Source organism: Hemitrygon akajei, unplaced genomic scaffold (genome assembly GCF_048418815.1).
Source record: "Hemitrygon akajei unplaced genomic scaffold, sHemAka1.3 Scf000085, whole genome shotgun sequence".
Classification (NCBI taxonomy): Eukaryota; Metazoa; Chordata; class Chondrichthyes; order Myliobatiformes; family Dasyatidae; genus Hemitrygon; species Hemitrygon akajei.
In genome coordinates, this window is record NW_027331971.1 from 634487 (window position 1) to 703701 (window position 69215).

The 69215-nt window shown below is 45.1% G+C and overlaps 1 protein-coding gene across 1 annotated transcript; it reads right to left on the reverse strand.

The window, feature by feature from the left end:
- Positions 1 to 20288: 20288 nt before the first annotated feature.
- LOC140722703 (uncharacterized) lies at positions 20289 to 60220 on the reverse strand. The gene is made up of 3 exons (XM_073037401.1): positions 59933 to 60220; positions 56740 to 58019; positions 20289 to 22974 (listed from the first exon to the last, which is right to left on the reverse strand). Exons 2-3 carry the CDS (start codon positions 57693 to 57695, stop codon positions 21045 to 21047), a joined length of 2886 nt encoding a protein of 961 aa, XP_072893502.1. The 5' UTR covers positions 57696 to 58019; positions 59933 to 60220; the 3' UTR covers positions 20289 to 21044.
- Between the last annotated feature and the right edge of the window lie 8995 nt (positions 60221 to 69215).

The window sequence follows — 69215 nt, forward strand, 5'->3', positions numbered from 1 at the left end:
CTAATGATAGAGATCTAGAAGATTATAAGTCTAGCAGGCAGGAGCTTAAGGAGGAAATTAGGAGAGCCAGAAGGGGCCATGAGAAGGCCTTGGCGGACAGGATGAAGCAAAACCCCAAGGCATTCTACAGATATGTGAAGACCAAACGGATAACTATCTTAATCAGTCAAAGTTTATCTAACTAGTCATATGTCCAGTCGCTTAGAACAGCTTTCAATAACTTTCCCAATACTAATACCAGGATTCCCGGCCTCTAATTTCTGGGTTTATTCCAAAAAAAAAACTGCCTTTCCCACTGCACATTTGCCAGATCATTTCTGATACCATCCAATGTTTAATATCAACCGAAGGAGCAGAGATATCCTTGTTCATATTTTCCTTGAATCCAATGACTTACAAAAGAGTGTGCATGCACAAAACTTCTGGCACATGTCCGGACTCATCCCGTGACAGGAGATCACGTATCACACATTCTCTAATTGGGAATTAAATTTGCAGATGAAGGAAACATCCCTAAACTCATCAGACACACACTATCACATCGAGTCATTTTACAGTATGGATGTCCCTGTCCATATGAGTAATGTTAAAATCACCTACCATCACAAATTCTGTTTGTTGCAACAGTCTACAATTTGCTCCTGTAAATCCCACGACTGTTAGGTGGTTATACTTCCCTGTGTTGATCCATGACCCGAGCAAATCTGCCATTCCTTCAATACTACTTGCGTTGAAATACACGCAGCTCAGAACATCAGTCACAGCATGACTAACCTGCAATTCCTGACTGTGTCTAAGGTCTTAGCAACATCAGTTGGGAAACTTGGATAACTAGATGGATGGGAGTAGATGGAGGACAGCTTACTGGGATTTGACAGATTAACAGTTCTACATGAAGACCGGGAGCCGTGCACAGTAAAACACATGGTTTAGGATATGGTGACTGGGAATCATGCAAGGTACAACACCCGATATGGGGTATGGTGATTGGTAATGGTGAGGATGAGATATGGAGACTGGGAATCGTGTCTGGAAATACTCCCCATGTGGGTTACGGAATTCGAGAACCGTGCGTGGTAAAACACGCTCTGGGTTGGAGACGGGGAAGAGAGTGTGGCAAAACTCCCCGTGTGGAATAGTGGACGGGGAACCGAAATCTCACTGTGGATTTGTGCAGTGACGTGTGATCAGCCGTAATTAACATCCTTGCCACTGTGGTTGAATAGTTAGTTAGTCTCATAATTCTGGCCAGACTCAGCGCCTCACGCATCCATGGCTCCTTCACTCTGCTCACTTCTCTATTGTTCTCACTCTCCCCTCCCAATTCGCCCCACTCTCCTCGCCACCCATCATCCTCATCCCTCCATTCTCACTGCCCCTTCGTAGTCACACCACTCTCTGCAACACATACCTTCACTCCGGCATCAAACCCGCTCCTTCACCTCTCTCTCATTGACGCCATTCTCACTTACCCGTCTTTCCTCGCCACCCAGCTCAGTCACCCTTCCTCCTCGTTGTATAGCCCACCCCTCCCTCTTGCCACCCATCTCTCTTGTTCCTCTCTCCCTGCCTCCCCTATCACTCTTGCTCGCTGCTCCTCTCGGTCACCCATCCCACCATACCCAGACGTACTCAACACTCCACCTTCAACTCTCTGAATCCTCATCCGGTCTCCCTGTCACTCTCCCTAACTCAGACGCTGTCACTCCCAATCTACTCCTATCTGTCACACTCTCACTTATGCTCACATCCCCGCAATCCCTGTCTTGTATCCCCCCTCCCATTTCTTTCAATTTTCAAACCTCTCTACACCTCTCACTCAACCACTCTCCGAAAGTCCTACTCCATTTCTCTCCATCTCTGTTCATCTCGCTCCCTCTCTTTATCTCTCTCCCCCTGTTCTCTCTAACCCTTCCTCTCTGCATGTCCCTACCCACTACCTCCCCTTACACTCACCTTCATCTTCAGCTTTCTGCTGATCTTGTTCACCCTTCACTCTTCGCCTGACACTCACCCTCCCCATTAGCTCAATGGCAATTAAAAGTTTCGTGGGAAGTGTAACTGGGAACTCTGCAGGTTCCAGTTCCTAGGTATTCAAGGGAGTTTGGGAATGCCATGGACTGATTTATTTAAAAGATCTTTCAAAATTATTTTTAACCCAACTGCAGATGATACGTGTCTGAGGTAAATACAAGATGGTAATAACTCTCAGCAAACAGGGCAGCAACTGTAAATGGTAATGTTGCAGAGACACACGGCAATTTTCTTTAACTCACGTTAAAGAATCGGTCACTCTACCCTGCAGCTGAAATGGTTAAATACAATACTAAAGAAATTCTGTTCACACCCAAATGAGAGTGAAATGTCAAAGCGATTACCGTAGATTCAGGACTACAGAGTGCACCTGATTAAAAGCCGCTGGCTCTAATTTTAGAAATAAAATCAATATTTTAATTGTAAAGGCCGCACCGGATTTTAGGCCGCATCGGATTTTAGGCCGCACCGGATTTTCGGCCACAGGTGTCCCACGTTGTAATATGAGATATTTACACAGAAAGATATTACACGTGAGGATTTTTTAACTTTTAATTAAATCCATATGATAACAAAAACAAATACATATTGCAAATGCTTTTTTTCGAACCGTGCCCGTAACGCGGCTACTTTTAAATATACGTTGCGTATACTTCTTTACTGAACAACATTCCAATATCTCCTAACGACTGGTAAAAAATATATATACTGCAGCCTACCAGGAAAAGTTACTGATCGCCTTTAACTTAAAAGCAGCGTTTTCGCTCCGCCGTCCCGTTTATCGCAAACGGCATTTTTCCCACAAGACACCGCGAAACCGGGTGTGACGTCATAGCATCCCGCGATGTAGTACAGAAAACAAATATAGTTAAAACTCTTCTAACTTTAACTAGAAAATGAATTACTAAGCGAAAATATTATAAACTAAATAACTGCCATAAGCAGCACAATGCTTCGAGTGTTTTCCATGTTGATGAGGGTGAGTACAAATGACTGATTTACAATAATTTAATTGTGAAAGTGCGCTTGATTTATCGTACAATTTCTTTGGACCTCTGTGAACTACTCATCAATTTTATTGGTCTACTGTTATGAGGCAAAATGTTTACGAGGCGGCATGAAAAAAATCATGTATTAGCCGCTCCGTATTAAAGGCCGCAAAGTTCAAAGCTGTTCAAAATGTGGGAAAAAAGTAGCGGCTTAAAATCCGGAATCTACGGTAGATTTGTTGTCAGCCTCTCCCTGTTCTGAGGAACGTGCTCGGACCAGCAGCTGTTGACACGTATACCCTGAGCTCAAAGTCAAACAGAACAACAACCCGCATCTTCCAAATCAATGATCTAGCCTTTTTCCCCCTTCCTTTCCAATTCCTCTGTGGGGTCTCGGCTCGAAACAGAGATTTAATATTCAGTTCCATTGATGTTGCTGGAACTGCTGAGTTCCACAAAGATCCACAAAGATCTGTGAGAGGGAGCGTGTGGGACAGTGAGCAAGGCAATGTTAAACGACTTCAAAACACATATATACTGTTGGAATATTTTTGGGGAATTAGGCATGAATAATTCAACTTCTGATATTTATTTTGGACTATCATTTAATCAGCCCGTTGTCTTTACTATGGATCAGAGATCAAGGAGTCATAAAGTCATAGAAATGTACAGCACAGAAGCAGGCCCTTCGGCCGGGGAATTTGAACTGGCTAATTTCATCGGCCTGCGCTGGGTCCACAGTCCACCATGCCCCAACCATCCAAAAGATCGCTTAAACAGTGACCACGAGGAAATCTGCAGATGCTGGAAATTCAAACAACACACTGGTGGAACACAGCAGGCCAGGCAGCATCTATAAGGAGAAGCACTGTCGACATTTTGGGCCGAGACCCTTCGTCAGGACTAACTGAGAGAAAAGATAGTAAGAGATTTGAAAGTAGGAGGGGGAGGGAAAAATGCGAAATGATAGGAGAAGACCGGAGGGGGTGGGGTGCTGAGAGCTGGAAAGGTGATTGGCAAAAGGGATACAGAGCTGGAGAAGGGAAAGGTTCATGGGACCGGAGGCCCAGTGAGAAAGAAAGGGGGAGGGGAGCACCAGAGGGAGATGGAGAACAGGCAGTGATGGGCAGAAAGAGAGAGAGAAAAAAAAAACTAAATATATCAGGGATGGGGTAAGAAGGGGAGGAGGGGCATTAACGGAAGTTAGAGAAGTCAATGTTCATGCCATCAGGTTGGAGGCTACCCAGCCGGTATATAATGTGTTGTTCTTCCAACCTGGGTGTGGCTTCATCTTGATAGTAGAGGAGGCCATCGATAGACATATCAGAATGGGAATGGGACGTGGAATTAAAATGTGTGGCCACTGGGTAATCCTGCTTTCTCTGGCGGACCGAGCGAGGTGTTCAGCGAAACGGTCTCCCAGTCTGCGTCGGGTCTCACCAATCTATAAAAGGCCACACCGGGAGCACCGGACGCAGTATACCACACCAGCCGACTCACAGGTGAAGTGTCGCCTCACCTGGAAGGACTGTTTGGGCCCTGAATGGTGGTGAGGGAGGAAGTCTAAGGGCAGATGTAGCAGTTGTTCCACTTGCAAGAATAAGTGCCAGGAGGGAGATCGGTGGGAAGGGATGGTGGGGGGAGGGGAACATCTTTCTTTCTCCCTAGGCCTCCCGTTCCATGATCCTTTCCCGTCTCCAGCTCTGTATCCCTTTTGCCAGTCACCTTTCCGGCTCTCAGCTTCACCCCACCCCCTCCGGTCTTCTCTTATCATTTCGCATTTTCCCCTCCCCCTCCTATTTTCAAATCTCTTACTATCTTTCCTTTCGGTTAGTCCTGACGAAGGATCTTGGTCCAAAAAGTCGACAGCGCTTCTCCTTATAGATGCTGCCTGATCTGCTGTGTTCCACCAGCATTTTGTGTGTGATGCTTAAACAGTGACACCGTGTTCGCTTGCACTACTTTTGCTGGCCACTCATTCCACGGCCCTCTGAGCGAAGAAGTCTCCGCTCAAGTTCCTCTTAAACTTTTTATCTTTCACCCTTCACCCATGACCTTTGGTTGCATTCCCACTCACCCTCAGTGAAAAAAGCTTGCTTGCTCTTACCCTACTTATATGCCTCATAATTGTGTATACCTCGATCAAATCTCCTCTCAATCTTCCAACCTTTGAAATCTGTCCTTAAAACTCAGGTCATCCAGACCCGCCAACATCCTTGAAAAAAATAAGTACTCCTACAACCTTATTAACATATTTACTGCAGGTAGGTGATTAATCCTTCACACTGTACTCCAAAGTCTCATACAAATTCAGCATAACATTCCATCTCCTGTACTCAATACATAGATTTATGAAGGTGAATGCTTGAAAATGTTTTCTTTACGACCCTATCTATCTGTCACGTTACTTTCAATGAATTATGGAACTGTAACCCCAGATCACTTCGTTCTCTCACACTCCTCACTTCACTGCTTAAGTCCTACCCTGGCTGTTCCTACCGAAGTATAACACCTCACAATTGTCTGCGTTAAATTACATTTCACGGTTTTCAGCCCATTTTTGTAGCTGGTACCATTCCCCCTGCAAGTCTTGATAACCTTCCTCACTGTCAAATACACCTCTATCTTAGCATTCTCCGCAACTTTGCTGGTCCAGTTAACTACATTATCATGTAGATTGTTGCTTTCGATGACAAAGAGCAATCGAGCCATCACTGATCTCTGCATTTTTTCACTAACCACAGGCCTCCAGTCAGAGAGGTAACAATCTACTGCTACTTTCTGGTTTCTCTCACGAAGACAACATCTTATTCAGTTTATTGAATGCCGCGTGACTGGACATCTTTGACTATCCTCCATGCGAGACCATGGCAATTCCCTTCTAAAGTCCATGGAGACTATATCCACTGCCTTGTCTGCATCAACTTTCGTGGTAATATTCTCAAAAATATCTGTAAGTTTGCTGAGACAAGACCGACCACGTACGACGCCATGCTGACTATTCATAATCAGTCAATGTCCATCAAATAATTCATATATCCTATCCCTTAGTACAGCTCCCAATATCTTTCCCACTACTGATAACAGACTCACCTGCCTATAACATTCTCACAGAGCTTTAGACACTTTCTTAAACAAAGCATCCTCTCTAATCAACATAGGATCCAGGACCTCACTACTTATACCGACTCTGAGTCCATCTCCTGAGTAAATTCAGATGCAGAAAACCCATCTCTTCTATCTCGTCATCGCCCCCATCCCCTTTGGCTGCACGTATGGTTTATTGTTCTCTTCTTTCTGAGGACCAGTGTTATCCTTCCCAGTCCTTTTGTTCTAATCTGTATAATCCATTAGTACTGGTCTTCACCCAACGCATTCATTTAGCACACTTGATTCCTTTCGAAGAGTTACCTTGCATTCCGTATACTCAATCATTACCGACCTGCCTGTACCTACCGTGGAACTCCTTTTATCTCGTAACCAGAGCCTCAACATATCTAAAAAAAAGTTTCCTAAACCTGTTATCCTTGTCTTTTATTCTGACAATCACATACAAACGTTATACTCTCAAAATTTCACCTTTGAAAGACTCCCGCTGACTAGAACGCATTTGCCAGAAAAAGGCTGTCCCATTCCGCACTGGCCAGGTCATTTCTACTACCATCAAAATTGTCTTTTCCAAATTTTAATCTCAATCCATGCAGATACCCTTTTCCATATTTCCTTCGAATCCCAAGATGCAAGGAGTACTACTACACACCCCTCCCTCCTTACACGCCCCTCTCTCCTCGCCGCCCACCTCACTCATTCCTCTCTCCTGTGCTTCCCGGTCGCTCACCCTTCTTGCTGACACACCTCCCACTCGCCTACTCGTGCACACCCCTTCCTGTCTCTCACCCAACCCTCCTCGCACCCTTTCCATCATCGCCTCTCCCATTCTGCTGAACCCTCTCCCTTTCTCCTGTTTCCCACCTTTCTCTCTCCTATCCTATTGCCCCTCCTTACCCGTGACTTGCCCTCTCTCCAACTCTTTCTCATCTCTCCCAGACGCGCTCGCTACCCCTCTCACTTAACCCCTCCCGATGCTTCACACCCTTTATCTCACTCTCCCTCTCTCCGCCTTTTATCTGTCCTTTCCTTTCTCTCCCTCTCTCTCCAGCTGTTTCACTCCCCCTCTTTCTCTGTCTTTCCCCTCTCTCTCTCGTGCTCTCCATGTCTCCCATCTCTTTAACTCTCTCCCACTCCGCCGGCTCTCGACGTAACTTCATCTTCCTCGTATCCAAATTCCACACAATCATCCTGCCTCCTCACCCTTCAAACCCCACTCTCTTTTTTCCATCAGCCTCTCCCCCCTCCTCCCTCACCATCACGGTTACAGCAAACATTTAAAAATACTGGCAACTTAACTGGGAACTTAGCCAAGTTAATGTTGCAGTTAGGAATGCCACGGACTGAATATTTGAAGGATTCCTGAAAGTACCTGCAGAATAATTGCAGATTATGCGAGTCCGAGGGGAACATAAAATGCTGAAAAATCGCAGTAAACCCTCGCCGTACTGTATCGGGTAATGTTGCGGGTTGGAGACCCCAGGTAAATTTCGTAAAGATACATTGATGGTTCTATCGGTCTTTTCTGCAGCAGAAATGGTTAACTACGTTATGAAGGTGAATGATTTCAAACCTGAATTACAGTGAATTGTCGAGCCGGTTGGATTTGATTTAAGCAGAAAGGCCGTCCCCTGTTCCGAGGAAAGTGCGGGTGCAGCAGTTGCTTCCACACAGACCCTGAGCTCCGAGTTTCACAAAACAACCACCCGCATCCATGGTCTGCCCTCTTTACCCTTCAGTTCCAGTTCCACTGACGGGCTTTGGGCGAAAGCTCGACTTATTTCTCCGTTCCATAGATGCTACCGGTCCTGCTGAGTTCCTCCAGCATTTTGTGTGTTACCATGGTTACGAAAGATCAGCGGGTCGGGCAGAGAGCAGGGACAGTTTGAAAAGTCTTCGGAACATATCCTCCTTGTTAGAAAATTCATGGGAAATTAAGCTGTGAAAAAATAAACTTCCGAAATTTACTTCTGATCTTTGTTTAATCAGCCCGTTGTCTCTGTTATGAATCAGGTGACACAGAAAAGTACAACACAAAAACAGGCCCTTAGGCTGAGCAATTTAAACTGACTAATCCCTTCGAGCTGTATTGGGGCCAAACCCGCCACACCCCTCCCATCCAAACTATCTCTTAGTGGTTGAAATAGAACTCGCTTGTAATGTGTGTAGCCGGCAGCTCGTTCCGCACTCTCACAACCCCCTGAGTCAAAATGTTCCCCTCGTGTTCCCCTTATACTTTTCAGCTGCAATCCTTAATACATGACCTCGGTGGAAAACGACTGCTGGCGTTTACCCCTTATAGTTTTGTCTACCTCTGTCATATCTCCTCTCGATCCTCTTCGTTCAAAGGAATCAATTTAGAACCTATTTAATCTTTCCTTAAAGCTCATTTTTTCTATATTTTTGTATTTAAAATATATTTTAAAAACTGCAGATGACGTGAGTCTGGAGTAAAGATAAAATGCTGGAAACTCGCTGTAAACAGGGCAGCAACTATGACTGGTAAAGTTGTGTGTTCGGGACCCGAAGGTAGTTAAATTACGTTAAATATCCTATCACTCCTCCCTGCAGCAGAAATGGTTAAATACAATATTAAAGTGACTTTGTTCACACCTGAATGAGAGTGATTCGTCAAACCGGTAGGATTTGATTTCAGCAGAGGGCCGCTCCCTGTTCTGAGGAATGTGGGCGGACAGGCCGTTGGTCACACACATACCTGAGACCGAAATCTCTCAGAACAACAACCCGAACCCTCAGAATGAATTAGTAATCCGGCCTCTCCCCAGATTGGTGAGAGTTTGGTGTAGTTTGGGCGGGGCAGTTTCAATCACCTCAAAACATATCCAAGAATATCCGCGGATATACTTGGCGAATTTAAGAGGGAATATTACAACTTCTGATATATACTTCAGATCTTTGTACAATCAACCCGTGGACTGTTATGAATCAGCCACCAGGAGTGACAGAGTCACAGAGTCAAAGTGTCAGAGAAAAGTACAGCACAGAAACAGGCCCTTCGGCTGAGCTATTTAAACTGCCTTCTCCCATCCACCTGCACCGGGGCGGTATCTGCCATACCCATACCTTCTAAACTATCTCCGAATCGTTGAAATCCAGTTCGCATGCGCCACTGGTGCTGGTAGGTCGTTCCACGCTCTCACGACCCACTGAGCAAAGAAGTTTTACCTCATCTCCCTCTTAATGTCTTCATCTTTTATCTGGCACCCATCACCTCCGGTTGTGGCCCTACCAAAACTTGCTGAAAAGCCTGCTTGCATTTACCCTATCTATAATCCCTCATATCATTCTATACCTCTGTGAAATCTCCTCTCAATCTTCTATATTCTAAAGAACCGGTTTTCATCTATTCAATCTTTCCGTATTATTCAGGATTTCTTTGTAAACTTTCTCTGTCCTCTTTCAACCTTACATACATTTTCCCTGTGAGTAGCTGACCAAAGCTGAGCTCAACCCTTCAGATTAGACTCTGACAGTGTCCTGTACAACTTCAGCTTAGCATCCCACCGCGTGTACTCGGTACTCTGGCCTATGTGCCAGCAGCTTGCTTTACCACCCCACTGATTGGTGACGCCATCAGTCCGCTGCAAGCTGGTGTAGTATTCCTTGCTGCCGAACGCACTTCGGCGTCATCCGAAAATGTCCTGATGCATTTAACCACTTTATCATTCAGATCTTTTATCATACAGATTGATATAGTTGAAAACAGCAGAGAATAATCTCTCAGGGCAGCCAACAACTTCTCTGTAATTTATATAGTCCATGAAGTACACACGGTTTACCATTCTATTCTCCCAGAGGACCAAGTCTGGTTTTGGCAATCCCTTAGCTCTTAACATCTCTGCAGCAACCCTGAGGAATCTTCTTCCTCTTGTCTGCTAAGGCAACATCATGCCATCTCCTGACCCTTCTGCTTTCCTTCATAAGTGTTATCTTGCATTTCTTACGGTCCTTAAGCACCTCGTTGCACAAAGGATTTCCTGCGATTCTCCATCTGCGATCCTCTGTCATCCTGCCCCACATCAGCGCACCGGAGTCTCCTGCGCCCTCTACTGGTGACTAAAACGGGCTTGATGGTTAATTCACGCGCCTGGGGAACCAACAGGAATGGGATTTACAGAAGTGAGGATGCAATTAAATAACTTCATAGGCATTGCAAAAGACAAGAAAAAATAATATACAGAAGGCAAACAAATAAATGGAGTAATTTAACATTGCATAATACTGTGAGAAACGAAAGTACCAGTAAATGTTTCTTAACCAGCTGATCAGTGTCACTGTCCCCAGAGTGATTGCCCCGATTTTCGTGGTGCAATATTTTTTTTTGGCAACAAAAGGCCAGGGATCGATCAAAAGTGAAGGAGACTAAGTACCAGACTGAACAAAGAGGAACAGCGTGGATGTTAAACACTGATGCACACTCAGACAAGAAGAAAATTCCAGTTAGCATGTGAGCATTCGGAATCCTGCTCAGTATCTGGTGCAGGACAACGATCAGCAGATCCCTCGCTTCCAATGCAACCAGATAGCGAGTGAGAACTCCGGAGAGAATTCAAAATACAGATATGCAAAGTGACTTCGGGTCCTTCTGCAGGATACCCTAAAGTTTACCCTCCAAGGTTGAGTCGGTGGTCAAGTAGTCGAATGCAACGTTGGCATTCATTTCTAGCGGTATAGAATACAAGAGCAATGATGTGATTGTGAGGCTCTGTAAGGGCTCATGAGACCACACTTGGAGTATTGTGTGCACTTTTGGGCTCCTTATTTTAGAAAAGATATACTGACTTTGGAGAGTGTTCACAGAAGATCCAGGAGAATGATTCAGGAATGAAAAGGCTACCTTATTAGAAACGTCTGACATCTCTTGGGCTGTATTCCATGGAGTTCAGCAGAATGAGAGGGGATCTCATAGAAACTTTCCGAATGTTAAGAGGCCTGAACAGATTAGATATGGCAAAGTTATTTCCCATGGTAGAGGAGTCTAGGACAAGAGGGCACGACTTCAGGATTGAATGACGTCCATTTAGAAAAGAGATGGGGAGACATTACTGTAGTCAGAGCATGGTAAATTTGTAGAATTTGTTGACAGGTCGTTGGGTGTATTTAAGGAAGAGATAGATATTTTCTTGATTAGCCAGGTCATCAACAGGTAGGGGAGGAGATAGCTGAGTAGGGATGAGCGGAAGAACTGGATCAGCCCACGATTGAATGGCGGGACAGACTCGCTGGACCGAATGGCCTGCACCTGCTTCTTTATCTTATGGTCTTATGCTCATACGCAATCAGCACAAGATTAAATTCCTCACGAGGTCGTTACGAGGAACATGAAATCTTAGTAGTTACACATCCGGAAACGTGTTCCTTTAATTTCATGAGGCACAATGTACATGAACAGAGATATGTTATTACAAATGTACTTGGCTCATTTCAGCTCTGACTGAAGAGCTAGTCACAGCTTTCAACAACGCACAATCGAGAGGAAGATCCCCTGCACAAATGTGCTGAAGACTCTCACCAGTATGTTCCTGGGATGGAAAGTTTGACAACAGGGACACACAGATACCCGGGATAAGAGCTTATTCCTGATTTTCATCAGCAGTGAATAACTCAGATAAAGATCACTGATGATTCGGCAATTTCATAAATGGTGAGGGAAAGGTGGTCAATGGGGCATCAAATACAAACACCACAGAACTTAAATTCCATTCAATATCAGAATTAGAATCCGGTTTATTAACACTGGCATCTGTCGTGAAATTTGTTAACTTAGCAGCAACAGTTCAATGCAAAGCATAATATAGAAAAGGTAAAAAAAAAACAATAAATAAGTAAATCAATAATGGTATATCGGTATTGAACAGATAAAAAGTGCAAAAACAGAAATAATATATATTTTAAAAGTGAACACAAGTGAATCTGCAGATGCTGAAAATAAATAAAAACGCAAAATGCTGGCAGAACTCAGCAGGCCAGACAGCATCAATGGGAGAAAGTAGTGACGACGTTTCGGGCCGAAACCCTTCATCAGGAGTGAAGTAACACGTCGTCACTACCTCCTCCCATAGATGCTGTCTGGCCTGCTGAGTTCTGCCAGCATTTTGTGTTTTTATTAAAAAAGTGAGGTGGTTACATGGGTTTAATGCCCATTTAGGAACCGGATGGCGGGGGGTAGACGTGTTCGTAATAGTGACCCATTGAAACTGGCGGGAGGAAAGGATTTTGGGAATGCCTAGGGTGGAGCACCGTGGGAGGAGTGTGAGACGGATGTCATAGAAGGAGAAACAGGGGCGGAGCGTGAAGCGGTTACAGATATACCCAGACATGATTTTTGTTTTTGAGGAATAGAGAGCATGGCGGTAAGGGTAGTATTTCTCTCTGCGTGTCGGATGTGGGAATACTGGGAATCTTCCAGTCTCACAGATGGCCACATCTACGCCAGGTGCACCGAGAGTCTGTTAGGGATCTGGAGCTGCGGCTCGATGAACTACAGCTTATTAGGGAGAGTGAATAGAAGTCTTGGTACACGTTGGTACCAATGGCATAGGTAGAAATAGGGAGGAGGTCCTGACGAGAGAATACATGGAGTTGGGTAGGAAGTTGGAAAGCAGGATCTGCAGCGTAGTATCCTCGAGATTGCCGCCGGTACCTCGTGCTAACGATTCGAGAATAGCACAATCAGGCATGTTAATGAGTAGCTGAGACTGATGTACGGGGCAGGGATTCGGGTTCCTGGATCATTGGGACATTTTCTGCGGGGGGTACAACCTGTACGAAAAGGACGGATTACACCTGAACCCAAAGAGGTCCAATACCATCGCGGGCACACTTAATTGAGCTGTAAGGGGTGGGGGGGGGGGGGGGGGTGGATGGGAACCGGAGTGATAGGCGTCAGGAAGGAGAAAACAGAAATAAGTCACAGATAGCGTGCAACAGAGATGATAGAAATGAAAGGCAGGAGATGAGACATTATCACAGCCAGTGGGATGAGTTACAGGGCAAAAGAGGCGTGGTGCAGTTAAATCAGAAAGCAACAAATACTGGAATGAAAGTGTTGCAGTAGAATGCACGCAACATAAGAAATAAAACGAACGAACTTTAAATTCATCTACTGATTGGCAAGTATGAGGATGTGGCCATTTCTGAAACTTGGCTAAAGGTTGGCTGCCGTTGAGAGCTGAACGCCCAAGGATAAACGGTGCATCGGAAAGATGCAAGGGGTGGGAGAGTGCTGGTGTAGCCCTGTATATAAAAAATGATATTAAATCATTGGAAAGAGATGACATAGGGATTGGAAGGTGTAGGGTCTCTACGGGTTGAGATAAGAAATGGCAACGGTAAAAGAACCCTAATGGCAATTGTATACGGACCTCAAAACAACACCCCGGATTTGGATTACAAATTACACCAGGAGATAGAAAAGGTGTGTCAAGAGGGCAACGTCATGATAATCGTTGGGGATTTTAACATGAAATTCGATTGGGAAAGCTAGGCCAGTACTGGACCTCAAGAGAGAAAAACTGAAGAATGTCTAAGAGAACAGCTTGTTGTTGAACCCAATACGGGGTCGGCTGTGCTGGATTGGGTTTTGTGTAATGATCGGGGGTGATAAAAGAGATTAAGGTTAAGGAACCCTTAGGGAAGAGTGATCACAATATGATCGAGTTCACTTTGAAATTTGAGAAGGAGAAACTAAATGTCAATGTGTCGGTATTTCAGTGGAAAAAAAAAAGGAAATTTTAATGGCATGAGAGGGAAACGGGCTAAAGTTGACTGGAAAGAGACACTGGCAGGAAGGACAGCAGAGCATCAATGGCTGGAGTTTCTGCGAAAAATTAGGGAATTGTGAGACAAATATATTTCAAATAAGAAGACATTTTCGAATGGAAGATGGACACTACCGTTACTGACAAGTAAATTCAGAGATAAAACAAAAGTAAAATGGAGAGCAGACAAGGAAGTCAAATCTAGTGGAAGTTAGATGATTGTGAACCTTTTAAAAACTTACAGAAGGAAACTAAGAAGGTCATTAGGAAGGAAAAGATTAATCATGAAAGGTAGCTGGTGACTAAAGAGAAGAAGAGAATTGAGGATAGATAGAGGACGAATAGAAAATGACGCTGGAGATAATGTAATGAGAGACGCAGAGATGGCAGAAGAACCGAATGTGAATTTTGCATCAGTCTTCACAGTGGAAGACATCTGCAGTATACCGGACATTCAAGAGTATCAGGGACATATATGCAGTGAAAATTACGACTGTGAAGGTGCTCAGGGAGCATAATGGTCTGACAATTATGGACAAGATCAACAATAAGAATTTTCAGGATGGAGTAAAACGGGGGAAGATGCCAAAATAAGAAAATTGGGAGGAGCTGGTAGGAGCGCAAGCTGGAAGGTAGTAGATGAAACTGGATGCGTGGGATAGTGGGCGAAATGTAGCTTGGGTGATAATGGGAAAAAGCAAAGAGCTGGAGAAGAAGGAATCTGATAGGAGAGAGTGGATCATTGGAGAAAGGGAAGTAGAAGGGGACCGAAGTGAGGTGATTGGCAGGTGAAGAGAAGAGTAGAAGGCCAGAGTGGTGAAATGAAGAAGAGGGAAAAGGGAGGCGGAAAATACCGGAAAGCCGAGATATCTGTGTTCATGTCATAAAATTGGAGGTTCCATAGACAGAATTTAATTGCAGTTTACTCCTCCAACCTGAGGCTGCTCATGTGGCAGCAAAGGAGACGATGTGCGACATTTCTGACCAGGAATGGGGATTGGAATTGAAATGTTTGGCCACTGGGAAATTCTGCTTTTTGTTGTTGGAGCTGAGATGCTGGACTAAACGTTAATTAATCTGAAGAAGGCACGTCTGTATGAAACATCGACATTATTCATCTCCATAGAATTTGCCTTATACGTTGAGTTCTTTCAGCATTTTGTATGTGTTGTGATTATTGTTGTTAATAGTTTTCGTGCGTCCATTATCTTCGTAAGTCTGGATGCGATATCAGGTTAAGGTTCTTCAATATATTACAGGAGCATACAAACAACATATATATTTTTATATTTCTATTGAAAGATCGATAACTGAGACAATTTCCCAGAGCGGATCTATAATCCAGACAAAGTCTATGGAGTCTGGGAATGGACAGGATCAACAATAAGAATCATGAAACCGAGAGGTGAGACTGAGAGACTTTCACGGCAGCATTCACTGAATTCTCGATTCACCATTTCTTCGTCTTTGGGATTTTGCAATTTCGTTTGAAGCTCTCCATACCTCATCATATTTGAGATTTTACCTGAATGAAATCATGCTTATTTTTACCCCAGCTGTTGGAAAACACGTCAGCCTTGTGTACAATTGAACACTCAGCGTGCTAGAGTGAGTATAAATGAATGACGGTGGAGATTCATCAGCTCAGAGTTTCTTCAGCGAGACTGCGGGCAGCTCGAATACAGAGTGAATCACACACGGAATGCCTGAAACTATCTACAGTATGAGAAAGATATATTACTTGATCATTGCCGTTATTGGTGTCCCTGGTAGGAACAGACGCGAACTAATCTTTGCAGTTCAATGTGCGCGGTTTTTGGACCCGTTCAGTTACCGACAGCGTTGTGATGCCGGTGTATTAGTGAGTGTGGTGCAGTCATTGTGACAGAACTCTTGTGTTCGGTCAGAAGGTTCCTTGCAGTTTAGTCAATAGACAAGGCTGAAAAGAAGAAAAAAACAAACATTAACTGAAACAGATGTAGACTGGAAGATCGGGGAGATGGATATAGTTTGTGGACATGACAGGCAGCTTTGATTTATCAAGGTAAAACCGCTATCAGAGTAAACTCCAATTCTCCAGCGCGCTCGGCACCATCCAGGGCTACGGCGTTTTTTTTTCCCCGCACCAATAGTTCAAGATGCTTTAATTTAAAATTGAACGTAATTGCGTTGTGTTTGAAAAAATGCTACAAGGTTGAGGAGAACGCGGAAAGCGAAACCCTGGTGAGATTCGCTTGTGTGTTCAATCTCGGACCATCGGGAGTTTTGAAAATTCAAATCGTGTCGCTGTGCGTTTTCGTTTACAAGGATTTGCTTTCACGCCTTATTATCGGTGAAGAGGGGTTTCGCCAACCAGAGGTGTCAGTTAGATGCCTGACGGGGTAATGTACATGCAATACTCTGGTCGGGAAAAATAAACATCGAACCATTTGGAATAATGCTTCTGTAATTTGGAGCAGGTCAGGAAGAATGTGCAAAAAAAAAGAAAATGGGAACTTCCTGATCTGATCCCTTGAAGGAACCGCGTCCAAGTGTAGTTGCAGAATTTAAAAGCAGCGAGCCCAGCTGGGCCGGCGAGGGCAGGTGACAAACCGGAGTCGAAAAGGAGATGGACGCCTGCGAACAGAGGAAGTGAATGTGCTACGAACTTTGAACGTTGTAAATGGACAACCTCAGAGGCAGCGGGGCGTAGCGACATGCGATGAGTGCCAGGATATGAAGGAAGTGCCGAGGTATCCAAACTTTACACATCGGTCGTAAAGCTCCCTTGGCGATCAGTTGACAGTGCCTCATTCCCAAATCTTGCTCCTCTTGCAGTACCGAGTATGTAACCTTTCTCCCTGCTTGCGCACCATTGCTGAGTCTGCGAAGCACGATTTACGCCTTTTAAACCTCCAGTATTGAGCGCCCGCCAGGTTTGATTGTTCTCTCTTTACAGCTTATCTCTGTCCCACAGAGCGTGAGAGAGTAATTCATTGATTCCTGAATTTAGTGGCGATTGTGATCCTGTCCCGGGGAATGTGCGGCCTCTCCACCTGCACCACTCGCTACCTGGTGGCCGTGACAACAGTGGATCTATTGACCGTTGTCTTGGTGGTGATATTGTGGCCGCTCAGTTATTATTACTTCCCTGGGACTTACCTGGCCATCACCCCCGTATGCAGTGTGATTGCTGCCCTGATAGAGACAGCCACAGACTCCTCTGTCTGGTCAGCTGTCAGCTTTACCTTTGATCGGTTTGTCGTCATCTGTTGCCAGAGGTGGAGAGCAAAGTATTGCACCGGGAAAACTGCGCCTGTGGTTCTGATAACAACCAGTGTTCTGGTCTGTTTGAATCATGTGCCCTACTTCTTATATTGCAACCTGTGAAAGTGATTGACACTATACCTGGAGACTGCGTTCCAAAGACGGGATACTATACGGATCCCGGGTGGGTGGGATATGACTGTCTTACTACTGTTCTAACGTCATTACTCCCATTCAACTAATTAACAAACAAAATATCTAACCTCTTCTCAGAGGCGGTTGCCGTGATTTCCATCTGGACACTGCAGAATGGACGGTCACCGAAGAACATGACAGCGGAGAGAATAAAACTGATTTAGAGCCCGAGAGAGGACAACACAGGCAAACACACATTCACACCTTCAGCCCGCGACATCCACCTTCTATCTCACCTTACCTTTTCTGTTTATTTGCCCAGCATATTCCAGCCCTGTCACCGTCACAACCCTGTCGGTAATGATAAAGCGGGAGAGCATCCAAGGGTATTTAAAACCTAATCAGCAAAATAGCATCTCATTTGTTACTTCAGTCTTTTGCGTCAGGATGAAATGAAAAAGAAAGTCACCAGTCTAAGGAGCTTACAGTAAATCTCGCACTTGTCCTTGGTATCAGATAAAGCTGTTGTGGAGAAATGATTAACACTACAGAACTCCTGGATTTGGTTCATAATTGTGCAAATTTCCATGGAACACCAAAATTCCTACTCCAGGGAGAAATGTCACCTTCCTTCCTGATTTTGAAATAATGATGCTTGCCACTTGATGGTGACTGTGTGAGCAATCAAATGGCATATTCTGCATTAGAGCCTGAGAAAGGAACAACACTTCGTCTTTCAAAGACGTTTCAAAGTGCATGTTTGTTATTTTTGTGTCAACCGCCTGGTCCTCTGTTTACACAAGGAACCACTCAGCTTCTGAGAAGAGATCTCCAGTTTTGAGCCTATCCTCAGATGCTTCACATTGACACCTCGTCTGCTCAGATGGTGGATCTCACCCGTGGACGGTTATGCTCATCCATTGGTTAACTCAATACTCTTTAGCAGAGTTTCCCAACCTACTTTAGCCCCAGTGCCGCGAGTCGAGAACAGTCCAGTACCCCCGTCACTAACTTATGCATCTGCAACGTCTGCTAGGGTGGGTAGGTCGGACGAGATCGCCAAGTGTCAGACGCGTTGTGATGACGAATGCTCAAGGCCTGCAGTGCGATGCTTCTTCCTGTGTCCCAGCGCCACCACCTTTTTTGGAAGTGCCTGCTCTACTAACGGTCGGTCAGATCTGATGGCTTATCGCCCCACCAAGATTCTTTAATGTCCCCCTAGCGAGTGTTATTTGCTCCTAAAGCCATCTTAGGACATGTAACCACCCCAGAGGGAATAACTGCTCGATTGTGATCATTTCTTCATCTTTCTGGTCTGAGCTTTCATTTCAGTTCAGAATAGTACATGCTCGCAGCATGTTGAATCCTGTTTTCATTGATGAAAATACATCCTTAGAAGAGTTACAGTGAGTAGGACAGAGGGAATGGGACTCCCTCAACACTGTGTGTGCAGCTCCCTCAACATATTGCTTGCTCCTCTCCATAGTGCACTCACTTTATCTTCCACTCCCTTTCTCCCTACCCTTCACCCTCCTCTCAATTCTCAGCACACCTTCCTCTCTGCTTCTCCTCCGTCTTCTCTCACTCTCCATTTCCTCCTCTCCCCCTTATCCTAATACATCCTCTCCCACTTCCTCACTTGCCTCTCCTACTCCACTCACCCCAACTTCCGCTCACTCTCACCTCTCTTCTCCCCTTTCTGTCTACAAACCACACCCCCACCCCGACACTGAATCTCAGCCCGTGCTCACTGCAGGATAGCAACCCGTCCCTTTCAATATGCGACAGTGACATCGACAAGATAAGTAGCCTTGGTGACATCGGAACATACTGGCGTTTGGAGTTGGATGAAGCAGAGGAGGGAGAGAAAGTGACAGAGAGATAGAGGAAGAGGGAGAAAGAGAGAAGGGGAAGTGGGAGAGGGAGAGTTAGAGAGAGGGAGAGGGAGGGATGGAGGGAGGAGAGAACAGGCTGAGTGCTGGTTGTGAAAAAGGGAGAGAGAATCGAGAGACTAGGAGTGTTAGTGAGCAAGACTGAGGAGAGCTGGCAGGGAAGTGTTAGAGGTGAGAAACAGAGGGGAGAGAGATGGTGGCAACAACCAGTGAGGGGAGAGAATTGCGGGAAGATGAGATGGATGTGGGTAAGAAATAAACGGGGAGCAAGTGAGGGGCAGAAAGAGGCATGGGAGAGAATGATGGAGGAGAGAGATTGGAGGGAATATGGGAGGGAAGAGAGATGGGGAGTTAAACTGGGATAGAAACCAGGGATTGAGCAGGGGGGAGATATACGAGGGAAAGGGACATGTTGATCAGTGAGAGAGAAACTGACAGGGATCGAAAAGGGCCACTCATTTTAAATGGAGACATATGGAAATTTCTAAACTTCTAAATCTTCCATGTAAATTCCTTTAGGATCAGTGAAGTGTCTCTATCTGAGTGTAGCTGGGTGACTGGGTACATTTTAGGTGGAGATAGAGAGGGATAGACACAGAAGCATAGATCAGTCATGGCCATGTTGAATAAACATTATATCATAACACTTCCTCCTCATCTTTCTTATGAATTGATTTCCCTGTAGTCTGAGGGTGTACCCCTGGTCCTGGGCTATGCATTATGGGAAACATCCTCTCCATATCCTCTCTATCTTGGCTTTACAGTAGTCAGGAAACCCGCCCATAATTCTAAACTCCAGCGGGAACAGCACAGAGACATCATATACCATGAGCTGTAGTCTTGTTAAGCAGCTTCAGCTGCAGCACCTTGTTCAGAACCATCTGAAAATCCAAACAAGCAACACCCACCACCTTTCTTATTTCACCAAAAAATTCCAAGAGATCTGGCTGGGAAGAGGAAAACCATGCTGTTTTGGCCGTACAGGGGAGGATTTAAAAGGACTGTCATGGAGCAGAATCACTGGCAGGGTCCAGCTGGCCAGAGCTGACTCTCTACTGTACACTAGGTGTGTTATAAATTCACTTAAGTACCAGAGACAGAGATTAAAATAAACTGATTTATTTGTTTCAGATTCAGAATATTAAACACCAGTCCCATTAAAGGTGAAAGAAGAAATTCCTCCCATGCCCAGTGACCAGGGTGCAGAACTGGGTGTGGTGAGCAGCAGCAATAATTGCAGAGTTCAGCACCGACAGTCACTCTCGAAATTGCATTCAGCAACGGTGATGGACAAATCTCCAGCATGCAGCTCATTGAAACTTTCTCCCCAGTGTGAACCCGGTAGTGTGTCACATGTGTAACATGCTGCAATGTTTCACTGCTAATGTAATGGCCTCTCTGTAATGTTTCACTGCTGAGGTAATGGTTTCTCTGCAGCAGCAATGTTTAGGTTAAGACTAGAGATAACAGGGTTTTGGAGTGCGGGGCTATCCAATGAGAGAAACATTCTTTCTTGTGAGTCTGGAAGAGAGAATTTGTGGTCTTTCGCTAGGGAGAGATGAGAAGACGTGAATGGAGAGAGCGGGCTATTTTTATTTGTTTACTTTACTAACCCTATAATCAAAGTAAGAATTATAAAGCTCAATCGTTTAATCGCATATTGTGTACTGTTTGTAATTTCGGGGAACTGATTTGTAACAGGGGACACATCACACAGCATCCACCCAAACGAGATTTCACAAGTTTGGCCGGGCTGGGGGCTATCACCCCCTACATTAAGCTGCTAGCTGAAGCAAGAGTTACATACACCTAGATGACTGAGTGAATCGCTTCCCAAGGTCTGAGCAGGTGATCGGCCTCTACCCAATGTGAACTCGCTGGTGTCTCTGTAGTTGAGATGACCAAGTGAATCCCTTCCCGCAGTCTGGGCAGGTGAATGGCTGCTCCCTGGTGTGAACTCGCTGATGTACCTTCAGTTGAGATGACTGAGTGAATCCTTTCCCACAGTCTGAGCAGGTGAATGGCCTCTCCCCAGTGTGAACTCTCTGATGTACCCTCAGTTGGGATGAGCAAGTGAATCCCTTCCCACAGTCTGAGCAGGTGAATGGCCTCTCCCCAGTGTGAACTCTCTGATGTACCCTCAGTTGGGATGAGCAAGTGAATCCCTTCCCACAGTCTGAGCAGGTGAAGGGCCTCTCCCCAGTGTGAACTCGCTGATGTACCCTCAGTTGGGATGAGCAAGTGAATCCCTTCCCACAGTCTGAGCAGGTGAACGGCTTCTCCCCAGTGTGAACTCTCTGATGTACCTTCAGTTGAGATGAGCAAGTGAATCCCTTCCCACAGTTTGAGCAGGTGAATGGCCTCTCCCCAGTGTGAACTCGCTGATGTACCTTCAGTTCAGATGACTGAGTGAATCCCTTCCCACAGTCTGAGCAGGTGAACGGCCTCTCGCCAGTGTGAGCTCTCTGATGTACCCTCAGTTGGGATGAGCAAGTGAATCCCTTCCCACAGTCTGAGCAGGTGAATGGCCTCTCACCAGTGTGAACTCGCTGATGTACCTTCAGTTGGGATGAGCAAGGGAATCCCTTCCCACAGTCCGAGCAGGTGAACGGCCTCTCCCCAGTGTGAACTCGCTGATGTATCTTCAGTTGAGATGAGCAGGGGAATCCCTTCCCACAGTCTGAGCAGGTGAACGGCCGCTCCCTTATGTGAACTCGTTGGTGAGCCATCAGGTAAGACGACCGAATGAATCCCTTCCCACAGTCTGAACAGGTGAATGGCCTCTCACCAGTGTGAACTTGCTGATGTGTCTTCAGGTTAGATGAGCAAATGAATCCCTTCCCACAGTCCGAGCAGGTGAAGGGCCGCTCCCCGGTGTGAACTCGCTGGTGTTTCATTAGGGAGGATGACTGAGTGAATCCTGTCCCACAGTATGAGCAGGTGAATGGCCTCTCTCCAGTGTGAACTCTCTGATGTACCTTCAGTTGAGATGACCGAGTGAATCCCTTCCCACAGTCTGAGCAGGAGAACGGCTTCTCCCCAGTGTGAACTAGATGGTGTAGCATTAGGTCAGATGACCGAGTGAATCCCTTCCCACAGTCTGAGCAGGTGAACGGCTTCTCTCCAGTGTGAACTCGCTGATGTACCTTCAGGTTAGATGAGGAAGTGAATCCCCTCCCACAGTCTGAGCAGGTGAACGGCCTCTCCCCTGTGTGAACTCGTTGATGTACCGTCAGTTGCAATGAGCAAAGGAATCCCTTCCCACAGTCTGAGCAGATGAACGGCCTCTCCCCAGTGTGAACTCGCTGATGTACCTTCAATTGAGACGACCGAGTGAATCCCTTCCCACAGTCAGAGCAGGTGAATGGTCTCTCCCCAGTGTGAACTCGCTGATGTACCATCAGTTGGGATGAGCAAGTGAATCCCTTCCCACAGTCCGAGCAGGAGAATGGTCTCTCCCCAGTGTGAACTCGCTGATGTACCTTCAGTTCAGATGACTGAGTGAATCCCTTCCCACAGTCTGAGCAGGTGAATGGCCTCTCTCCAGTGTGAACTCGCTGATGTATTTTCAGTTTAGATGAGCTAGTGAATCCCATCCCACAGTCTGAGCAGGTGAACGGCCGCTCACCAGTGTGAACTCGCTGATGTACCTTCAGTTGGGATGAGCAAGTGAATCCCTTCCCACAGTCTGAGCAGGTGAACGGCCTCTGCCCACTGTGAACTCGCTGGTGTACCTTCAGATGGGATGACTGAGTGAATCCCCTCCCACAGTCTGAGCAGGTGAACGGCCTCTCACCAGTGTGAACTCGGTGATGTACCTTCAGTTGGGATGACCGAGTGAATCCCTTCCCACAGTCCGAGCAGGTGAACAGCCTCTCCCCAGTGTGAACTCGCAGATGAGCCATTAGGTCAGATGGGCAAGTGAATCCCCTCCCACAGTCCGAGCAGGTGAACGGCCTGTCCCCGGTGTGAACTCACTGGTGAGCCATTATGTCAGATGACCGAGTGGATTTTTCCCCACAAATTCAGCAGATGACCAGCCTCTGCCCAGTGTGAACCGACTGGTGTGTCCACAGGTGGGTAGACCGACTGGATCCTTTCTCTCACACAGAACAGGTGAATGGCCTTGTCCCAGTATGAACTTGCTGATGTACCTTCAGTTGAGACGACCAACTGAACCCATTCCCAGTCTGAGCAGGTGAATGGGTTCCCCCATGTAAAATAACGGGCGTAGAAGTCAGTCAGATGATCGAGTGAATCCCTCCCCACAGTCTGAACAGGAAGGAAGCTGAAGTGAATCCCTTGCTCCACTTCGTAAATCTCTGGTCAGAGACAGCAAAACTGGCATGATCTGTTTGAGATTCCAGTCGACAAATTCCTCATCATTTTCAACCTGTAAAAAGATTTACTAAGTCCATCAATGGGTGTCGGACAACATTTCAGATGAGATCACTTGACTCGTCAAGGTGTGATATGGCTTCACAACGTTTCAGTGAAGTTCAACCCAAGTTGGAGACAGAAGTCATCTTCTAACTGGGCACAGTGCTGGTATCTAGAATGACCATCAAATTCTCTGATGCTCCTCCTGTCTCTATGAGAATGGGGCATTTCTAACATCTCCAATCTGTGACCTGGCTCATTATGACTCTCTCCATTGGTGTTATTCCCTGCTCCCACTGAGCTGCATGGGTGCCTGGCCCCACAGTAACTGAAACACTCTCACACAAATAGCCGGTACTCATTACAAGCACCCACCATTCTCTGTGTAAATAAACTAACCCCTTACATACTCTCGGTATCTATTTCCAAGCACCTTAAAACTATGCCCCTCATGTTAGCCACTTTAGACCTGGGGGAAAAAGCCTCTGGCGATACACACGATGAATGCCCCTCATCATCTTTTCACCTAAAATATGCTCTAAACATAAACAAGGGAATCATACATTGCTTTGAGGTTTTGTTACAAGTATACAAAATTATTAGGGTACAGATAGGGTAAATGCAAGCAGCATTTTCCACTGAGGTTGGATGCGATGATAACCAGAGGTCATGGGTAAGTGGCGAAGGTGAAAATTTAACGGGAGCGTGTGGAAAAGCTCTTCACTGAAATAGTTGTGAGAGTGTGGAATGAGATGTCAGCACGAGTGATGAATATGAGCTCAGTTTCACCATTTTAAAGAAGTTTGGATGGGAGCCTGGATGGTAGGGGAATGGAGGGCGATGGTCCCGGTGCAGGTAGTTGCATTAGACAGCTTAAATGCTTTTTCAGCATTGACTAGATGGGCCAAGTAGCCTGTTTCCATACTGAACTTCTGTATCTTTCTGTGACAGAGAAGCTAGACAAACTTGTTTGGAAGGGAAAAGGTAGGAGTGACAACGGTGCAGCAATGGCTGGAGTTTCTGGGAGCAATTCGGGAGCTGAGTGATCGATACATCCGAGGAAGTGAAAGCATTGGAAAGGCAGGAGGACACAACTGTGGCTAAAATGAGAAGCCAAAGCTAACATAAAAGCCAAAGAGAGGGCAAACAAAAGAGCAAAAACTATTGGGAAGCTTTTAGAAACCAACAGAAGACAACTAAAAAAAAGTCAGATGAGCTCAGTGCGTGGAATCATGATATTGTAGTCATTAATGAGTCTTGGTAGCACCCAACAGTCTGAGGCATTTAGAGGAACAATATATCCAGGGCCTCAATATTTCTTAAAAACCCAGGTTCCCTGCACCAGTTACCATTCAACCTTTATTTTGGCAGGCACATACACGCTCTACATCCTCAAAATTTCACTTCTGAAGGCCTCCCACTTACCAAGTACTCCTTTTCCAGAAAACAGCCTGTCCCAAACCACACTTGTCAGATCTTTTCTGATATCACAGAAATGACCTTTCTCCAATTGAGAATCTCAACCCGTGATCCAGACCTCTCTTTTTCCATATTTACTTTGAATCTCATGGCATTATGATCACTAATTTCTGTCACCAGCTCTGGATCATTTCCTAACAGCTTCCTGCACACTTCTACATCAGGATTCCTACCGACTGAGTAAGGGCACATTTGACAAACTCTACCCCATCTAGTCTTTTTACAGCATGGAAGTCACAGACAATATCTGGAAAGTTAAAATCACTTACTGAATCAACCGTTGTTACTTGGCATGGCGTGCGATCTCTCTGGAAATTTGTTCCTCTAAATCCCTCAGACTGTTGGGTGCAACCAAGTCCCAAGAATGGATACAATATCATAATTCCCTGTCCTGAGCTCATCTGGCTTTCCTACGATGCTTCTTGCATTGTGATATACACAGCTCAGCCCTTTCATCGCACCATGTTCGACCATTTGATTGCTGACTCTATCTGAGGTCTGAACAACATCTGACTGGTCTGAACAAACTCTCCCTCATTGGCTCAAAAACAAAGGAGCTGGTTGTGGAGGACAGGAGGAATGGAGGCAGACTAACCCCTATTGACGTCAATGGACCTGGGGTTAAGATGGTGAACAGCTTTAAGTTCCTCAACATAAACATCACCAAGGATCTCAAATGGTCTGTACACACCAGCTGTGTTTTTCACCTCAGATGGTTGAAGAAGTTTGGTATGGGCCCCAAATCCTAAGAGATTTCTACAGGGAGACAATTGAGAGCATCTTGACTGGCTGGATCACTGCCTGGTACGGGAACTGTACTTCCCTCAATCAGAGGAACCTGTAGAAAGTGGTACGGACAGCCCGGCACATTTGCAGATGTGAACTTCCCATGATTCATGGAAAAGAATAAAGTGAACTCGTGAAAAATATAATGAACTGATTGTGGTGTGGTTATTGATCCGGCGAATTGAAGTTTACACCATAAAAAGTTTCCCAGGCGGATACATCACACCTTTGTGTGGCTACTCTCTTCTGCTGACTTCAAGAAATAGCAGAGAACTGTGGACTTCGCTGAGCACATCATGGAAACAAGCCTCCCCTCCATGGACTCGCTCTATACTTCCTGCTGCCTCAGTAAATCAGGCAACATAATTAAAGATTCCCAGAACTCCAGACCAGACATTCTCAATTCTCAACCACCCATCGGGTCGAAGATAAATGAAAACACAAAAACAGAAAACGTACCACCAGGCCTAGGGACATTTTGCATTCTGCTGTTATAAGCAAACTGAATATTCCTCAGCATTATTCCTCAGGAATTCCTCAGCTTCCTTCTTGCATTAATAGGGATATATACCTCGAAACATTGGCTGCACTTCGGCAAGTTATAACAGTGGAATGGAGTGAATGAAAAAATGCCCGCCCACAATGAGAGGACGTGACACTGGATCTCACTCCCATGTCTGAACGGAATAAAGATTAAACTGCACAACCACAAGAAAAACCCACATATGTAAGGTACCACACACATGATGTCAGACCCCGGTGTAGCAAACCCATGCATGACATCAGGCATGTGGAGGGGGGAGGGAAAGGGAGAGGATAGGATTTTTGGTTCTGTGGCTCTCTCCTAGGGAAGGTGGGACCTGTACAGAAGGTACCACAACAAGAGAGAAGGTTCTTTGGAAACCAAAGATCTGAAGACAGATAAGTCACCTGGACCAGATGGTTTACACCCACAGTTCTGAAAGAGGTGGCTGGAGAGATTGTGGAGGCATTACTAATGATCCTTCAAGAATCACTAAATTCAGGAATGGTTCTGGAAGACTGGAACATTGCAAAAGTGACTCCACTCTTCAAGAAGTGAGAGAGCAGAAGAAAGGAAACTATAGGCCACTTAGTCTGACAGTGGTTTGAAAGATGTTGGAGTCGATTGTTAAGGATGTAAGTTCGGGGTACTTGGAGGCACAAGATAAAATAGGCCAGAGTCAGCATTGTTTCCTCAAGGGAAAATCTTGCCCGATGAACTTGGTGGAAGACTTTGAGAAATAATAAGCAGGGTAGACAAATGACAATTGGTTGATATTGTGCACTTGGATTTTCAGACCTTTGACAAGGTGCCACTTACGAGCTCTGAGCCTGGTTGGGCGGCGATGAGAAAGGAGCTGATCTTGGGTTTACATTGTTATGTGTGATGAGAAAACCATGGGGAGATGGGGTCCAGAGTTGGCCCCCCGTGAACTATGCTGCTAACGAGAGGGAGGGATAAAGATGGGGAGAGGCGCCATGCTGCACATGCTGATAATGAGAGAGACACAAGGATTTAAAATTATGGCTTCTTCGCTGATTGTTGACTTTACTCCCAAGGACTTTGCCTGCTTGTGTGAATCCTTGCTGACACAGCAGAGTGATGCCAGGTGCCTGCTGAGACAGGAGGGAGTGGCCCAGTTTGATGGACATGATCAGCTGATGGATGGCTGGAACCCCGGCTGGGGAGATAAAAGACGAGTCTGCTGAGACACAGGCAGACACGCCACTGGACACTGAATGAGTGTTGTGCACCCACAGGAAGGTGGGGGCTTGGAGGATCGATTCGGGGGAATCAGTCTGAAGCTCACAGTGTGTGAAGGCAGGCCAGTGGGGGCTTGTGTGTGTGTCCATCCTTGCCTGGGTGACAAGTCCAGCACTGAAGAACGGTCTAGCCGGGAACGGAAGGGTCATAATCGATGACCACAACAGGTCAAAGGAACAAGAAGACAACGGAAGGTTTGCCTGCTGATTCCGCTCATCTCTCGTTCGCTCTCTCTCTCTCTCCAACGTCACAACAGCAACTACCTTAACCCAAACTGAACTGAACTGAACTCTGCATTATCCTAAGACTATTCATTTACCCCTTGACTACGATAGAACTCGGTTTTGATTTGTATTCCTACACTTCTACACTTATCATTGCTAACCTGTCGTATATATATATTTGCATTTTGGATACTGTATTACTTAGTTTACTAATAAACACCTTTAGTTACAGTACCACCAGACTCCAACGTATCATTCCATTTCTGCTGGTTTGGTTACCCGGTTACAGGTTACGTGACAACCTAAATCGAAGGTCGGTTGCGGGGGAAAGGGTCGGGATAGAGACAGACGTCTGGACAGTCTGGGCCTGGAATGCAGGATCAGTTGGTTGTGGTTCCCCAAGCTGTGAGAGAGGATGTTGGTGACATGAATCTGTTGATGTGTACGGGTGTGCGGTAAATGGTGGGAAAGTTGTGGGGCTTCTGGCTGGTGGAGGGAGGTTGGGGATGTGGGTTATCGGACACAGTCTGACCCGGGAGGATGGGTCCTAGGGCAGATCACGTTGTGAGCAAGGGAGGATCTGGTCCATTGCATCAGACAGCTTTCAGGAAGTAACAAATCTCTCTTTATATTAATCACTGTCTAATCTTGCTGCTACCATTGTGTTTGTCACAGAGCCCAGAGTCTGGGAACAGCTCGATGGTAGGAAGCAGATGGTGATGATGGAAGGCTGTTTATTGGAGTCAAGGCCCGTGCCGCGTGGAGCTCCCCAGGGTAACACCCATTGCTACTTGTCATCTGTGCTATTAATCTGGTTGAGAATGTACGGGGTATGGGTAGTGAGTTTGCAGCAAGTAATTGCAAACAATTACTTCTTTTTGCAAGATAGTAAATATAAACACCCCTCTTTCCCTCTCTACACTCAGAACCAACCAAAAGCTACTTCAGAAGATGCAAGCTCTTCAAATGAGCAAACACTGAGGGAATGTGTGTGAGTTTAAAGAGCTGTGCTACTGACAGAACATTAGCAGATCTGGAGTGATTGCAACTGGGTCTGATAGAGGCATAACTGGTATTTCTGGGCACATTCAGTCTCACTCCAATTATTCCCTACCTTCCTTTGTACTGTTCTGTGATGTCTAAAGGACCGGTATTTGAGTAAATGAGACTCACCAAACTTTCTCCTGACTGAATCAATGGAAACTCTGACTCAGAAGGGTTTCTCTCCAGTTGGTTCTCTCAATCCTCGGGCTGATTCACGTGTTGCTGTTCCCTCATCTTCAGTCGTGGTTTGCTTCCAGTTGTGGGCTTTTCTTCCAATAAATCTCTCACCGCAGGTGTAACTTTAACATGAGAGATAACGAACCATGTTAACAATACAAAGGAGAACAAAATATTTCTACTCTCTGAAATCTAAACATTGAAGACAAATATAACGATCAAAGTGAACAAATCTGTCCCTGACACGTCACAAAACCTGATATGGGATAGGAAGGAGCCATCATTCAGTCATTGTAAGACATAAGATGTAGGGACAGAATTAGGTGATTCGATCAATCGAGTCTGCCCCACCACTCAACCATGGCTGAGATTTATTCCAACACCATATTCCTGCCTTCCTCCTGTAACCCTGAAGCTACTTAGCAATCATGAGTATATTAATCTCTGTCATAAATATACCCAAATGGCAGCCTCAACCACCATCTGTGGCAACAAATTCCACAAATCAGACATCTTTTGGCTGAAGAAATTTTTCTCATCTCAGTTTTAAAGGGAAGCATCTTTACTCTGACACCGTGCTGTCAATCGCAAACTTTCCATGCCCACTGTATCCAGGCTTTTCAGCATTCGGTAGGTTTACTTCACCATACATCCCTCCACTTCCCCCACCATCCCGCATCACCATCCATCCGCGGACGGTGGGCACACACCACGTGATCGTCCGTCACAAAGGGAAAGGCGGAGCAGATCTGCGGCGCACAGCCTCACGTGACCTGTTCGCGGGACGTCCGTTTCAATTCCGCGGAAATAGGCAGCCTGGGCTCCTGGTTTGGATCGCTCAATGCAGATTCAGTGAAGCCGACACATTTCTGACGAGCCCAGATAACTGGGTACTATATGAAAAATTGGCCCTCGGTTCGGAGCTCATGGCTAACATCGGATCTCCTCACTCGGGATCGGTCTCAGTACTCACCGATGGGAAAGTGATATCTTCGGCCCGCAGACAGTGATCCCGACCCCCGGCTCCCCACCCAGGAGGCGGGATCCCTTTGCCGATCCGGGAGCTGACGTACTTCAGCACTGTGGAAGCGAGCACACCGCCCGCCTGTAGACTGTGAGCATGCGCGTAGTAATTGTTGCGTCATTAGAAGGGCGGGGCCTCGGACGCAGACGCCCAGATACTGCCCATCTGCGGTTAAATGGGAGGGGCAAACAATATCACGTGACCCGTGGGGTCTCACACCCCCCAGAGAAAGATCCAGCTCCCCATCACTCTGTAAAGAAGCAAACTTGCCGTTCACATCGCCTCTCACCCTAAATGTGTCAGACATTTCAACCCGCAGGAGAATTATATCGTCTGTTCACTGTATCTACTCCTCTCGTAATCTTATAAATGTCCATCCAGCCTCACCCCAGCCTGCGCCGCTCTGGAGAAAACAACACAAGTTTGTCCAACCGCTCGTTATAGCTCATGCCCTCTAATCCAGGCAATATCCTGGTAAACCTCTTCTGCACCCTCTCCAAAGCCCCGACATCCTTCCGAGAATGGGGGCGCCCAGAACTGTCAGAAAAACTCCAGATGTGGCCTAACTAGTTTTATAAAGCTGTGTCACGAACTGTAACGTTTGAGAAACGAACCAGCAGCAATAGAGTTCACACTGGAGTCTGGTTTTGATGTTAAACCATGTCTTTATTAGTATCTACCTACAGTAACTTAACGAAATAAAGGAAAGGTAACAGTGTTTTGTGTAAATATAACTCCCAAACTATCGAGCCTGAGGCAACAAAGCTCAGAGTCTTGAGATGGTAAAGTAGGAAAGTTCAGTAATCCACGGAATAAATGGTGGGAGAGAGATATTTGTGATCCAGGGTGAAACGTAGAGAAAAGGCCGTTACTTCAATATAACCGTCGACGAAGATCTTATCCTTTGAATCCGTCCACTTACGAGTTATCAGCGAAAGTGACCTATCACAGGAATACCGTCTACCCGGGGTTGCCACACAACATACCCAGGCAATGGTTATCACAAGCGGTCCGCCAAGATATTCCACAATCCATTCCAATGGATTATACGAAGTGACAGCCACACACATTCGTTGTGGTTCCCTGTACCGATGATCAACCCACTCTTGTGGGCAGAGGAGATTTCCAAGCCTCAGCTGCGACTAACTGAAGCGATCAGCTTTTCCAGTCTCTCTCTCTCATTTTAGACTGACCGACTGCCTGTCTGCAGATCGCTCTCTCTCTCTCTTATGGTTAATCCACAGTTAGCGCTGTCAGCCTGTGACTGACGTCATAGTCCCGCCTCCTCACGCCGGCGCTCTTAAAGAAACAGTCACAGTACGACCGCAGGCTCGTAACAGCAGCAACACAACTTCCCGACTTTTGAACTCACTGCTTCAACTAATAAAGACAACCACGCTATTTGCCTTCTTAACCACCCGATCAATCTGTGCAGTCTCTTTCAGGGAGCGATGAACTTGGAGTCTGAGATCCTTCTGATCATCACCACTGCTCAGGGTTTTGCATTTAACAGTGTACTGCCTCGTACATTCGACCTACCGAGCTGCCAAGATGATCATCACTGATCAAATCTCACTGAGATTTCTCAGGTCCTGTTGAATTAATTGCCAAGTGCACAAGTACGGGAAGGTACAGGTACAGAGAAACATTGACTTGTGGCAGTATCACAGGCAAGTACATTCGGATAACACACGGAACACAGATTATACGATTCTCTGTCAGTAACAATCTATTATCTATAAACATGTCATTAACCGTATTTTATATACAGTACGTTCTGTCATGATCAATATTTAAATGTGCAATAACGGACTTGGAAATGTTGAATTTGGTCCCTGTTTCCATTCCTCCTGTAATCCACAACCAGCTCCTTTGTTTTTGACACAATGAGGGAGAGGTTATTTTCTTGACACCACTGTGTCGGGGTGATGACTTCTTCTCTATCGGCTGTCTCGTTATTATTTGAGATTAGGCCAGTCAGTGTAGTGTCCTCAGCAAATTTAATAAGCTGATTGGAGCTGTGGGTGACGACACAAGTCATGGATATACAGAGAGTAAAGGAGGGGGCAAGGAGACGCCCCTGTAGGGTATGTGTGCTGGGGGTCAGAGAGACAGAGGTGAGGGAGCCCACTCTCGCGATCTGACAGGAAGTCCAGGATCCAGCTACACAAGACAGGGTGAAGGCCGAGGTCTCTGAGATTCTTGTCGATACTTCTCGCCTTCGTATGGCTACTGCTCTGCCCATGACTGCAAGGAACTGCAGAGAACTTTGGAGAGCGGAGAACATCAGAGAAACAAGCCTCCCCTCCATGGACTCTTCCTACACTTCCCCTGCCTCGGAAAAGCAGGCCATGTACTCAAAGATTCTCACAATCTGGACATTCTTGCTGCAAACACGCTCCCCCATCGGGGAAGAGATACAAATGCCTTAAAGTGTGTACCACCGGGCTCAAGGTCGGCTTCCTGTCTGCGGTTATAAGCCAAATGAATGGTAAAATGGACTCGACCTCACAATGTAACTCGACGTGACCCTGCACCATATGTCTATCTGCACTGCACTTGCTCTGCAGCCATAATGCTTTGTTACAGTTATTGTTTTGTCGTATATCAGCTCAATGTACTGTCGTAATGTATTGATCTGTGTGGCTGGTAGGTCAGGCAAGATTTTCACTGTAGCTCAGTACATGATGATAATAAACAATATCCCCATTTTAATTGTGTGGAAACATTAGACAGACTGAGCTTCTGCTTTGGAAACTCAGAAGGACACTTAACTGACTGTTGTAATTTCTGAGGAATGCAAATAAACGGAAAAGGCTTCAATCTCGCATTACGATCTGCGGTAACTGGGATCAGGTGACCGGTGGTGGGTCTCCCATATCACTATCAGAATCTGGTTTAATAGCACCGGCATATGTCCTGAAATCTGTTGTCTCTGCGGCAACAGGAGAACCTAATTCATAACAATAGATTTTAACAACTATGAATTACAATAATATATATATTAAATCGTTAAATTATATAAGTAGTGCAAAAAGAAACATAAAAACTGAACTAAACTCTTAATTGTGGAAATTCTGGAGCAAAGCTTAACTGAACTGTTCACATTGATGAGAAGCTCAGGAAAATAAAAAATAAAAAATAAAATATAAAATAAAAAAAACTCATCTCCACTCCTCTGACTTCACCCCATACCCTTTGATGCGCTGGCTAATCAAGAAGCTATCTATCTCTGCCTTAAATACACCCAATGACTTGGCTCCACAGCCACTCATGGCAACAAATTCCACAGATTTACCACCCACTGACTGAAGTAATTTATCTGCATCTCTATTCCAAATGGACGTCCTTCAATGCTGAAGACATGCCCTCTTGTCCTAGTATCCCCTACCATTGGAAATTTACTTTGCCATATCTAATCTGTAAAGGCCTTTTAACATTCAGAATATTTCTATGAGATCCCTATTATTCTCCTGAACTCCAGGGGACACAACCCATGAACTGTCAGACCCTTCTCATATGGTAAACCTTTCATTGCTGGAATAATTCTAGTGAATCTTCTCTGAACCCTCTCCAATGCCAGTATATCATTTCTGAAATAAGGATCCCAAAACTGCACACAATGTGTCATCTCACGAGTGCCTTACGGAGCTGCACCATCGCATCCCTGCTCTTAATTCAACCCATAGAGACTCTACCATCCAATCATATGTCATCTCCTTCCAATGATTTAATACTGTACACAGGGCCACATCACTTCCTGTGCCTACTCACCTCTCTTTCAGATACACAGTACATCGTTGGACTTTCAGCTCCCAATGGCAGCCACTCTTTAGCCAAGTCTCACAGATAGCTACAGCGTCATGTTTGCCAATCTGTAGCTGGATTTCAAGAGTGTCCATTTTATTCCTGATGCTGCGTGCTTTCAAATACAACACTCAGTCCAGCATTTGTTGCTTTCTGTTTTAATTGCGCGTTGACTCTAATGCCCTGTAACTCATGCCATTGGTTTTGATTAAGCTTCATCTCCTGACTGTTCTTTCTATAATCTCTGTTGCACGCCATCTTTGATTTATTTCTGTTTTCCCCTTCCTCAGCCCAATCACTCCGGTTCCCATCTCTCTGTCAAATTCGTTTGAACCCTCACTAACAGCTTTATTCAATATGGCTGCTAGGATATTGCACCCCTTTGTATTCAGGTGTAACCCGTCCTTTTTGTACCGGTTGTACCTCCCCCGGAAGAGGCTCCAATGATCCAGGAATCTGAAGCCCTGCCCCCTACACTAGTCTCTCAGCCACACATTAATACGCCTGATCATGCTATTCTTTCGTCGCTAGCACGTGGTGCAGGCAGCAATCCTGAGATTACTACCCCAGAGGTCCACAGGGGTAACGTTTCTGTTTACCTTCTATGTTGGCAACGTTTCTGTTTACGTTCTATGTCAATGCATCGGATGAAAGTATTGATGGCCCTGTGGCCAAACTTACGAATGAAGTCGAATATTGAAAGGACCAGATAGAGAGGTTGTGGAGGGCTATAGTATCTGGTTATCACAATGCCATAAATACAATATAAATGTACAAACGATAGGCTTGCTCCGCGGCTGGAGATTCTAAATTGGAGAATGGCGCTTTATTCACAAAATCCTCATAGCCCACTTTGACTGTGCACTGATCCCAGCAATGGACCCCGCCACTGCAGCCCCACAGTGCACTACGTACTGATTGCAAAGCTACGAAATTTCATATGAATAGCCTCCCCTACCCCAACTCCACTCTTTCTGCGTCACCAGCAGACTGGGACATCTCACATCTCGCTGCCTCCGCCAAGACATTAAACTGTGAACAACTGTGGTCAGGGACTGATCTCAGGGATTCTCCAAACGCTGCCTCCTTCCAGTCTGAAAACGACCTCTCATCCAGCCACACACTACCGGCAGTTTATCGATCTCCAACGAAAAAGCCTAATCACCTAATCCTGAGGTTCAATACCATTGCTGACTCTGACTTTACCACCGATAGATACCAGGAGGGACATAATAATCTGAAAGTCTCTAGTCACAGCCGTGTAAATAAAATGTGATCTCAGTAGGTGTGTCGCGCATGCTCAGAATGCGAAGGAGATAGACAAACTGAGCCAGGCCACAGACTGACGAAGGCGAGCAATGATCCATTTTGATACAGACGGAAGCAGAGAGTTTAATATTGTGCCTGATGCCGGAACTGTGGCCAGTTAGAAGATAAAGTCTTGTTCCTCCAAACTATTTTGAGCTGTGACAGTGCTTTTTATCAGAAGGCACCATGGGGCCTAAAATTACCTGAGTTGAAATGTTGCCCTTCACCCACTGACGTGCTTTTGTAAACTTTTAGCAGTGTAGAAAAGTCAAAGGATTTGTGATTGGGAATCACAAACACAACAGGAATTAATTCTTACTCTCAATAATTTCTCCTTTGGCTCCTCCCACTTCCTCCAAACCAAAGGCGTAGCCATGGGCACCGGCATGGGTCGCAGTTATGCCTACCTTTTTGTTGGCTTTGTGGAACAGTTCATGTTCCAAGCCTATATGGGCATCCATCCCCCTCTTTTCCTTCGCTACATAGACGACTGCATTGGAGCTGCCTCCTGCACGCATGCTGAGCTCGTTGACTTCTTTAACTTTGCCTCCAATTTTCACCCTGCCCTCAAATTTACCTGGTCCATTTCTGACACCTCCCTCCCCTTTCTTGATCTTTTTGTCTCCATCTCTAGAGACGGCTTATCTACTGATATCTACTATAAACCTACAGACTCTCACAGCTACCTGGACTGTAGCTTCCCATCTTCGCACCCTGTCTCTTACAAAAATGCTATCCCCTTCTAACAATTCCTCCGTCTCCGCCGCATCTGCTCTCAGGATGAGGCTTTTCGTTCCAGGACGAAGGAGATGTCTTCCTTTTTTAAACAAAGGGGCTTCCCTTCCTCCACCATCGTAAAGTCTTACGATGGTAAAGTAGAAAAGTTCAGTAATCCACGGAATAAGTGAGTGAGAGGAGAGATTTGTAAATCCACACGAACATGTAGAGAGAAGGCAATTACGCAGAATTCCACACACGTTCCACGCTGGGTAAACGAAATAACTGTCGCCGAAGATCTTATCCGTTAATTCGTTCCGAAATCCACTTCGAAATATCACCAGGTGACAGTGACAGGAATATCGTCTTCAAGTGGTTACCACAGAACACCCCGATTCCAGGTAAGGGCCAACAGAAGTGATACTACGGGATACTCCAACAAATCCACACGTATGGATTATACGAAGTGACAGACACACATCCGTTGTACACTGCGTGCCGATGATCAACCCGACCTTCTGGGCATGGAAGAGCTCCAACTCGTAGCAGTGAGAAGCTGAAGTTCCAACAGCTTCTCTCTCTCTCTCTCTCCCTCTCCCTCTCCCTCTCTCTCTCCCTCTCTGTCTCTCTCTCTGTCTCTCTCTCTCGCAGGCTGCCGCCCCTTGTCTCTGACGTCATAGTCCCGCCTCTAACAGTGACCGAACCTCAAACAACACACACAAAATGCTGGTGGAACACAGCAGGCCAGGCAGCATCTATACGGAGAAGCACTGTCGACGTTTCGGGCCGAGACCCTTCGTCAGGACTCTGATCAGCCTCTGTCTTCAAACGAGCCAGCGGTCTTGTAACACAATGCACCTCTAAAGTCTGACAGAAGACGAGCTACGATGGAGCAGAGTCAGAAACCAAAGAGTTGCCAGACTGAGTCAGGGCTTTGGGGCTCCAGAGAGAGATGGGGTCTGGAGTTTACGAGGAGGAGGAGGAATCAGACCAGCAGGATGTGGCTAAAAATGAAAGATTAGAAACATTTGGAAACCGGTTGACCGAAAAAACGTGGTTAATTTCTGCAAAATACTGGTGGAAATCAACAGATCAGGCAGCAAATGTGGAGAGGAATAAATGGACAACGTTTAGGCCGACTCACTTCAGCATGCCGGGTCTGTGTCCTCCTCTGCTTAGTTGCTGCCTGAACTGCAGGGTTCCTCCAGCATTGTGTGTGTGCGTCTCTGTATTTCCAGTAACTGCAGAATCTCTTGTCTGCATTTCTGCATTTGTAAGGGGATTTTACTTTGCCATTAGATACATGTTGATATTGATTATCTTCTTATGGGAGCCGCTTTCTGCATTAAAACAGCTGCTGAGTTTTCTATACACACAGAAAAAAACTGAGGTATGGACATTGAACCAGTACATGCAGAAACTTTTAACTGCAGCGTGATTACCCGTGAAGCACCGATCAAATGCGCAGGCGTCAGGGCTGCAGCGGTCTCCGGATATCACGCATGCGCGCAGTACACAAACAGCCTCGGAAAATGTCGGAAGCAGGTAAGAGCGATTCTTCGTGATATTATCTTAAGTTCCGACCTCGGGACAATTGCTGTGAGTTTCGAACATTACACCCCGCAATCCCGGGACAGTCCTGCCCTCTTCCATCTCTCCAGCCCCACGACCCGTACACCAGCCCCGGGGAGCTTCCGTCTGATGAGGGAGTGGGAGCCGATGGATCTCTCAGACAGAGCTGAGCTCCAGCTATCTGAATGCAAGGATTGGGAACTCGGAGAAAGGGAACAAAATCGTTTCCATCACCAGTTGAGAAAATCACCTTTGTTCTACCTGCAATTATAAACACTTATCCACTTGGCGCGTGGCCAAGTGATCTGAAGGTCACTAGTTCGGGCCTCAGCTGAGGCAGCGCGTTGTGTCCTTGAGCAATGCACTTAACAACACATTGCTCTGCGACGACACCGGTGCCAAGCTGTATGGGTCCTAATGCCCTTCCCTTGGACAACATCGGGGGCGTGGAGAGGGGAGACTTGCAGCATGGGCAGCTGCTGGTCTCCCATACAACCCTGCCCAGGCCTGCATCCTGGAAACCTTCCAAGGCAGAAATCCATGGTCTCATGAGACTAGCGGATGCCTATATAATCAAAAACAAGAGAAAATCTGCAGATGCTGGAAATCAAAGCAACACACACAAAATGCCAGAGGAACTCAGCATTAGTACTCTTTTACATAGATTTAGCCTGGCCTGCTGAGTTCCTCCAGCATTTTGTGTGTGTTGCTTGTTCTATTTCCTCTTGCTCTGGACTTTTCTACCTGTGAGAACATGTTTTGTCCCATTTCCTCTTGGTACATAATGATATCAAACACCTTTGCCCTGGGCATCATGTAGCTTTCACATCACAAATGTGCCAGACTCCAGTGAGACAGACTATTGCCCTTCCCTTCACATTCATTGGCATTGCCATCAATGAATTCACCACCATCTATCACCTGGGGGAAGGTTCAAAGGGAATATTTATGTACAATACAAAAACTGGTGTTACCTGCATGTATTGTAGTGATGCAAAAGTTGCTGGAAAATTTGCATGTGGGAAGAAGTGGAGTGATATTTGGAAATTTGACTGTTTAAAGCGTTGCTTTGCAAGCAAATCCCATATGGATGGTGTCCAAATGCTCTGACGAGAAAATCCTTAATTATCCACTATAGGCCTGCTACATAGGTTGTGTGAGAGTGCAGATGAACTCGATCAAACCCACAGGAGATAGAAGTTCTTATTGACATTGTTAAAATGAATATCTCTCTATATAAAATTCAGTGTGCACATGCTGCTGTCACTGGGTCAAAATTGCACAGCATAAGATTTTTGCACACACTGGTCTTCACAAATCAGAAGGGACTGGTGGGAAGGTGAAGTGACCTCCAGTGTCCCTGATACCCTCACCTACAAGATGTGCACCCAGCTGCAGCTTGTAAACCTGCACTTTAAGGAGTTGGAACTGGAAATGGATGAATTCCAGATCATCCGGGATTCAGAGGGCGTGATAGGTATGACATGAAGAGAGGTGTTACACCCAGGTTGCAGGACACAGGAAACTGGGTGAAAGTCAGGAAGGGGAACGATGTTAAATAGCCATTGTAGAGTACTTTTGTGGCCATCCCCCACAACAATAGATGGACCACTTTAGAAAGTGTTGGAGGGAATTAGCTGGCAGTGGAATGTCAAAGTGATGATACACGATTTGTTAGTGAGGGGAACACAGAACTAGAAGGGGACTAATAGCCTAGGGGTGAGGCTTGCTACTGCTAGTGGGGTGTGGGGGGGGGGGGGTTAGGGGTTAAACTAAAGTTTAAAGGGGTGTGGGCCAGAATGCCAGAACAGATACTGGAGAGGGTGAATTGAATTGATTTTCTTACTTATATCCTTCACATACATGAGGAGTACAAATCTTTATGTTGCATCTCCATCTAAATGTGCAATGTGCAATTTATAGTAATTTACAATAAATTGTATGTACAACAGCACAGTCAATATTACACAGAAATACAATTCTTTCAGCATTGAATTAAAGTCTGGTAGACTGGTGGAAGAAGCTGTCCCAGAGAGTTTGTTTTGACACTGGACAGATGTTGTTCAGACCTCAGACAAAGTCATCAATCAAGAGGTTGAGCATGGTGTGAAGACTGTCCTGAGCTGTGTATATCACAATGCAAGAATTATCATAGGAAAGCCAGATGAGCTCAGGACAGGGAATTATGATATTGTAGCCATTACTGGGACTTGGTTCCACCCAACAGTCTGAGGGATTGAGAGGAACAAATTTGTAGAGAAATCACCGACTATGCCAAGAAACAAAGGTTGATTCAGTAAGTCATTTTAACTTTCCAAATATTGACTGAGACTCCCATAATGTAAAAGGACTAAATGGGGTAGAGTTTATCAAATATGCCCTTAATCAGCACATAGAATTCCAGACATAAAAGTATGCAAAAAGGTATTAGGAAATGATCCAGGACTAGTGACAGAAATTAGTGTATGAGAACACTTTGTATCTAGTGATCATAAGGCCATGAGGTTCCAAGTAAAGATGGAAAAAGAGATGTCTGGACCATGGGTTGAGATTCGAAGTTGGAGAATGGTCAATTTTGATGGTATCAGAAAGGATCTGACAAGTGTGGCTTGGGACAGGCTGTTTTAGATAGATAGACAGAGACTTTATTCATCCCCAAGGGGAAATTCAACTTTTTCCAATGTCCCATACACTTGTTGTAGCAAAACTAATTACATACAATACTTAACTCAGTAAAGAATATGATATGCATCTAAATCACTATATCAAAAAGCATTAAAAATAGCTTTTAAGAAGTTCTTATGTCCTGGCGGTAGAATTGTAAAGCCTAATGGCATTGGGGAGTATTGACCTCTTCATCCTGTCTGAGGAGCATTGCATCGATAGTAACCTGTCGCTGAAACTGCTTCTCTGTCTCTGGATGGTGCTATGTAGAGGATGTTCAGAGTTTTCCATAATTGACCGTAGCCTACTCAGCGCCCTTCGCTCAGCTACCGATGTTAAACTCTCCAGTACTTTGCCCACGACAGAGCCCGCCTTCCTTACCAGCTTATTAAGACGTGAGGCGTCCCTCTTCTTAATGCTTCCTCCCCAACACGCCACCACAAAGAAGAGGGCGCTCTCCACAACTGACCTATAGAACATCTTCAGCATCTCACTACAGACATTGAATGACGCCAACCTTCTTAGGAAGTACAGTCGACTCTGTGCCTTCCTGCACAAGGCATCTGTGTTGGCAGTCCAGTCTAGCTTCTCGTCTAACTGTACTCCCAGATACTTGTAGGTCTTAACCTGCTCCACACATTCTCCATTAATGATCACTGGCTCCATATGAGGCCTAGATCTCCTAAAGTCCACCACCATCTCCTTGGTCTTGGTGATATTGAGACGCAGGTAGTTTGAGTTGCACCATATCACAAAGTCCTGTATCAGTTTCCTATACTCCTCCTCCTGTCCATTCCTGACACACCCCACTATGGCCGTGTCATCAGCGAACTTCTGCACATGGCAGGACTCCGAGTTATATTGGAAGTCTGATGTGTACAGGGTGAACAGGACCGGAGAGAGTACGGTTCCCTGCGGCGCCCCTGTGCTGCTGACCACCGTGTCAGACCTACAGTCTCCCAACCGCACATACTGAGGCCTATCTGTCAAGTAGTCCACTATCCAATCCACCATGTGAGAGTCTACTGTTTTCTGGCAAAGGAGTACTTGGTAAGTGGCAGTTGTTCAGGTGAAGTTTTGGGAATGTAGAGTGTGTATGTGCTTGTTGAAATAAATGTTGAAGTGTAACTGGTGCAGGCAACATTGGTTTCCAAGAGATATTGTGTTCCTCTAAATGCCTCGGACTGTTGAGTGCTGCCAAGACTCATTGATGACTATAATATCATAATTTCATGCCCTGAGTTCATTTGACTTATTTTTTAGTCGTCTTCTGTTGGTTTCTAAAAGCTTCCCAATAGTTTTTGCTCTTTTGTTTGCCCTCTTGTTGGCTTTTATGTTGGCTTTGGCTTCTCATTTTAGCCACTGTTGTGTCATCCTGCATTTCCAATGCTTCCACTTCTTTGGGATGTATCGATCACTCAGTTCCTGCATTGCTCCCAGAAACTCCAGCCGTTGCTGATCCATTGACAGTCCTAACTTTTCCCTTCCAAACAAGTTTGGCCAGCTTCTCTGTCATAGAATCATGGAGAAGTTCAGTTTGAAAACAGGCTATTTGGCCCATTGTGCCAATGCTGAAAATGCCTTATGCAACTACCTGCACCGGGACCATCATGCTCCATACCCCTACCATCCAGGCTCCCATCCAAACTTCTTTTAAATGGTGAAATTAAGCTCATTTTCACCACGTGCTAGCATCTCATACCACTCTCCCATGACCATTTCAGTAAAGAGCTTTTCCAAATGTTCCCATTAAATTTTCACCTTCCCTCTTACCCATGATCCTCTTGTTCTCATCCCACCCAACCTCTGTGGAAAACTTGCTTGCATTTACCCTCATACCCTCATAATTTTGTATACTTCCAACAAATCCTCAAAACAATGTATAATTTCCTTGTTTATGTTTAGAGTTTTTTTTAGGTGTATAAGCTGTTGAGGGGCATTGATCGTGTGGATAGCCAGAGTATTATTCCCAGAGTGTTTCAGTTACTGTGGGGCCAGGCACCCATGCAGCTCAGTGGGAACAGGGAATACCAATGGACAGAGACAAACTGAGCCAGGTCACATATTGGAGATGGCAGAAATGCCCCATTCTTACAGAGACAGGAAGAGCATCAGAGATACCAGCATTGTGCCAAGTTAGAAGATGACTTCTCACTGCAACTTGGGTTGAAACTCACTGTAACAGTGTGATGCCAGATCACACCTTAGCAAATCAAGTGATCTTATCTGAAATGTTGTCCTACACCCATTGATGGATTTTATAAATCTTTTTACAGGTTAAAAATGAAAAGGAATGCAGGAATCTGCAGGAATCTTGAACACAACACACCAGTTTTGATGTCTCTGTCCAGATATTTAAGAAGTGGAGCAAGGGATTCAATTGATCATCCTTCCTACTCAGAATATGTGGAGCGATATACTCCATCATCTGACTGACTGACATACCAGTCATTTTACACAGGGGGAACCCGTTCATCGGCTCAGACAGTGTGGAGGGATTCACTTGGTCATCTCAACTGAAGGTACATCAGCGAATTCACACTCAGCAAAGCTATTCAGCTATTCTGTGTGTGAGAAGGGATTCAGTCGTTCATCCCACCTGTGGACACACCAGTCATTTCACACTGCACAGAGGCTGGTCACCTGCTGAATTTGTGGGGAAGGATTCACTTAGTCATCTGACTAATGGCTCACCAGTCAGTTCACACTGGAGAAAGGCCGTTCACCTGCTCAGAATGTGGGAAGGGATTCATTCGGTCATCTAAACTGAAGGTACATCAGCGAGTTCACACTGGCGAGAGGCCATTCTCCTGCTCGGACTGTGGGAAGGGATTCAATGAATCCTCTCAACTGAAGGTGCATCAGAGAGTTCACACTGGGGAGCGGCCATTCACCTGCTCAGTCTGTTGGAAGGGATTCACTTGTTCATCTAAACTGATGGTACATCAGTGAGTTCACACTGGTGAGAGGCCGTTCACCTGCTTGGACTGTGGGAAGACATTCACTTGCTCATCCCAACTGAAGGTACACCAGCGAGTTCACACTGGGGAGTGGCCGTTCACCTGCTCAGACTGTGGGAAGGGATTCACTCAGTCATCTAAACTGAAGGTACATCAGCGAGTTCACACTGGGGAGAGGCCATTCACCTGCTCGGACTGTGGGAAGGGATTCACTTGCTCATCCCAACTGAAGGTACATCAGAGAGGTCACACAGGTGAGAGACCGTTCACCTGCTCCGTCTGTGGGAAAGGATTCACTCGGTCATCCGAACTACTGGTACACCAGCGAGTTCACACCGGGGAGTGGCCTTTCACCTGCTTGGACTGTGGGAAAGGATTCACTTGCTCATCCCAACTGAAGGTACATCGACGAGTTCACACCGGGGAGCGACCATTCACCTGCTTGGACTGTGGGAAAGGATTCACTTGCTCATCCCAACTGAAGGTACATCAGAGAGTTCACACTGGGGAGCAGCCATTCAATTGCTCGGACTGTGGGAAAGGATTTACTTGCTCATTTAAACTGATGGTACATCAGAGAGTTCACACTGGAGAGAGGCCATTCACCTGCTCAGACTGTGGGAAGGGATTCACTTGCTCATCCCAACTAAAGGTACATCAGAGAGTTCACACTGGGGAGAGGCCGTTCACCTGCTCAGACTGTGGGAAGGGATTCACTTTGTCATCGCAGCTACTGAGGCACCAGTCAGTTCACACTGGGGAGAGGCCTTTCACCTGCTCAGACTGTGGGAAGGGATTCACTCAGTCATACACACTAAAGGCACACCAGTCAGTTCACACTGGGGAGAGTCCATTCACCTGCTTGGACTGTGGGAAGGGATTCACTTGTTCATCTAAACTGAAGTTACATCAGCGAGTTCACACTGGAGAGAGGCCATTCACCTGCTCAGACTGTGGGAAGGGATTCACTTGTTCATCTAAGCTGAAGGTACATCAGCGAGTTCACACTGGGGAGAGGCCATTCATATGCTGAGACTGTGGGAAAGGATTCAGTCGGTCATCTTAAATATGGAGACACCAGCAATTTCACACTGGGTAGAGGCCGATCACCAGCTCAGACTTTCGGAAGAGATTCTTTCAGACAAATAAACCAAATGTGCATCATTGAGTTCACACTGGTGAGAGGCCGTTCACCTGCTGTGAATGTGGGAAGCAATTTACTCAGTCATTAAACCTTATGTAACTCTTGCTTTGGCTAGCAGATTTATATAGGGGGTGATAGACCCCTGGCCCAACCAAATGTAAGGAATCTCGTTTGGGTGGGTGCTATGTGATGACCCCTGTTACAAATCAGTATCCTGAAATAACAAATGGTACACAATATGCGATTAAACAATTGAGCTTTATAATTCTTACTTTGACTATATAGTTAGTGAAATAAACCAAAAGAAACGAGAAAGGGCTCACTCTCACCATTCGAGTTTTCTCATCTCTCCCCATCAAAAGACCACGAAAATCTCTCTTTCAGACTCACAAGAAAGAACATTGCTGTCATTGGATAGCCTTGCACTCCAAACCCTTTTATCGCCCGTTGTAACCTAAACAATGCTGCTACATATAAACCTTTACCTCAGCAGTGAAACATTACATAGAGGCCATTACATTAGCAGTGAAACCTTGCAGCATGTTACACTTGTGACACACTACCGGGTTCACACTGGGGAGAAAGTTTCAATGAGCTGCATGCTGGAGATTTGTCCATCACCGTTGCTGAATGCAATTTCAAGAGTGACTGTCGGTGCTGAACTCTGCAATTATTGCTGCTGCTCACCACACCCAGTTCTGCACCCTGGTCACTGGGCATGGGAGGAGTTTCTTCTGCTGCACATTCACTTTTAATGGGACTGGAGTTTAATGTTCTGGATCTGAGACAAATAAATCAGTTTATTTTAAACTCTGTCTCCAGTACTTAGTGAATTTATAACACACCTCGTGTGAGTCAACTCAGGCCGGCTGGACACTGCCAGGGATTCTGTTCCACGACAGTCCTTTTAAATCCTCCCCTGTTGTTCCCCTCTCGCTCTCCCTGGTGTGATGGGTTCCAAACAGTCACCACTCTGTGGGTGAAGAGGTTTCCCTTGAATTTTCTGCAGACTGAAGAAGTCGAGCTGACTGCAGTTCTGTCTGAGATGTCCCTTGGCCCTCTAATTTCTGGACTGAGGAAGAATGCCATTCGTAGTTAATCTCCTTATTCAGGGCTCATTTCCACATTATGTGCAATTTTCCCTGCTTCTTAAGATAACACCACTGTCCTCCAAAGACTGAAAGCAGACTGGGAAACGAAGCAGGGTCAGAAGCCAGAGGCGGGTCTGCACAGGGCAGAGTTTGGGGCTCTGGATGATGGTTGGTGTAAGAATGTATGATCAGGAGAAGGGATTCAGCAGGACGTGGCAACGAATGACACAGCAGCAACATTTGGAAGCTGATTGGCAGAGAAAATCTTTTGGTTGTCTGATAATACAAACAATAGCTGTGGTGAGGTGCTTCACTGGTCAAGGAACATTTGTGTGTTGGGAATGGTTTTATCTATTGAGCGAGTTGTTCCTGCTTATTTATCCTGTAATATTATATCCAGATAATTATTATGAATTGTCCTATCTGACATAATGTATTGATTATCATATAATGTTAGATTTTAACTCTAAAACTGGATCAGGCTTGAATTTATGGTGCCTTGATGAAGTGATGGAGGTCATTCATGAGTTTGTATTTTAAAGCAAGATGTTGGTGAATGATATTTAGAACTTCATTGTACCTGCACAAGTGATCAGATTGAGTTCAACTACTGCAGAATCCTGGAATGTGTTGGATTGTGTCTGGTTTCTCTTGGCATTTTCTGCACTTACTGCTTTGTTTTTTATTTGTATTTCATATATTTTTTATTTTTTTTTTCATTTTGTTAACCACCTTGTCCTGTATTTCTGCAAGGAACCCCTCTGTTTGTGGGAAGAAGTCTCGAACTCTCAGTGGAGTGCTCGATGCTTCTTTGTCAACATCTCATCTGCTCAGATTGTTGGGATGTCTCCCATGGAGGGTCATACTCATTCCACTGGTTAATGCTTTCTTCCATAGTGGTAATTCATTTTTCTGAGTTGGTCTTTCATTTAAGTTTTCTGGTCTGTATTGCTTATCACGATTGCATATACACACATGGAGTGCTGAATCCTGTTCATTTTTGATGAAAATATATACTTAGTTTTATCTGACTGTTGTGTGATTTTTTATCATGTGTGTTATATCTCTTCCTCGTTCTGTCCAAGCTAGTGTTAATCTAAGTGGGTTTGGGTGTAAATAGTCTTTTCTAAAGTTTTCTAAAGTTCTTATTTATCTTTGTAAATTCTACTGATTGAAATGGGACCAAGATATCTTTATAAAAAAATAATTCAATGTCAGTGTTGATGGAAGTGTTTATTGCCTTTGTTGTGTTTGTTAACTATTGAGCTCTGACAGATTTTTTTAAAGCCTTGAACTAAATTTTTCAAAGGTTTTCCCTATTGTGCACTACTTCCTATTTTCTTTCCTTCTTGATATTCCAGATACGTGGATATCAAGAGTCCCGATAAAGGGTCTTGGCCCAAAAAGTTGATTCTCATCCATAGATGCTGCCTGACATACTGAGCCCCTCCAGCACTTTGTGTGTATTACTCTAGATTTCTAGCATTTTCAAGTCCTCTTGTTTCCCAGATACTTACATGTTTCTTGAAAGAACAAGCCAGGAACAAGCTGGCCATGGGGTTGTGTGGCCCTGTTGTTAAAATATTCAATAAAATCATTAGAAAGAGATGGCATAGTGTTGGGAGCTGTAGAAACTGTGGGTAGAATTAAGAAGCAGCAAATGTAAAAAAAAAGTCCCTGATGGGAATTGTATAGAGACCTCCAAACAGTAGTAAGTATGTGGTCCACAAATCAGAATGGGAGATAGAAAATGCCTGTCAAAAGGGCAATATTTATGGGGGATTGTCATGTAGGTGATTCGGAAAATTAGGATGGTGTTGGTCTCAAGAGGAAGAACTCCTAGAATGCCTACGAGATGCTTTTTGGAGCAGCTCGTGGTTGAGGCCACTTGGGGATCAGCTATTCTGGATTGGGTGTTGTAATGAACTGGAATTAATTAGGTCACTCAGGTTCAAAGAACCCTTAGGGGCAAGTGATCTTAATGTGATCAAATTCACCCCGACATTAGAGAAGGAGAAGCTAAAGTCAGATGTGGAATACAGAGAATTAGACAGGCATGAGAGAAAAATTGGTCAAAATTGATTTGAAAAGAACACAGGCAGGTTTGAAAACAGAGCAGCAATGGCTGGAATTTCTGGAAGCAATTTGGAATGCGCAGGATATACACATCACAAAGAGGAAGTAGTATTCTAAGGTAAGGTGACAAAACCGTGGCTGATAAGAGAAACCAAAGACAACATAAAAACCAAAGAGATGGCTTAGAGCAAAAATTACTAGGAAGCTAGATGATTGGGAAGCTTTTAAGAACAAACAGAATGCAACTAAAATAATTAAGAAGGAAAAGATGGAATACGTAGATGAGCTAGCCAGCAATATTAAAGAGGATACCAATTTTTTCTTCAGGTACATGTAGTGTAAACGAGAGGCTGAAGCGGATATCAGACCTGGGAAAAATGATGCTGGAGAGGTAGTAATGGGGTGGGTGCGGAAGGTGATGGCAGATGAACTGAATAAGTATTGTGCATCACTCTTATCTGTCGAAGACACTTGCAGGAATATGGAAGTCCCAATTGTTAGTGGTCAGAATATTTAAAGTTATGTTACCCGGGAGAAGGTTCTTGGGAAACAGATGGTCTGAAGGTAAATAGGTCAGCTGGATCAGGTGGTACACCAACCGGAGATGGCTGAAGAGATATGAATGCATTAGCAATGATCTTTCGAGAATCGTTAAGGAAATTTTCAGAAGTTTTCTGATGACTCTGCCATAGTTGGATGCATCAGCAAGGGAGATGAGGCTGAGTACAGGGCTACAGTGGGAAACTTTGTCACATGGTGTGAGCAGATTCATCTGCAGCTTAATGTGAAAAAGACTAAGGAGCTGGTGGTGGACCTGAGGAGGGCTAAGGCACCGGTGACCCGTTTCCATCCAAGGGGTCAGTGTGGACCTGGGGATATGAATTGAAAATAAACTGGACTGATCAAAGAACACTGAGGCTGTCTACAAGAAGGGTCAGAGCCGTCTCTATATCATGAGGAGACTGAGGTCCTTTAACATCTGCTGGACGATGCTGAGGATGTTCTACGAGTCTGTGTTGGCCAGTGCTATCATGTTTGCTGTTGTGTGCTGGGGCAGCAGGCTGAGGGTAGCAGACACCAACAAAATCAACAAACTCATTCGTAAGGCCAGTGATGCTGTGGGGGTGTAACTGGACACTCTGACGGTGGTATCTGAAAAGAGGATGCTGTCCAAGTTGCATGTCATCTTGGACAATGACTCCCATCCACTCCATAATGTACCGGTTAGGCACAGGAGTACATTCAGCCAGAGACGCATTCCACCGAGATGTAACACTGAGCGTCATAGGAAGTCATTCCTGCCTGTGGCCATCAAACTTTACAACTCCTCCCTCGGAGGGTCAGACACCCTGAGCCAATAGGCTGGTCCTGGACTAATTTCCACTTGGCATAATTTAATTATTTATGGTTTTATATTGATATATTTCTACACTATTCTTGTTGGTGTGACTGTAACGAAACCCAATTTCCCTTGGGATCAATAAAGTATGCCTGTCTGTCTGTCATTATATCCCAAGAAGTTTCTTCCTTCACTACTCCCCCTCTCTCAGTTTTTGCCCATTCTTCAAATTTGTCTGTCCTGCTGCAGTCGCATTGCTTCCCCAGCAGTAATAACGCCTCCACCTATCTTTGAATCACCCGCAAACCTTGCCACAAAGCCAGCAATTCCATTATCCAAATCAGTGACAAATAATGTGAAAAGCAGCGGACCAATTACTGCCCCATGAAGACCACTAGTCACTGCTAGCCAACCAGAAAAGGCTCCTTTAATTCCCACTCGCTCCCTCTTGCTGTCAGCCATTCTTCCTATCCATGCCAGTATTTCTTCTGATTTTTATCCTGTTAAACAGTCTCATGTGTGACACCTTATCAGATGCCTTCTGAAAACCCAAGTAAATGATATCCACTGCCTCTCGGTTGTCCATCATGCTTATGACTTCCTCGAAGAACTCTAACAGATTTGTCAGGCAAGATTTCCCTGTACAGAAGCTATGCTGGCTTTGACTTATTTTATCATTAGTCTCCGAGTACCCCAAAACCTCATCTCTAATAATAGACTCAAACAATTCCCCAGCATGAGGTTAGGCTAACTGGACTATAATTTGCTTTCCTTTGCCTTCCTCCCTTCTCAAATAGTCGATTGTCATTTGCAATCTTCCTGTCCTCCGGGACCATGCCAGAAGCATGCCTGTAGTGAGGCAACCAGAATTTAGCAAATTACTCCAAGTGGGGTCTGACCAGGGCCCTGTATACCTGCAACATTTCCAATCGGCGCTGAAACTAAATCCCACGGAAGGCCAATGCACCATATGCCTTCTTAATCACAGAGTCAACCTGGGAGTACAGTTGGACGAGAAGCTAGACTGGACTGCCAACACAGATGCCTTGTGCAGGAAGGCACAGAGTCGACTGTACTTCCTTAGAAGGTTGGCGTCATTCAATGTCTGCAGTGAGATGCTGAAGATGTTCTATAGGTCAGTTGTTGAGAGCGCCCTCTTCTTTGTGGTGGCGTGTTGGGGAGGAAGCATTAAGAAGAAGGACGCCTCACGTCTTAATAAGCTGATAAGGAAGGCGGGCTCTGTCGTGGGCAAAGTACTGGAGAGTTTAACATCGGTAGCTGAGCGAAGGGCGCTGAGTAGGCTACGGTCAATTATGGAAAACCCTGTACATCCTCTACATAGCACCATCCAGAGACAGAGAAGCAGTTTCAGCGACAGGTTACTGTCGATGCAATGCTCCTCAGACAGGATGAAGAGGTCAATACTCCCCAATGCCATTAGGCTTTACAATTCAACTGCCAGGACTTAAGAACTTTTTTTTAAAGCTATTATTAATGCTTTTGAGTTAGTGATTTAGATGCATATCATATTATTACTGAGTTAAGTATTGTATGTAATGAGTTTTTGCTACAACAAGTGTATGGGACATTGGAAAAATGTTGAATTTCCCAATGGGGATGAATAAAGTATCTATCTATCTATCTATCTATCTATCTATCTATCTATCTATCTATCTATCTATCTATCTATCTATCTATCTATCTATCTATCTATCGCCGCTTTGAGTGTCCAATGGACTCGGACCCCCAAGATTCCTCTGATCCTCCACACTGCCATGAGTCCTACCATTATTGCTATATTCTGCCATCATATTTGACCTACCAAAATGAACCACCTCACACATTTCTGGGCTGAACTCCATTTGCCACTTCTCAGCCCAGTTTTGCAGCCTATCAATATCCCGCTGTAACCTTTGACAGCCATCCACACTATCCAGAACATCCCCAACTTTTGTGTTACCAGCAAATTTACTAACCTATCCCTCCACTTCATCATCCATGTTATTTATAAACATCACGAAGAGTTGGGGTCCGAGAGCAGATCCCTGAGGTGCTCCACTGGTGACCGACCTCCATGCAGAATATGACCCAACTACAACCACTCTTTGCCTTCTGTGGGGAAACCACTTCTGGATCCAGAAAGCAATGTCCTCTTGGATCCCATGCCTGCTTACATTCTCAATAAGCCTTGAATGGGGTACCTTGTTAAAGATCATCTGAAAATCCAAGCTAAAAACATCCGTTGCTTCTGCTTTATCTATCTTGCCTGTTATTTCCTCAAAGTATTCCAAGTGATTTGTCAGACACTATTTTCTCTAAAGGAATCCTGCTGACTTTGGCCTATTTCTTCATGCATCCCCAATTACAGTACCCAAAAACACTCACCCTTAATACACTCTAACGTCTTCCTGACCACTGAGGTCAGACTAACTGTCCTACAATTTTCTTTCTTCTGCCCTCCCTCACTTCTTAAAGAGTGGAGTGATATTTGCAACTTTCCAGTTTGCCAGAACCGTTCCAAAATCTAGTGATTCGTGATAGATCATTACTCATTACTTTAAAAGAAAACTTAGGGGGAGCTTCTTCATTCAGAGTCGGGGAGAGTGTGCAGCGAGCTGCCAGAGCAAGTGACAGGGACGATTTCAAACTTTAAGAGAAGTTTGCTTATGTTCATGGATGAGAAGTATATGGAGGGCTTTGGTCCAGGTGGAAGTTGTTGGAACTCGGCAGATTAAGGACGGACAAGATATTTCTGTGCTGTAGTATTCTATGACTCTAATGCCTTCACAATCTCTTCAGCTGCCTCTTTCCGCACCCTGGTGTGTTCACTTTCAGGCTTTTCAGCTTCCAAAACACGTTCTCTCCTTTGTAAAAGCAGTGGGTGGCTTCAATCTGCAGGAGAATTGGGAAAGTCAGATTGGTGTGAGATCACAACAGAGGGAATGTATTGAATGCTTACGAAATGGATTTTTAGAGCAGCTGATGGTTGAGCCTACTCGGGGAACTGCTATCTTAGATTGGGTGTTGTGTAATAACCCAGATCTTGTTAGGGAGGTTAATGTAAAGGAACCATCAGAAGGCAGTGATCATAATGATTGAATTCCTGCTGCAGTTTCTAAGGGAGAAGCATACGTCACATGCATAGTATCACAATGGAATAAAGGGAATTCATACAGAGGCATGAGAGAGGTTATTCCCCAGGTGGATTTGAGAAGGATACTGGTGGGGATGATGTCAAAGCAGAAGTGGCTGACGTTTCTGGGAATAGTTCATAATGTACAGAATAGGTCATAATTTCCCGCAGTAGTAGTTCACAAACGGCGGGGCTAGGCTACCGTGGCTGACAAAGGAAGTTATGGACTGTATAAAAGCCAAGGAAAGTGCTTTTCAGGTAGCAGAAGTGAGTAGGAAGTTAGATAATTGGGTAGCTTTGAAAATCCAACAACAGGCAACTGCAAAAAGCTATATGAAGGGGAAAGGTGAAATATCGCAGCAAACTAGACAATAATATACACCATTATAAAAAAAATGCGAAAGGGAGGTGATAGTTTATTTTGGACCTCTGGAAAATGATGCTCATGAGGTGGAAATGGGGAAGAGATGGTAGATCAACTTGATAGGTACTTTGCATCTGTCTTCTCTGTGGAAGACACAGCAGTGTGCCAGAGATCCATGAGTGTCAGGGAGCAGGAGTGAATGTCATTGTTATTACAAAGGAAAACGTGCGAGGCAAACTCAGGTTCTTAAAGTGGATAAGACACCTGGACCAGAAGAAGTACATCATAGAGCCCTGTGTAACGTTTTAGAAACAAATCAGCAGCAATACAGTTTACACCGGAGTCTGGTTTTGATGTTAAAACCATTATCTTTATTAGTAACTACTTATAATATTTTAAGTTAAACAAATTAAACAAAAGTTAACAGTGTTATGCGTATCCCAAGATCTTAAGGCACAAACTAACGGAGATGGGAGTAGACTCTCACATGGTGGATTGGATAGTGGACTATTTGACAGATAGACCTCAGTATGTGCAGTTGGGAGACTGTAGGTCTGACACGGTGGTCAGCAGCACAGGGGCGCCGCAGGGAACCGTACTCTCTCCGGTCCTGTTCACCCTGTACACATCAGACTTCCAATATAACTCGGAGTCCTGCCATATGCAGAAGTTCGCTGATGACACGGCCATAGTGGGGTGTGTCAGGAATTGACAGGAGGAGGAGTATAGGAAACTGATACAGGACTTTGTGATATGGTGCAACTCAAACTACCTGCGTCTCAATATCACCAAGACCAAGGAGATGGTGGTGGACTTTAGGAGATCTAGGCCTCATATGGAGCCAGTGATCATTAATGGAGAATGTGTGGAGCAGGTTAAGACCTACAAGTATCTGGGAGTACAGTTAGACGAGAAGCTAGACTGGACTGCCAACACAGATGCCTTGTGCAGGAAGGCACAGAGTCGACTGTACTTCCTAAGAAGGTTGGCGTCATTCAATGTCTGTAGTGAGATGCTGAAGATGTTCTATAGGTCAGTTGTGGAGAGCGCCCTCTTCTTTGTGGTGGCGTGTTGGGGAGGAAGCATTAAGAAGAGGGACGCCTCACGTCTTAATAAGCTGGTAAGGAAGGCGGGCTCTGTCGTGGGCAAAGTACTGGAGAGTTTAACATCGGTAGCTGAGCGAAGGGCGCTGAGTAGGCTACGGTCAATTATGGATAACTCTGAACATCCTCTACATAGCACCATCCAGAGACAGAGAAGCAGTTTCAGCGACAGGTTACTATCGATGCAATGCTCCTCAGACAGGATGAAGAGGTCAATACTCCCCAATGCCATTAGGCTTTACAATTCTTCCGCCAGGACTTAAGAACTTTTTAAAAGCTATTATTAATGCTTTTTGAGATGGTGATTTAGATGCATATCATATTTTTTTTTACTGAGTTAAGTATTGTATGTAATTAGTTCTGCTACAACAAGTGTATGGGACATTGGAAAAAAAAGTTGAATTTCCCCATGGGGATGAATAAAGTATCTATCTATCTATCTGTCTATCTATAAATATGGGTAAATATAACTCCTAAACTATCGAGCCTGGGGGATCAAGGCTTAGAGTCTGGAGATGGTAACGTAGGAAACTTCAGTAATCGGAGGAATAAATGATCAGAGAGAGATACTTGTAGTCCAGGATAATTGTAGAGAGAAGGCAATTATGTCGAATTCCACAGGTAAACGCAAACTGTCGTCGAAGATTTTGTTCGTTGAATCGATCCAAAATCCACTTAGATATATCAGACGAATGTCTTCTTCAAGTGACTACCACATAACATATCCAGGTAAGGGTTGACTTCAAGTGGTCCCACATTACATTCCTAAATCTACTCCTTTGGATTATACGAAGTGACAGACACACATTCTGGAGCAAACCTTGCCCTGGCAGTTCTAAATAAAAGTCTTACTCAGACTACGGGAGTAGCTGTTCTGTCTCCCTCGTTCCGACTGTGTGTGTCTCATATCTATCTATATGTATCGCTCTCTCTAAATCTCTATCTCGCTCTCTCTCTCTCAGCTGAGAAAGCTGCCTGCTGACGTCACTGTTAGTCCCGCCTCACTCAGGAACTTTCTTAAAGTGACAGTCCACAGCAAACGAAACCTGGGGATTCGTAACACCTGAGAGAGGCTGCTGAAGAGATAACAGATGCAATGGTCATGACCTGTCAAAAATCACTTGACAAGGGGTCCCTTGCAGAAATACACATCAATGTGGTCAACAAAAGGAAAGAAAAATCGAAAGTACATGAAATACAAACAATAAGGCACCAATTTCTACACTATTCTTGGTTGGTGTGACTGTAACGAAACCCGATTTCCCTCGGGATCAATAAAGTATGTCTGTCTGTCTGTCTGTCTGTGTAGAAAATGCCAAGAGAAATCAGACACAATCCAACACATTTCAGGACCCTACAGCAGTTTAATTCAATCTGATTACTTACAAAGGTACAATCAGTGGCAAATATGATTCACCAAAACCTTGCTTCAAAATACAAACGCATGAATGCCCTCCATCACTTCATCGAGGCACCGTAAGTTCAAGCCTGATCCACCTTTAGAGTCAAAATCTTACAAATTATATGATAATCAATACATTATACCAAATAGGACAATCTATAATAACCATCTGGATATAATATTACAGGATAAACAAGCAGGAACAACTCCCTCAATAGACAAAACCATTCCCAACACACACACGTTCCTCGGCCAGTGCAGCACCTCACAACAGGAATTGTTTGTGTCATCAGTCAGATAACTGAATGATTTTCTCTGTCAATCAGCTTCGAAATGTTGCTACTCTGTCACTCATTGCCACACCCTGTTGCTGATTCCCTTCTCCTCATCATACGTTCTTACGCTGACCATCGTTCAGAGCCTCAAACAATGCCCTGTGTGGACCCACCTCTGGTTTCTGTCCCTGCTCCATTGAACATCAAACTAATGGTTTCCCATACTACTTTCAGTGTTTGGAGGACAGTGGTGTTTTCTAACAACCCTTCAGAAGCAGGGAAAATGACAAATAATGTGGAAATGAGCCCTGAATAGGGAGGTTAACAACTAATGTCATTCTTCCTCAGCCCAGAGATTTGAGGGGCGAAGAACATCTCAGACAGAACTGTAGTCAGCTCGACTTCCTCAATCTGCAGAAAATTCAAGGGAAACCTCTTCACCCACAGAGTAGTGACTGGAAACCCCCCCCCCCCCCACAGGGAGAGTGAGAGATGAACAACAAGGGAAGATGTAAAAGGACTGTCGCAAACAGTATCACTGGCAGGGTCCAGCCGGCATGAGTTAACTCTCCACTGTACACTAGGTGTGTTGTAAATTCACTAAATACCGGAGACAGTTTAAAATAGAACTGATTTATTTGTCACTGATCCAGTCCCATTAAAGGTGAAGGTGCAGCAGAAGCAACTCCTCCCATGCCCAGTGACCAGGGTGTAGAACTGGATGTGGTGAGCAGCAGCAATAATTGCAGAGTTCAGCACCAACAGTCACTCTCGAAATTGCATTCAGCAACGGTGATGGACAAATATCCAGCATGCAGCTCATTGAAACTTTCTCCCCAATGTGAACCCGCCAATTTCTCACAAGTGTAACATGCGGCAATGTTTCACTGCTAATGTAATGGCCTCTCTGTAATGTTTCACTGCTGAGGTATTGGTTTCTCTGTAGCAGAGATAAAAGGGTTGTGGTGTGCGATGCTATCCAATGAGAGAAATGTTCTTTCATTGAGTCTGGAAGAGAGATTTTCATGGTCGCTTGCTGGGAGAGATGAGAAGACACAAATGGAGAAAATGGGCCCTTATTTTTTCTTTACTAACCCTATAGTGAAAGTAAGAATTATAGAGCTCAGTCCTTTAATGACATATTGTGTACTGTTTGTTATTTTGGGATACTGATCTGTAACAGGGGACACATCATGCAACATCCACCCAAACGAGATTTCTTAAGTTTGGCCAGGCTGGGGGGGGGGTGGGGGAGGGGGGGTGGCGTGAACACCCCCTATATTAAGCTGCTAGGCGAAGTGAGAGTTACATAAGGTTAGATGTCTGAGTGAATCCCTTCCCACATTCACAGCAGGAGAAAGGCCTCTACCCAATGTGAACTCGCTGGTGTCTCTGTAGTTGAGATGATGAAGCGAATCCCTTCCCACAGTCTAAGCAGGTGTACGGTCTCTCCCCAGTGTGAACTGACAGGTGCGCTTGTAGGTGGGATGACTGAGTGAATCCTTTCCCACACTCTGAGCAGGTGAATGGCCTCTCCCCAGAGTGAACTCGCTGATGTACCTTCAGTTGAGATGACTGAGTGAATCCCTTCCCACAGTCCGAGCAGGTGAACAGCCACTCCCTGTTGTGAACTTGCTGGTGAGCAATTAGGGAGGACAAACGAATGAATCCCTTCCCACAGTCTGAGCAAGTGAATGGCCTTTCTCCAGTGTGAACTCTCTGATGTATCTTCAGTTTAGATGACCGAGCGAATCCCTTCCCACAGTCTGAGCAGGTGAATGGCCTCTCTCCAGAGTGAACTCTCTGATGTATCTTCACTTGAGATGACCGAGTGAATCCCTTCCCACAGTCTGAGCAGGTGAATGGCCTCTCTCCAGTGTGAACTGATTGGTGTACCTTCAAATTAGATGAGCAAATGAATCCCATCCCACAGTCTGAGCAGCTGAACGGCCTCTCTCCAGTGTGAACTCGCTGATGTACCTTCAGTTGAGATGACTGAGTGAATCCCTTCCCACAGTCTGAGCAGGTGAATGGCCTCTCTCCAGTGTGAACTCTCTGATGTATCTTCAGTTTAGATGACTGAGTGAATCCCTTCCCACAGTCTGAGCAGGTGAAAGGCCTCTCTCCAGTGTGAACTGATTGGTGTACCTTCAAATTAGATGAGCAAATGAATCCCATCCCACAGTCTGAGCAGCTGAACGGCCTCTCTCCAGTGTGAACTCGCTGATGTACCTTCAGTTGAGATGACTGAGTGAATCCCTTCCCACAGTCTGAGCAGGTGAATGGCCTCTCTCCAGAGTGAACTCTCTGATGTATCTTCAGTTTAGATGACTGAGTGAATCCGTTCCCACAGTCTGAGCAGGTGAAAGGCCTCTCTCCAGTGTGAACTGATTGGTGTACCTTCAAATTAGATGAGCAAATGAATCCCATCCCACAGTCTGAGCAGCTGAACGGCCTCTCCCCGGTGTGAACTCGTTGATGTACCTTCAATTGAGATGAGCAACTGAATTTCTTCCCACAGTCTGAGCAGGTGAACGCCCTCTCTCCAGTGTGAACTCTCTGATGTACCTTCATTTGAGATGAGCAAGTGAATCCCTTCCCACAGTCTGAGCAGGTGAACGGCCGCTCCCTGGTGTGAATTTGCTGGTGAGCCATTAGGTCAGATGACCAAGTGAATCCTTCCCCACAAATTCAGCAGGCGGCCATCCTCTTCCCAATGTGAATTAACTGGTGTGTCCACAGGTGGGAAGACTTTCTGAATCCCTTCTCACACACAGAACAGGTGAATGGCCTTGTCCCAGTGTGAACTTGCTGATGTACCTTCAGTTGTGATGAGCAAGTGAATCCCTTCCCACAGTCTGAGCAGGAAGGATGATCCAGTGAATCCCTTGCTCCACTTCTTAAATATCTGGACAGAGACAACAAAACTGGTGTGTTGTGTTCGAGATTCCCGTAGACAAGGTCTTCGTCATTTTTAACCTGTAAAACAATTTACAAAATCCATTAATGGGTGAAGGGCATCATTGCAGTGAGAACACTTGGGTTATCAAGGTGTCATCTGCCATTAAACTGTTACAATGAAGTTCAACCCAAGCTGGAGACAGAAATCATCTTCTAACAGGACACAGAGCTGGTATCTGGAATGACCCTCAAATTCTCTGATGCTCTTCCTATCTCTACAAGAATGGGGCACTTCTGCCATGTACAATCTGTGACCTGGCTCCATTTAAGTGTCTCCATTCCCTGTTCCCACTGAGCTGCATGGATTCCTGGGAGTGGAAGCATTGGACAGGCAGGAGGACAAAACTGTAGCTAAACTGAGAAGCCAAAGCCAAAGAGAGGGCAAAATATAGAGCAAAACCTATATGGAAGCTTTTAGAAACCAACAGAAGATGACTAAAAAAAAGCCAGATGAGCTCAGGGCATGGGATTATGATATTGTAGTCATTAATGAGTCTTGGTAGCACCCAACAGTCTGAGGCATTTAGAGGAACAAAATATCCGGGGCCTCAATATCTCTTGAAAACCAAGGTTCCCTGCACCAGTTACCTTTCAACTTTTATTTTATCAGGCACATGCAAACTCTACACCGTCAGAATTTCACTTCTGAAGGCCTCCCAGTTACCATGTACTCCTTTGCCAGATAACAGCCTGTCCGATAGCACACTTGTCAGATCCTTTCTGATACCATCAAAATTGACCTTTCTCCAATTGAGAATCTCAGCCCATGATCCAGACCTCTCTTTTTCCACCTTTACTTTGAATTTCATGGATTATGATCACTAATTTCTGTCACCAGCCCTGGATCACTTCCTAACAGCTTATTGCACACTTCTACATTGGGAATTCTACGTACTGATTAAGGGCACATTTGACAAACTCTGCTGTATCTAGTCTTTTACAGCATGGGAGTCCCAGTCAATATATGGAAAGTTAAAATCACTTACTGAATCAACCTTTGTTTCTTGGCATGGTCTGCAATCTCTCTACAAATTTGTTCCTCTAAATCCCTCAGACTGTTGGGTGCAACTAAGTCCCAGTAATGGCTACAATACCATAATTCCCTGTCCTGAGCTCATCTGGCTTTCCTACGATGCTTCTTGCATTGTGATATACACAGCTCAGCACATTCATCGCACCATGCTCAACCATTTGATCACTGACTCTATCTGAGGTATGAACAACATCTGACTGGTGTCAAGAAAACAAACTCTCCCTCATTGGCACAAAAACAAAGGAGCTGATTGTGGATGACAGGAGGATTGGAGACAGGCTAACCCATATTGACATCAAGATATCAATGGATCTGGGGTTGAGAGGGTGAACAGCTTTAAGATCCTCAGCACAAACATCAACAAGGATCTCACATGGTCTGTACAAACCGGCCGTGTTGTGAAAAGAGCAAAGGAGCCCCTTTTTCACCTCAGATCATTGAAGACATTTGGTATGGGCCCAAATCTTAAGAGCATTTTACAGGGAGACAATTGAGAACATCCTGACTGGCTGCATCACTGCCTGGTATGTGAACTGTACTTCCCTCAATCTCAGGAACCTGCAGAGAGTGGTGCCCAGCGCATCTGTAGATGTGAACTTCCCATGATTCAGGGCATTTACAGAGACAGGTGTTTAAAAGGGGCCCAAAGGATATTGGGGACCCAATTCATCACAACCACAAACTATTCCTGCTGCTACCATCCAGGAAACGGTCCCACAGCAAAAGGACTAATAGGCTTCAGGACATCATCTTCTACCAGGCCATCAGACTGATTAATTCATGCTGATGGAATTGCATTTCTGCTATATTGACTATCCTATGTACAAACTATTTATTAGAAATTACTATAACTTACACATTGCACATTTAGATTGAGACGTAACGTAAAGATTTCTACCCCTCATGTATATAACAGACTCCCAGCTGATCCAGAATTCATCCATTTCAAGTTCCAACTCCTTAAGGTGCAGGGTTACAAGCTGCAGCTGGATGCACATCTTGTAGGTGAGGGCATCAGGGACACTGGAGGTCTCCCCACCTTCCCACCAATATCCCCTCTAACTTGTAATGACCAGTGTGCACATAAATCATGTACTGTACATTTTTTTACCCAGTGACAAAATGTGCATAGTGATTTTTATATAGTGAGGTATTCATTTTAACAGCTAGCAAATCACTGTCAATAAGAACTTTGATCTCCTCTGGGTTCAATCGAGTTCATCTGCTCTCTCACACTATATAGCAGGCCTGTAGATAGAAAGATAGATAGATAGATACTTTATTCATCCCCATGGGGAAAATCAACATTTTTTCCAATGTCCCGTACACTTGTTATAGCAAAACTAATTACAAACAATACTTAACTCAGTAAAAATATGATATGCATCTAAATCACTCTCTCAAAAAGCATTAATAATAGCTTTTAAAAAGTTCTTAAGTAGTTTACTTAAATACATTAAATACAATCAACCCCGGCACTTTAACATATCTTACTCCTGGTGGTTGAATTGTAAAGCCAAATGGCATTGGGGAGTATTGATCTCTTCATCCTGTCTGAGAAGCATTGCATCGATAGCAACCTGTCGCTGAAACTGCTTCTCTGTCTCTGGATGGTGCTATGTAGAGGATGTTCAGGGTTTTCCATAATTGACCGTAGCCTACTCAGCGCCCTTCGCTCTGCTACCGATGTTATACTCTCCAGTACTTTGCCCACGACAGAGCCCGCCTTCCTTACCAGCTTATTAAGACGTGAGGCGTCCCTCTTCTTAATGCTGCCTCCCCAACACGCCACCACAAAGAAGAGGGCGCTCTCCACAACTGACCTATAGAACATCTTCAGCATCTCACTACAGACATTGAATGACGCCAACCTTCTAAGGAAGTACAGTCGACTCTGTGCCTTCCTGCACAAGGCATCTGTGTTGGCAGTCCAGTCTAGCTTCTCGTCTAACTGTACTCCCAGATACTTGTAGGTCAATGAAGGATTTTCTCACCAAAGGTCTTGCATATTGTCCGTAAGTGGTTTTTTTGCTAAATTATGGTTTAAAAAGTCAGAGTTTCAAATATCACTCCACTTCTTCCCATTTGTAAATTTTCCAGCAACTTTTGCATCACCACAATACACATAGGTAACACCAGTTTCTATATTGGACATAAATATTTCCCATGAAACCTCCTGAGGAATTAAGGATACATACATAAAAAAAAACATTTTGACCCTATGTAAGCTCTGGCTAAAAGAATATTTGGGACTGAACAGGAATTTTTGAACTGAAGTCAACTTTGTGTTCAGTGGTTTGCTAAGACAGGCTCATTACCAGTTCTCTGTGGCTTGCAGAGAGACACACTGAGAGCTGATAACATTATGTATTGCACCCTCATTAGCTGATAACATTATACATTGTACTCTCATTTGAGTGAAGGGAGGAGAACTCGCTGATAAGGGCAGCGAATGAACATCTGTCTGTAATTAAGTCAGGGCCTTGCAATGGGAATAACTGATAAGGACTGGACAGTACATCCACCTGTAATTAAAACCTTCATTTAGCAAACTCTCTTATCTATGTAATTAAGTTTTGCAATAGTAAAGTCTGGGGCTTACTATATATAAATGTCTGGGTTCATGTATAAATACACGGCTGTAACCTGACTGAGTCAGTCCACTTGTCAGATGGTGGCAGTGCTTACGTGCCTTCCCTTTGACAACTGGGTCTCAAACTCCTGCAGGAGAATGCGCAATAAACCGTGGTGACGATAAGAACCTGGTCTCCCAAGTTTTATTCAGATTCCACTTTAACGTTTAGCGTCTCGAACAGGATCCCAATATAGGGAGTGCCAAGCAGACTGGCTGAGTAAGCGGCTGGACCACTCTGGGGACGGCGGAGACTGACCGGGCACACAATAGGTATTTTATCTTTCGTCGCTCTCCGTTCGTTCCTTTCGGGGTACGGTCCCTCGCCCAAGGCTAATCGTATACCTTGACGGGATCAGGAAAGAATCTGTTGGGAGACTCGTATAAGGGAGGCAAAATTTTACTAAGTGAGCAGGAGGCGGTTCCAGGTAAATTTTACTATGTGGACAGGAGGCAGACGTGCCGTGTAAATTAATTAAATGAGCATGAAATGCCAGCCAGGTAAATTTATTAAATGGACAGGAGGTGTCAGCGGGTAAATGTATCTGTTTGTTAATTAAGCAGGAGGCTTTGTGCCGGGTAAATTACTTAGAGAACATGGGTCAATTGCAGTCGATTGATACGAGTGGGACGGGAGCAGCCCTACACAATGTGTGAAGAGTTTTCCAGACAAGGAAAAAGATTTGCGCATGTTGAGTGCAGCACTGAATAAGAAATTGGGGGACAAAATCTGGCCACTGTGGGGGAACCAGGGATATTACCTCATGAGAACAAGCAGTAAATTTGATATGGGAAAAAACTGTGGAAAGAAGTGAAAATTGTTGGAAAGGGAATGGAAGGATAAGGCAGATGCAAAGTGGAACGGTACATTATTAGCAAGTTGGAGGAATAATGCATGTGACAAAGGGTACGTACAGCAGGAGGAACGCCAAAGTTTGGGAGACGCTGAAAGCGGTGCGTGAATGGGTGGATAGATGAAGAAAACAAGAGCAGGGAAAACAACATAAGCAAACTGAGTCTAGCCTAGATAGGAGAGAATGGCAGGAATGTCAGTCTGAAGTTCGAACTGATAGGGAAACAAGAGATCCCAAACCCATGTCTGGCATACCAACCCTGTTACAGGACAGTGACTGTGATGAGGTGTGGGCACCCAAGGTACTCCCCCCCCCAACACCTCACCAGGAGCCGAGTGCACCCAGTACTCAGATACGGTGACCACTCGGGTAAAACAGTGGCGGCAGGGAAGGGGGAGGTCCCTATACCATGAGATTCAGAAAGGGAATACCTACGATTATTCCGAGACAGGGAGGGAAGAATCCAATAGAACCCCAGAGGTAATGGCTCCACAAAGACATTGGCTCAATGGAAGAAGCCAGAGAGTGGTAGTGGGGGATTGCTACTCTTGAGTGGAGGCCTGTGACTAGCGGTGTGCCACAGGGATCAGTGCTGGGTCCATTGTTATTTGTTATCTATATCAATGATCTGGATGATAATGTGACAAATTGGATCAGCAAATTTGCCGATGATACAAAAATTGGAGGTGTAGTTGACAGTGAGGAAGGTTTTCAAATCTTGCAGAGGGATTTGGACTAGTTGGAGGAATGGGCTGAAAAATGGCAGATGGAGTTTAATGCAGACAAGTGTGATGTATTGCACTTCGGAAGATCAAGGTAAAACATACAACATACTGAGGTAGAACACCCGCAGTAGAACAGAGGGATCCGGGAGTACAGATACATAATTCCCTAAAAGTGGCATCACAAATTGTAAAGAGAGCTTTAGGTACATTGGCCTTTATAAATCAAAGTATTGAGTATAAGAGTTGGAATGTAATGGTGAGGTTGTATAAGACAGTGGTGAGACAGAATTTGGAGTATTGTGTGCAGTTTTGGTCACCTAATTACAGGAGGGGTATTAATAAGATTGAAAGAGTGCAGAGAAGGTTTACAAGGATGTTGCTGGGACTTGAGAAACCGAGTTACAGAGAGAGGTTGAATAGGTTAGGACTTTATTCCCTGGAGCATAGGGGAATGAGCAGTGATTTGATAGAGATGTATAAAATTATGATGGGTATAGATAGAGTGAATGCAAGCAAGCTTTTGCCACTGAGGCCAGGGGGAAAAAAACTAGAGGTCATGGGTGAAGGGGGAAAAGTTTAAAGGGAACATCAGTGGGGGGGCTTCTTCATTCAGGGAGTTGTAGGAGTGTGGAATGAGCTGCCAGAGGAAGTGGTGAATGCGGGCTCACTTTTGACATTTAAGAGAAACTTGGGTAGGTATATGGAAGAGAGGGGTTTGGAGGGATATGGCCCAGGTGCGGGTTAGTGGGACTAGGCAGAAAAATGGTTTGGCACAGCCAAGAAGGGCCAAAAGGCCTGTTTCTGTGCTGTAATGTTCTATGGTTCTAAAGGCAATTGCCCACCCGAATGCTGCCCAGTCCACCAGCAGCAGGAGGAGGGACAGCCCTTAGTGATTCCTGTGTATGCACCCTGGAAGCCTCAAGAAATGATAATGATCATGAATCAGGTCCCAGGTAGAAAAGAAAAACCAGCACAGTTTGCTCAGTGTGTCCGCAGTACTATCCAAATGTTTAATGCGACCCTGCAAGATTTATTCAGTCTCTGCTACATGATTCTCTCAGCTGTTGAGGGGCGGAAATGGAAAGCAGGATTGAGATACCAAACCTATCAGGAGTTACAGGCGGGAATCCAGAATGAGAATGAATAGACAGACCAGATCATTCAAGCCTTGGAAAGGGCTTTCCAGAAACCTGTAAACATCACTGAAGTACTTAAATGCAAACCTAAGCCTGGGGAATTGGGACCAGACTATTGGGAGTGATTTGTGGCCTGCTACGGCACTTTCGCAGGAGACTGAGTCTTTAATGATGGGAATCCGTTCCCCAGTTTAACACCTTACTGCTCCAATGCTTACCAACTAAGATAGCCAACATGAATAAAACAAATAATATGGATTGGCCTGACAATGATCGAAATCGAATGCGAAGAGCTTTGACATATTATTGGGACCTGACATTGTGTGCTGTATCTGGGGATAAGAAATGGAAACAAAAACCTACCAAGGGACAGGTGGGGACAACAACCTGTCTAGAAATTGACAATCAATGATGCTTCCTACCGTGAGTACCACCCCTCAGGAAGAGCCCAGTGTAATATTGCAAGTTGCTGGAATTCCTGTTCCGTTTATGATTGATATGGGGCAACCACAACCACTCTCGATCAGGAAATAGTATCGGAAAAGGAATTCCAGCCATCAATCACTCTGTTTGGGTTTGAATGAATGGAATGTACGTATCCATGTACCCAGCCACTGAAGGTGGAATTCTAGGGGAACCAGTGTGAGGTTTTATTTACAGTCACCACCAGTTGGGGTGTAATCTAGCAGGGAGAGACTTGCTCTGTCCGTTGGAAGTCGAGATTCTCTGTGTGGACAAGGGTGACACCCTGGGACTAGTGAACAACCAACAGCTTCCCCAGTTACTGACACCCCCCCAGTGGTGGGCACTTAATCTGGACTCCACTGTGTTTGAACCCCTTCTGCCAGCGGCCGACCCTCATGTGACTCTGTGCTATGACCCTCCGGGGTGCACAACTGAGGAAAGCCAGTATTATGCACCCCTCGAGGGACAGAAGTTCCCAGTCACGGTGACTGGAGAGATTAAAGGAAAAGTGGGCAGTGCATTTCTGGCCGAAGTTCCAGATTTCTTTGGCGACAGACAGGACTGGTTGTTCCCCATACTACCGTCAGGGTTTGCCCCGGGTTCAAACCAAAGACCCTAGGGTTCCTTGCTTACATTTTGATGTAACAAGCCTCCAGCAACAAGGGAGACTGGCAAAACTTGGTCGCGGGACAACTCCAATACTGGAAGGAGTCTGAGGTGAAGTCAGGACATATTGTAAAACACTCTATCAATATTGACTGAACCCTAGACGTTGTACCCCGTCTCTGGGCAACCTCAGGCCATGAAGACGGCCGCACCAACTGCCCCCCATCTGGATCACTGTGAAAGATTCTCCCATCCATTCCGCAATACGCCCTCAAGCCTGAGTAAATGTTTTATGAGGATATGAAGTTCCTTTGTGGATCCAGCAGGAAAACAATATTCTGACTATGTGATAGTGACAGACAGTGAAATAATTGAGCAGGCCTCTTTTGAAGCAGCTGTCTCCACCCAGGAGGCTGAGCTGTTTGCTCTGACTCGTGCCTGTATCCTAGCAACAGACTAAAGTGCGAACGTTCACACAGACTCCCATTATGCATTTGGAGCTGTACATGACTACGGGGCTCTCTGGGAACAGGGGGGTTCCTGACTTGCTTTGGCCACCCCATTAGTAATGCCACCTTTATAAACAACTTACTCACCGCTCTACAGCTACCTCGAGTTTTGACTATTATTAATGTGCGGCCCACACCCGCCAGTCGGACTGGGTCACTAAAGGCAATGCTTTACCAGATCAGACAGCGAAAAGTGTGGCACAGTCCTCGGTAGTTGTAGTCTCCTCGGGTTCCCATCAAGCAATCCTCCGTGACTTAAGCAGAACGGGTTTGCCAGACATGTGGGAGGTACGTACTTCAGCGGGACGCCTCTGATGAGGAGCGCAAACTGTGGTCCCAGATGGGGTGCCAGAAAGATCCCGACCGAGGTTTTTGGATCACCCCAGCGGGACATGTTTGTGTTCCTACACAGTTTTTACCAATATTGGTCGATTATATACAGAACTGTACACACCTGGGAAAGGAGGGAATGGTTGGTAACCAGCCCACCGGGTACGACTCCCTTGACAGGTGGACCTTTTTCCTGTCTACAAGTTGATTTTATTGAATTGCCTAGAGTACATTGCTATTGATACTGCTTAGATATTATAGATGTGTTTAGTAGATGGTTTGAAGCTATTCCAACTACCACTAATACAGCTATGACTGTTGTGAAGGTATTATTACAGGAAGTAATTCCCAGGTATGGCCTGCCAGAGATGCTGAGTTCTGACAATGGCCCACATATTGTGGTGACAGTGAACAAAGAGGTGTGTAACAAACTAACTATGAGGCAATAATTCCACTGTGCACACTACCCACGGACTGCTGGCATAGTGGAAAGAGTCAATGGCACTCTGAAGAGTAAATTGGCCAAACTAACGGTGGTTACTGGACTCACTTGGTTGAAGGACCTACCATTAGCCCTATTCCACATGCGGGTTACCCCACAGGGGAAAACAGTGTTGTCACCAGCTGAAATCATCATGAGGACACCCTGGGGACCAAGACCTTGTATACTATTGTTGCCAGAAAGTCTACCAGCAAAATTCAAAATTCATACTCTTGGGGAAGAGATGGGAAATAACCAAAATTCTCCAAGCATTACATACACAGGTATGACAGGCTTACAAGGAAGCGAACTACCCCGCAGAGAGGAGTGACTATCCCACCCAAGAACCTGGGAATATTGTTCGGATCAAGAACTGGGATTGTGGGAAACTCGGATCTCGGTGGAGACAACCATATCAGGTGTTACTGACAACTCCATGGCTGTGAAACTGAAGGGGCAATCTCGTTGGATACACTGAACAGTCTGCAATCGTGTTATTGAAGGAACTGAGTAGAATGACTCTTGGACTAAAGGAAAATGTATTGTCTGATAGTGGTATTCATGCTTATGTCTTTGACAGGGCTCACCCCAGCATCCGGGGGGCACCCATGTTAACACCTTTGTCTGTCACACCGATGCCAAACAGGTAGAACTAGGGGCCTGCTAGGTTTGTGCTGAAATTCCGCAGCATGGTAAACTATGATTCCAATGTCAGTAATCCCGCTCAACCAGAGTGAGGAACTCTCAGCCTGGGCTTTCTCAAACAACACCCGGGGAAGTGAGGTGAGGGACTGTGGTATTATCAGCGATGAATGTGGCTGTCAGTGTTCTGAGGGATGGTATCTCAGGCTCCCACCAAACGGAACTTCCTAGACTGGGAAACATGCATCCTGACCATACTTGCAGGTGCCCGGCAGCGGAGAGGAATAACTGAAACTGAGCGATTTTGGATGATCACTTTTCTCTCCTATGGAGTAGCCAGGAATTCACCAGAGATTATCAATTTGGCTACAGCACTTGAGCTGGCCACAATACTGCAGAGGCCCTGACAGAAACACAGGCCCAAGTAACAGAAATATCCACTGAAATGATTGCAATCCGGCAAACAGTCGTACAGAATCGTATGGCTTTAGATTTTATCCTCGCTGAGAAAGGGGGAATCTGTGTTATTATTGAAACAGAATGCTGCACCTATATCCCTGATCAGTCTAACATTACATCCCTCTCCGAGCACACTGCCAGGGAGATTGACAGCATCAAGAAAGTAGAGCAGGATTTACACGGGTTCACTGAAGGTTCGAAATGGTGGTCTTTGAAGGCCTGTTTGTTAATATATGGGGCATGATATTGCATTATGGCCTAATAGTTGTGCATATCATTGTAATAATAACTGTTGTACACTGTTTCTTCCTACTGATAAGTCAATGCTGTACTCAGTTGCTTTCTCTGTAAAAAAAACTACTGCTTTGTTGATCATGTAATGATCAAAATGAGGGAATGATAAAGTATGCAAAAGGGTTAACACTTGGTTAAACAATAGCAGCCTGCTTTTCTGAAAGAAACTGCTGATGAGCACCAGATGTGCTAAGCCATGCTGAGCCCTATTTCTTCTTGATGGAAGCTAGCTCGGGTTCCAGGATGCTCATCTCCTTGTGCACTCACGTGTAGAGATAGGACAGCTTCAGTCAGTTCTCTGTGTGTAAGCCATTATGATTATTTTGTCTTTAGGGGCTGTCATGTAGTAAATAACTTTGGCTCCAGCCTGCCTTGTGTGGTGGGTATCTGGACAGATATATCTGTGGTGTAAGGGGAATTGTTAGTCAGTTAGTGGATTGGGCAGGAACAGTCATAGACTGTTCCTGTTTGAGCGACTAACTGAGTAAGCCCCGGGTGCTTGGAATAAAGAGTTTGTATTTATACGGTCTCTGAGTGACTTTATCCGGATTCGACTTTGACAGAATGGGAGTGGTTTTAAAGGACTGGGCTGCTGGAAACATATTACCAGACCTAGAGTGATTGCAACTGGATCTGACAGAGGCATAACTGGTTCCTCTGGGCACATTCAGTCTCACTTCCAACTATTTCCTTCCTTCCTTTGTACAGGTATGTAATCTCTAAAGGACCAGTGTTTGAGTAAATGAGACTCACCAAACTTTCTCCTGACTGAATCACTGGATTCTCTGAGTCAGATGGGTTCTCTCCAGTTGATGCTCTCAATCCTCGGGCTGGTTCACTTGTTGATGTTCCACTGTCTTCAGTTGTGGTTTGCTTCCAGTTGAGGTTTTTCTTCCGATAAATCTCTCACCGCAGGTCTAACTTTAACATGAAAAATAATGAAGCACGTTAACAATAGAAAGAACAAAATATTTCTGCTTAATGTTACTAAGAAGAAAACTCACTGAAATTTAAATGTTGAAGGCAAATATAATGATCTCAGTAAACA

Coding starts and splice junctions, on each gene's coding strand:
- LOC140722703 (XM_073037401.1), bottom strand. CDS start 57,695: ATGGCTCACCAGCAAATTCACACCAGGGAGCGGCCGTTCACCTGCTCA. Junction 22,975..56,739: donor AGAGTTCACACTGGAGAAAG/GCCATTCACTTG, acceptor CACTGGTGAGAG/GCCGTTCACCTGCTCAGACT.